Here is a 71533-nt window from a genome sequence, read left to right as displayed (position 1 = left end):
TGGATAAATATTTGAAGGAGAGGACGATTCAGGGCAGATCATTTTGGTCTGTTCTAGTCAAATCCTGTCTTCTTTCTGTGGGCTTTTCACCAAAGTCAAGCAAAGTATGTGGGAATTTCCGAACTAACATTGATATGAGTAATCATGATACACAAATAAACACGTATGATAAAGAATAAATAAATAATCCAGCCAGTGGTGCAGGCAAGCCAGCGTGAATCGGTGCCGGTCCCCAGCCTGGATAGATGGGGAAAGTTACCGGCAAGAAGGTCATCCTGCTGCAAAACCTCCCGCCAAATCCAAAAATGATGATTGGCATGATCATCCAACATTGTGACGACACCACGTAACATAAAAAGTGAAACATAAAAGGAAATATCAAGAGTAAATGAGTAATCAGATACTAATGCAAACAGGTCATTGTTTTCCATATAGTAAAATAAGCATGGAAACTTATTGGCAGTCTAGACACAAAACCCCAGAAGAGAAACAAAAACAAAAATAGCTGGAAAAACTCAGCAGGTCTGACAGCATCTGCGGAGAGGAATACAGTTAATGTTTCGAGTCCGTATGACTCTTCATCAGAATTAAGGAAAAATAGAAATGAGGTGAAATATAAGCTGGTTGAGGAGGGTGGGACAGGTGAAGCTGGACATAGGGCCAGTGATAGGTGGAGACAAAGAAGAGATTGCCAAAGATGTCATAGACAAAAGGACAAAGGGGTGTTGATGGTGATGATATTATCTCAGGAATGTGCTAATGGTGACATGAAGGGTAGAAAGCAGGACAAGCAACTGTCACTTTGGTATTGTGCAATGAGAAGGGGTTAATTAATAATCTTGTTGTTCTTTAGGGAAGGTTGAACATAACATGATAGAATTCTTCATTAGGATGGAAAGTGGAATAGTCCAATCCAAAACTAGAGTCCTAAATCTAAACAAAGGAAACTGCGAAGGTATGGGGGGTGAGTTGGTTACGAGAGATTGGGGAGCTTCATTAAAAGGTGATGGCTAATATTTAAGGAATTAATGTATGCATTGCAACAGTTATACATTCCTTTCTGGCGCAAAAACAAAACAGGAAAAGCCGCCCAACCATGGCTGACAAAATAAATTAAGGAAATTATTAGCTCCAAAGAGGAGTCGTATAAAGTTGCTGGAACATTTATCAAGCCTGAGGATTGGGAGCAGTTTAGAATTCAGCAAAGGAGGACCAAGCGATTGATTAAGAGGGGAAAAATAGACTATGAGAGTAAACTTGCAAGGAGCATAAAAGCGGACTGTAAAAGCTTCTATAAGTATGTAAGAAGGAAATGATTAGTGAAGACAAATGGAGGTCACTTACAGTCAAAATGGGAGAATTTATAATGGAGAACAAGGAAGTGGCAGAGCAATTAAACAATTACTTTAGTTCTGTCTTCATGGAAGAAGACACAAATAACTTCTCAGAAATACTAGGGAACCAAGGGTCTAGTGAGAAGGAGGAATGGAGTATTGTATGCAGTTTTGGTCTCCGTACCTAAGAAAGGATATACTTGCCTTAGGGGGAGTGCAGTGAAGGCTCACCAGACTGATTCCTGAGGTGGCAGGATTGTGGTATGAGGAGAGTTTGGGCTGACTAGGCCTGTATTCACTGGAGTTTAGAAGAATGAGATGGGATCTCATTGAAATCTATAAAATTCTGACAGGGCGAGACAGACAGGATGCCTATTTCCTCTGATAGGGGGCTCTAGAACAAGGGGTCACAGTCTCAAGTTACGAGGTAGGCCATTTAGGACTGAGGTGAGGAGAAACTTCTTCACTCAGAGGGTGGTGAACCTGTGGAATTCTCTACTACAGAGGGCTGTGGAGGTCAGGTCACTAAATATATTTAAGCAGGAAATAGATAGATTTCTGGACTCTGAAGGCATCAAGGGGTATGAGGAGAATGCGGGAATATGGCATTGATATAGAGGATCAGCCATGATCAAATTGAATGGCGGAGCAGGCTTGAAGGGCCGAATGACCTACTCCTGCTTCCATTTTCTATGTTTCTAAGTTACTATGAGTTAAGTTGCACATGACTGACTGCAGAGGCAATAATAACAATGGTGCAATTGCAACTTCTGAAGAAAGCATGTTGAAACTTGTTCAAGTTGCTCATATCTGTTTCCTTCTTGCAAGTAATTTTTGCAGAAGTTCTTCTTGGAACTCAATTACAGGTTTAGAATGAATTGTCAGTTTTCATGGCATAAACTCAGTTAATCTCCAACATATGCTGCAAATAACTGGTGTTGTTCTTTGATATGGAACAGAGACAAAAGAGCAGCATTGTACATGCTGGAATAGCAGGTTTAGCTCCAAAGCAACTCCTTTTGTTAATCATTAAAAAAAAACTGGTCTGGTTTCAAATTTCTTTTTACATTCACTTTTCAAAACTGAAGAATCACAGAATCGAAACTAAGTGCTGAGACAAGTCCGGGAAAAGCTGTTTATCTTCAGTACGCCAGCACACGTGTGACACTAGTGTCATGCAGTTTCAAGAGAATCAAGAGTTTATGCAACCTATCCTCATACTTCAAATATCTAAGCTTGGCTATCACTCTGATGAATCTGGGCTGGGCTGTAGCTGCTCAACAACATATCCTTCCTGAGGTGCCATTCCCAGAACAGTGTACAATACTCCAGATGGCGTCTGACCAAGGCTCTCCACATTGGAAACATGCTTCCTTTTCATATGTTGTTGAATCAATCTTTGTTTTGTTGGTTTAACCCCAGACAACACTCCATACAACATAAGACATTTATGTTCTGGAGCTATGCAACATAGAGACTAGGATGTTGGGCTCTTATGACATGAAAAGGAATCCAACAATGTATGTTTGAAACTTTATTCTTATTGCTATTTTAAAAAAATTGACTTTCAGCTGAGCCAAAAAAGATGGCTGTTACAAGTCACGTGACTACAGAGTCGGCCCTTTGTTCTGCCTGCAAAGCTGCTAACAGAATCATCTCACATCTGGGACTGTCCAGGTTCATTTCAGAAGGGGACCAAAGGACATTGTTTGCATCTTATAAGCTCACCCTTCTAGCAGAGTCAGAGGGTGTGTCTAGACAATGGCTTCCCAACACCAGACCTTTAATATGGAGAATGACACTGTCAACAGTTAATGGCTAGGACATTATCAGTCCTGAAAGCCAATTCTAGACACTGAATGAACTTCCCCTTTGAGGTCATTGTGGAGAAATAGGGTCACATGACTCAAATTACCATTTTAAAATCTCTATATACCTTTGAGAACTGAGAAATCCTCATTCCACAGTTTTAGCATCGAACTTGTGAACCCCCTGCAAGAAGCAGAACTCTGGGCAGAACAACCATCTGCTCCGGGAAGCCTGTCTCTGCTGGAAGATTTCCTACTCTTTCCTGCAGAACTGATCCAGTCTCCATGTACCTATTGCATCTTGCAGTTTCAGCACTGCCTGTAAAGTGAACTCTACAATTCCTGTCTTCAGTCAGCTGAACTCGAAACTCCTAAATAAGAGAACTCCTCGTTGGACTCTGACTGTGGAAATCATGTGAGCTAATATTAATTCCTGTGGTTCTTCTACTGTAAAACTCCTTTTTCTATCCCTCCCCCACTTTAATGTGTGTGTGTGTTTGTGTGTTTGTAGTGTAGTGGAGTAGCCCAGGCTTTGAACGTGAAATAAACCAACCTGCTAAGTTAATCATAACATGAGTTTGCTGCAGTTTATTAGTAAATCAGATCACACAAAACAAGAGTTTGGGGAAATATGCCACTGCCTACTGTAAAAATAATTCCAAACACCTTCTGCTTACAGACGGACGGTGAGAGGAAATCAGTGCATTTTGCCTATCTCTCTCCTGCCCGTAACAAGGATGTACGACCATGGACCTGAAAGGTTAACTTTGTTTCTTTCTCACAGATGCTGAGTATTTCCACCATTTCCTGTTTTTATGACAGAGATAATTCGCTCGACATGAATATGAATGGTATGGCAGAGCTATGGCTGCTTCCAAGTCAAAAAGACCATGATTCTCCTGTCAACAACATTGTTGGTCCCTACCTGTTGATATAAGTGCGTCAGAATATACATTAAGTGATAAACTTCATCAATAAATTTTCCAGCTCGTGCCCCGCCGGTGTGAAGCATTGCCTGGCTGGATCACGCACTGAGAAACGACGGGTGAATTTTCCATTTATGAGACTAAGCGAGGTGGCAGGTGGGCTTGGCTACATCCACCCCACTACTCAGAATGGTGAAAACTCTCACCTGATTCCGGGGCTGGAAGCTCATTAGTTATGCACAGGCAAGTATCGAGTCAGGTCACCTGGAGGCGCAGGAGCTCATTCGTCTGCCCCCGTCAGCTGACGGGGTCGAAGGTCCGGGTGCCATATTTAAACGCCCGTCAAACACATAATCTCTCTCTCTCCAGCCCACCTGTCTCCAGGAGACCATTACAGGTGTCTTCCATGCACAAGCAGAAGGCTGTAAGCTTCAAGAAGAAAGCCGCACCCCGCTTCACCCACCAGGCCTTGATCAGAGGGATGCGGGTACACTGGCATGTCCTGTACCCTCGGGATGGGTCCAGGAAGCACACCAGTCTCACCTCTCCAGCCTGAGAGGTTGTCGCAGAGCAGGTCAGTGCAGCTGAAATGCCATCCAGTGCAGGAAGAGGATGACTGATCTCATCCACTCCGCCAGGGTAAGTCATCCTTCAACTCCATCCAGTATCAAACTCTCATTGTGTAATCACGCACTCGAACTGCTCCTCTCTTCAGGGATTTCACACAACCACGATCGGGGAACACATATCAACAACCCATTCTCTCACAGGGACTTTCACATCACCACCACCGTCCCATCTATCGCGCTGCTCACACTCCATATTCTGGCCCTTCTGAGGAGGGCTCACCACACTCATGGGGGGCATGCACCTCACCCAAGCTCTGCTCCATCCCTTCTCATCATATGCCTTTCTTTCGTCTTCATCCAGGGCAAGCTGGCACACAACAGAGGGGAAAGAGCGCAGATTGGGGAAGGCACAGCAGACATAATTGCCCTCACTGAATTCGAGGAGGCTGCAACTGATCAGGCTGGGGAGGGTAGGGATCGCTCCTGTGGGGAGGGTAGATCTGATTGTCCCATCAACCTTGTACGGATCACAGCTCCATCACTCCATCACATCCAGCCAATCGCAGTGAGTCACATGCAGTTTTCTCCTGCTTGTGCTCATTAACTGAAACTCTATTCTCTATCTTCTGGGCAGCAGCACAAGGCTGCCCACCATAAGTCGCAGCCCCCAGAGCACATCTGAAGAGGGAGAGCTGGAAGAAGCATCATAGCTCTCACCCACACCCTCCACCAGCGCAGAGACACACACCTCGGTGGGGCATTGCTCTACATTAAGCTCGGCTTCCCTGCAGCAATCGGAGGCAGGGACAGCCCAGGTCTCCGTCATTCAGAGGACTGCTGGAGACCAGCCACCCGCTCAGTCCGAGTCTGATGATGAGCCCCTGCGAGCGGCTGCCGGCTCAGTGCTGGAGATACAACAACAGGCAGAGATTCGGCAGTCACTCAACAGACTAGAGCGAAGATGGAGGAGTCAGTCCGCGTTCTGCCTGATGTTGTGGCTCTGACATGCCAGTGCCTCGAGGTCACCATGGGAAAGCTGGTGATCACCATGGAGACCTTGGTCCAATAGATGTTGCCGGATTTGCGTTTGGCCCTGGACTCCATGGCCACACACCCTGGTGGGCGCCATCAAGGTGTAAGCGACATGGCGATGAGGCACCTTGAACTCCCTCCACGTGCTCCATCTCCTCAAGGATTCAGGGCAGGGCCCTCGGGCAGCCACAGGAAGGATGAGCGTCAGCCGCACATCCTGAGGGCCTCCTCTCACACCCCCCTCTGCCTGTGACCCCATCCAATCCAGCTGCTCAGACCACTGAGTGTGCCATAAGACCATAAGACCATAAGACTTAGAAGCAGAAATTAGGCCATTCGGCCCATTGAGTCTGCTCCGCCATTCAGTCATGGCTGATAAGTTTCTCAACCCCATTCTCCCGCCTTCTCCCCGTAACCTTTGATCCCCTTACCAATCAAGAACCTATGTATCTTGGTCTTAAATACACTCAATGACCTGGCCTCCACAGCCTTCTGTGGCAATGAATTCCATAGATTCACCACTCTCTGGCTAAAGAAGTTTCTCCTCATCTTTGTTCTAAAAGGTCTTCCATTTACTCTGAGGCTGTGCCCTCGGGTCCTAGTCTCTCCTACTAATGGAAACATCTTCCCCACGTCCACTCTATCCAGGTCTTTCAGTATTCTGTAAGTTTCAATCAGATCCCCCCTCATCCTTCTAAGCTCCATCGAGTATAGACCCAGAGTCCTCAAACATTCCTCATATGTTAAGCCTTTCATTCCTGGGATCGTTCTCGTGAACCTCCTCTGGACCCTCTCCAGGGCCAGCACATCCTTCCTGAGATATGGGGCCCAAAATTTCTCACAATATTCTAAATGTGGTCTGACCAGAGCCTTATCAAGGCTCAGCATCACATCCCTGTTTTTATATTCTAGTCCTCTCAAAATAAATGCCAACATTGCATTTGCCTTCCTAACTACCGACTCAACCTGCAAGTTAACCTTAAGAGAATCCTGGACTAGGATTCCCAAGTCCCTTTGCACTCCAGATTTCTGAATTCTCTCCCCATTTAGAAAATAGTCTATGCCTCTATTCTTCCTACCAAAGTGCATGACCTCACATTTGCCCACGTTGTATTCCATCTGCCACTTCTTTGCCCATTCTCCTAACCTGTCCAAATCCTTCTGCAGCCTCCCCGCCTCCTCAATACTACCTGTCCCTCCACCTATCTTTGTATCATCTGCAAACTTAGCCAGGATGCCCTCAGTTCCGTCATCTAGATCATTAATGTATAAAGTGAAAAGTTGTGGTCCCAACACTGACCCCTGCGGAACTCCACTAGTCACCAGCCGCCATCCTGACCCCCTTATCCCCACTCTCTGCCTCCTGCCAGACAGCCAATCTTCTATCCATGCTAGTACCTTGCCTCTAACACCATGGGCTCTTATCTTACTGAGCAGCCTCCCATGTGGCATCTTGTCAAAGGCCTTCTGGAAGTCCAAGTAGATAACATCCATTGGCTCTCCTTTGTCTAACCTACTCGTTACCTCCTCAAAGAATTCCAACAGATTTGTCAGACATGACTTCCCCTTGATGAAACCATGCTGACTTTGCCCGATTTTGCCATGCACTTCCAAGTATTCTGAAATCTCATCCTTAATAATGGACTCTAAAATCTTACCAATGACCGAGGTCAGGCTAATTGGCCTGTAATTTCCCGTCTTTTCTTAAACAGGGGGGTTACATTAGCGATTTTCCAGTCCTCTGGGACCCTCCCTGACTCCAGTGATTCCTGAAAGGTCGCCACTAACGCCTCCGGGTGCATCTGCCCCTGAGCAGGAGACCCATCAGGCCCGGGCCCTCCAGGCCTCGGGCCAACAGAGGTCATGCACCGGGTCACTGCAGACATCAGTACGTAGCAGTCAGGAGGCTGCCTCCACCTCTGCCGCAGATATCGGGGCTGCACCCAGGCCTAGCAGTAAGGTTAGGAAAATTAAGAAATTTTGATGTCGCTTTTCGGTCACAGGTATGCCACCACTGTAAAGAAGCTGCACTTTTGTGAATACATTTGATGGTTCTGTGAATGTCTTGATAAACTGAAGGCGTTGTGATTTTGTGCATTGGAATCCACTTATCTCAAGGTTTAGCCATGCTCCCCCTCAGTGATTGTGTCCCACCGTGAGCTTAACATTCCTGTGATGTCAACCCCAGTTGAACTACTCTCTGCACCCTTGTGTGAAGTCAGGGAGATGTGTTTAAATTTTTATTTGACGTGCATGATGTGTGCGCTTCTGGCCCTTCTTCCTCAAGGAATGCCAATGAGTGAGGGCAGCTCATCAGCATTGATATTCTAGCGGCATTTGTGTCCCCTTAGTGGTAGCGGCAGAAGAAAAGACGTGCAGAAGAGGAGGAGATCCCTAGGCGTGTCCACATCTCAGTGTTGGCATCATTAGGTGGCAGTGAATGCTTCAAGCCATCTCTTGCTTCGCTCCTGTTCCTCAGTGGACTCTCAGTTCCCAGGGTGAGCTCACTCACAGGGCACCGCGGACCATTGGAGATCACGGCCTGGCGATTCATGAGGCCAGAATGTGCAGGTGCGAATGCAGGATTTGTTCTCACTGTAAGTAGTTGGACATCCCCTGAGATGAAAGGGGAAATACAGTGAGAATTTATTGAAAGGGAATAAGTTACTTAAAATCTCCAGGCAGCCAGTGCTACCAAACACATTAACAGTGAAACAGATGAACCTTGCTCAGCCTTAGGGCCTGCAAATAACAGAAAGGCCTTGGGAGCCAGGCTAAAGACAAAGTTTGAAAGAAATATAGATTCAATGTGCTCTTCAACAGATGAGGAAAGGCCAGATGGTTCCAGCTTAGATTGGGAGGGAAGGCTCTGCCTGGGTGTAGGGGGATGTGTGCATCTATTACTTGACAAGATTGGAATCTGAGCAATGTTCTTTTATGTGACCAGTCATGTATAAATATGCTGAATACTTGTAATTTAGCTGAGTGCTATCTCAAGCTGCTTGAGATGGCTTTGTCCTTGCAATTGCTCAAATAAACGATCGTAACCTGTTCCTGAACCTCCTGTGGTCCATTTGTCAAAGCTACCACAACAGAATGGCTTTGAGGACTGGGAGAGATGTGGCCCTATAACCTCTATTAATTTCAATCTTCCTGGAAGCTGTCAGCAATTAAAATGTCAAGGGCACGTCTCCCACGTCTTCCTTTCTCCATGGCATCTTTGTGTTCATACTGATCCTCAGCAGCTTCTTGAGGTTCCTGGGCCTCCGGATCTTCATCCTCCAATGAGCTCTCACCCTCCTTCATTTCACCCTCTGGCAGGGGCTGTGGGTGGGGGTCACCTCTTTGCATTGCCAGATTGTGAGGGGCACCACACACTGCGACGATACAGGGAACCCTGTCAGGAGTGTATTGGAGTGAGCCACCTGAGCGGTCCAAGCATCTGAAACGCATCTTCAGAAGCTCTGTGGTCTGCTCTATAAGGGAGTGGGTGGAGCTGTAAGCAGCGTTTTACTGTCCTCAGAATGACTCTGAGTGCGACGCTTTGGTGTCATCAGCCAGAGCTGCAGACATACTGGCACCAGGATGTCAGAGTCATGGCAACTCCCAGGGTACTGTGCATAAATGTGCAGTATGTGCTTCCGGTGATCACACACCAATTGTACATTGATGGAATGAAAGCCCTTGTGGTTTATAATGTTGGCCAGGGGCTGCAGCTGAACTGCCAGACACAGGCAAAAGCTGGCCTGACTTTTGAAACCTGACTCCAGTCACTGGGTCCGAACTGGCTGGAACCAGTTCTGAAGTAGCTGACTGTCTTGAAGACAAAGGAAATGTGATGAGTCCTTATTTAGAAAAGGGGGAAACGAGGTGATCCTGCAAGTCTTGGAACAGAGCCAATGGAGAAGATGCCACAGATCAGGCAAGCAGGCCTAAACCAATGTGAAGAGAGAAAGCATAGCTTGAAGAGATATGATTCAGTATAGTACTGAGAGGATTTTGGGCATGGGGCAGCGAGATTCTGGAGACCAAACATCACAGAAGCAGAAGAACCTATGTCAGCAACATAGAGATGCAAGAGAGAGAGAGAACAGAACGCCTGGCCAACGTCAGCTCTCCTTTTCGGGTATTAGCTTTTATATTCTGTGACCACTCAGGGAGTGTTAGAGAAACCTAGTGGGTGTGCGTTTAGATCCTAGTTTTGGGTATAAAACTGTATAACCTGCTGTAAACTGCATGTCTATATTTAACCAGACATATAAGCTGTATGTAGATGATCTAACAACGTGAATAAAGCACGTTTAGAGTTAAAAGAGAATTGACTCTTCTCCTCTGTGTACTAAGCCAATAACCGTTACCGGTGACCTCCGGCAACAATAAACATTAGGGGCTGCTGCCATGGAACTCGTATAGCCACATGGGTGCAGTCTATTGCACCCTGCACTCTAGGGAAGCCTGAGATGGCAGCGAAGCTGGTGAACCTTGCAGCCTGGCTATCTTCATCCAGAGCAGACCTGGCATAATGATGGGCCTTCCTGTAAAGAGCATCTGTGACCTCCTTTATGCATTGATGTGTTGCAGACTCAGAGAAACAACACAGGTCCCCTGTTGATCCCTGGAAAGACCCACAGGCAAAGATATTGAGCACAGTAGTCACCTTCAAAGCCACTGGCAGGTGATAGCCTCCAACTTGCAAAGAATCTGGCAGATGTGATCTACCAGAGCTTGGGACAAGCACAGATGTGCCCGGCATTGTCTCTCACCCATTGGTAAATAGGAGACTCTTCTATGCTATACCCTAGGTCTGGTGAGTTGCCTCTGTTGTCTGGGCCTCTCCTCCTGACCCTCTTGTTCATGCTCTGGCTCCACTTGACCATATCCCTCAGGCGGGGCCTTCTGCTGGAGCTGCGCTTGACATCGCCTCCCCCTCCTTCACCTCCACTATTGCATCAGGACCCTGACAAATGTAGCATTGAGCCCTGGATCCGATTCTGCTTTTGCCTTCCCTCTGAAATGAATCATTGAAGACATTAATGATTAAAGGGTCAAGAGAGTGAAGCTCAGAATATGAAATGTATGCCAACTGTAAGGGTTTATAGTTTTCTCTGCCCCACTTGTGTGGTGGCTGATGCCGCCTTGTCCCTGAGACGCTAGCGCACAGATCAAGGTGACCAAGATGGCATCGCAGATGTGTAACATCTGGAGCCCTGCCTGGAAATGATAAGGTGTAAATGAGATGCGAGACCCAAACTAGCTCAGTGCTCCAATCTCTGATGCGGCATAGTAATGCCCAATCAGTTTACATGGTCAATGAATGGATGCCCGTTGCCCACTTATGAATTACAGTGCCCCCTCCCAAACCACACCCCCTGTTATAAGTCTCTGTGCAGCCCATCCCTCTTGTGCTGCACTGACAACACTCCCCACCCTTTCCTACTCCACAATCTGCGTGCATCCCCTCCCATTCAAACATGTGTTATCCCTTTATCCCTTGTTTGTCAGTGTTTCATGTAACCTAGTCGGGCTCCACTCCTCAGTCTACCCTCTGCCTTCCATTGTTCCCAGGCTCCTCCACCTCCTTGCCCCTCTGCCTTCCATTCTGCCCCCTTCCCCCCTCACACCCCTTGCACGGCCTTCCTTCAGCGTTGCCCCCTTGTGAGCATCACCCCACCCTCCCCCTACACAGAAATGTGTGTTTCTGAAAGTGGAGTTCTGGCTGAGAACCACTGCACAGTGTTGTCTGGTGGACAACGATGGCAGCCACGGTGGGGGGGGGAGCAGAAGACCCCTGCTCTCCAACCCTGCCCACAGTACTGGTCACCATCTGAAAACAGGTGACAGGCCTTCATTGATGGAATGCCATATATGATGCAGCTGAGCCTCCTTCGCTATTGCCTGCATTCCCAAGTTTTTAATTCTTATATGTTACTCTTGAGATATAGTGACTGTGATGTTAAGCCACTGATTTCTTTAATAGTGCTAATGAAGACATTGGCTTTAAGTGGCTTTCCTTGCAGGCAGGTCTTCCTCCTATCTCTCTAAGCAGACTCCTGTTCACTCTTAGAGGGCACCCCCCTGAATGGACCCCTTAGCCCAGTAGTGCGCTCCTCCCACACTGCCTCAGACCCCACCCAACCAGATTCGTTGGTACGTTCGATTTATAACTGCATCATAACTGCGGTACAGCAAGTTGGTGGTTCTCCACTGTTACTTCGAAATGCTCCCTCTCGCACTGTCCATGTGCCAGAGATATACCTGGAACCTCACGATGTGATGGCCGAGCTCCCTCCTGTTGCTCTTCAGCCTCCCCTGTAGTTGCTGTGGTCGACATTCCTACCCTCCCGCTCCCCCTCCCCCTCCCCGAGCCCATCACCTTTGATGTCCCCATGCCCCATGTGGACCTCTGCCCTCCGCGCCTAGAGGCTGTGTCCACAGTTACTTACCGAGGAGAACCCGCCCCAGGAGAGCTTCACATACCCACTTTATTATGTGTTTCCAATCTACAGGCAGCATTACCATCACCATTCATTCTGCAGCCCAGTACAGAGATGGACAAGCCCAAGGACAGTGACTGTGAGACAGCCCCACACCAAGCTGGGCATTATTCCTATTGAGCACACAGGCCTTGTCCCTCCCTGGAGCTGGAGTACACTGTGCTCCCAATGATTACTCCTGCAGCCTGCCCGGTGTGCCCCAAGGCTGTGTCCACTCTCTGACGTCTGACTGTGAGGTCCACATAGACCCTGGACAGCCTGTACTCTCTGACTCCTTTTCACAGAGCCCCAGGAGTGTCTCTACTCTCTGACTCCTTTCCACATCACCACAGGAGTGTCTCTACTCTCTGACTCCTTTCCACATCACCACAGGAGAGTCTCTACTCTCTGACTCCTTTCCACAGAGCCCCAGGGGTGTCTCTACTCTCTGACTCCTTTCTACATCACCACAGGAGTGTCCGTATTCTCTGATTCCATTGCACATCATCACAGGAGAGTCTCTACTCTCTGACTGCTGACTGCAAGCTCCAGACCAAGGATTTTGACTTTCACAGAGTTCCCCATTGCCCTGATAACTGAGGTTTACAGTGCCCCCTCCCAAACCACACCCCCCGTTATAAGTCTCTGTGCAGCCTATCCCTCTTGTGCTGCACTAACAACACTCCCCACCCTTTCCTACTCCACAGACTGCGTGCATCCCCGCCCATTCAAACATGTGTTATCCCTTTATCCCTTGTTTGTCAGTGTTTCATGTAACCTAGTCGGGCTCCACTCCTCAGTCTACCCTCTGCCTTCCATTGTTCCCAGGCTCCTCCACCTCCTTGCCCCTCTGCCTTCCATTCTGCCCCCTTCCCCCCTCACACCCCTTGCACAGCCTTCCTTCAGCGTTGCCCCCTTGTGAGCATCACCCCACCCTCCCCCTACACAGAAATGTGTGCTTCTGAAAGTGGAGTTCTGGCTGAGAACCACTGCACAGTGTTGTCTGGTGGACAACGATGGCAGCCACGGGAGGGGGGAGCAGAAGACCCCTGCTCTCCAACCCTGCCCACAGTACTGGTCACCGTCTGAAATTGGAGCCCTGCAAGGGTACAGTGCACGAGCACGCTGCGCAGTGGTGTCCTTCTGAACAACGGAGACAAAGAGCAGGAGCAGACCTTTTTTAATACCGGTCCTGTTCCGATGTGGATTGTAACTCTTTCGAGTTATCAACAGATCGCATGTAACTCTTTCGAGTACATTCACAGTTCTTGGTTTCCGGGAGTGGGACATGAACCCACAACCTTCTGATTGAAAGGCGAGGGTGCTATGAGCTGAGCCAGAGCAGGAGCAGACCAACCCTAAAGCCCCTGCAGTGTGGCGTTCATCGCAACAAGGCAGGCACAGCACAGTGGCGGGTAGGCTCTGTCGCGCTCGCCTCAAAGTCATGGGCAAACTGAGGTCTGACGTGTGCACGCCATTCCTTTACAAACAGGTTTCAGGCCGATGCAATTTCCTGCAAGGTTGGAAGGCGCCACGAGTTTCTGGTGAGCAGCTGTTTCAATGAGCATTCCCGAGATGTTGATGGATGCAAATGGCATTCATGCCACTCGGCAGCAGGATAACCGTCCTGCCGTTAACCCACCATCGGCAGAAACGCAAACTACTTTTACGCCTACTTTTTTACCTGCCGCTGGATTCTCTGCTCCCACCTGCCGCGAGACCCGTGGCGGGCAGGGTGGGGAAGTTCCGCCCCGTGTGTACAAAACACACACAGTCTTTCAACCATGAATCCTACCCTTGTGTCCAACCTCCTAATGATGTCGAGAAGATGGTTCCACTTATGGACAGAGTCACAAACAGGGGTCATACATATAAGGCAGTCACCAATAAAGCCAGTAAAGCATTCAGGATAAACTCAATTTCTCAGGGAGGTGGTGGAAACTTGGAGTAGTTGAATCCAATTGCATTGATATGGGGGAGAAATAAGGAATGGAAGAATATGTTGATAGAATGGGATGAATAGGCTGGAAGGAGGACCGTGTGGAGCATAACTATCGGCATGTTCCAGTGTGCTGCAAATTCTATTTAACATTAATCTGCTTATTTGTTTAAATATGTGTGGATGTGTGTGTGGGTGTGTTTTGTGTACTGGCAGTGGTTCCGCTCCCAACAGCGAAGGATAAGGAACCTATTCTTTTGTACTCATGTTGTAGAAACCCATTGTGAGATTAGGCATGGTAACAGAGGTGAAATATTCTATGGGAGTGTAGAATTACAAAGCTGCTGCACACCGCCTGTGATTTTGGCCAGGCGGGGAGGTCGGGGGGGATGGGAGTGGTGGGGAGCTGTAAAATTGCAGGGAACAACATTGGGCTGGCTCCCTGACACGGTCCCTTCGCCAGGGCATTTTCCCAACAGTGGGACTGGGCTCAGATAGTCCAAGGAGGTTGGCAGCCAATTAACATAATTAAAGGCCCAATTATGGGCCATTTTACAGGGATTGTCGGCATTTGCCGAGAGTGCGATGACCCCCCCTCCCACACCCCTCCCCCCACGTGGGAGGGGATGGCGGGGGGGAGGCCAATAGCTAAATGGAGACAGCCCCACTGCAGCAGCCTTGAGGGGGGGGAGGTTGGGGGGTGGTGGTTGTAGGCAGTATATTGGGACCTGAGGCTCAATGGCCCAAAGAGGTGGGGGGTTGCAGCGGGGCTGTCAATGGGGTCTAGTAATCTCCCTGGAGGGGTTTCCACTCGAACGCTCATTCCACCCCCCGACTGCCGCCCCGATTTTTTAAAAACAGTTTTTTAAAACTCTCTCGCCTGCCTCAGCAGCGCCTACCTCTCCCGGCCAGGCTGACGAGGCTTCAGATGCCGACTAGTCCGGCGGTCCCAGCAGCCTGCCTGCCAAGCTGGTCCCACTGCCGGCAAGTGTGGGCTCGGGACCTGCTCTTCACGCTGACCCGTGGTAACATTCAGGCCTTTTTGTCCCCAAAATAGTGAGCAGAAAATCCCATTCTGGGATAGGGGCTTGGGAGAACCACGGTTTTCCTGATATGAACTCCCACTATATGTGCGCAGCAATAAGTGAGCAAATCAAAGATCCTCTCATGTGGAGCTGATTGGCCTCCTTATGGGCCTCATCGCTTCCACCTCTTGTGAGTGCATCATGAGGACTCTCACATACCTCGTTCTTTGACTGTTTTTAACCATTAGCTTTAAAGAGAGGGATATCCCAGCCATTGGGGCCAGCCTTTTTATTTCTTCATTCTTTCTGGGACGCGGGCGTCGCTGGCAAGGCCAACATTTGTTGCCCATCCTGAATTGCGCTTCAGCTGAGTGGCTTTCTAGGACGTTGGATAGGGCAGTTAAGAGTCAACCACATTCCTGTGGGTCTGTAGTCACACATAGGCCAGACTGGGTAAGGGTGGCAGATTTCCTTCCCTAAAGGACATAACCAGATGGGTTTTTATGAGAATCAATGATCATTTCATAGTAACCCTCACTGAGAATAGATTTCAATTCCTGATTTATTAATTGAATTTAAGTTCCACCAGCTGCCTTGGTGGGATTTGAACCCATGTCCCCAGAGCATTAGCTTGGACCGCTGGTCCACTGATATTACCGCTACACAATCATCTTCCCATAAAACTGCTGGTATTGAACAAGTCATTGGCTGTTGCACTTATGAAGTGGACTTGCCTTTCTTTGAGGAGGTGGGGTGAGGTGGGGGGGGTGGGGGGTGCGTTGTGGGGTGGGCGGGGGAGGGGGAGGTGGGGCTTGCCAGGTGGAGGCTAAGGACTACATTCCCTGGCAGGTCGCGAGTTTCAGTGTATGCACTGTGCACGCCAGTGATCCTGACTGTGCATGCTCTGTTCTGGGTTTCTCCTCCTGCAGTTAAGGAGCTCAGGCGCTGTGACAGCAACGCGCCTGTGTGGGTAAAGCGCCGCGAGAGTTTGATCACAGGAGCCAGTATGGTGCCATGAAAGGGGCGGGTCCCGAGACAGGGAAGAGAACCACTGGAGAAAAGATCTACCGGGGAGGAACCAGTGGGGAAGTACCCATAGAGAAGAGAAAAACCCCTTGGGAGGAACCACAGGGGAAGGACACCACTGGGAGAGGAGCAGAGGAAGAGGCTCCAGGCAGCAAAAGTGATGCTGTAGAGGCTCCAGGCAGCAAAAGTGATGCTGTGTGTTGGCTCCATGTAGTTAGGGCTCAGACAAGCCCCTGGGGAGCTGAGTAAGGTGATAGTCGGTCATTGACCGCATGCTGCTGGCCTTTGGGACAAGGGTAACCCTGTGGGGCAGTGGCGTTCTGCTCGGCCTGGCTGAAGAGCTGGAACTGTGCCTGCGACTAGGTGCTGGAGTGCCACCTCAGGAAGCCAATGGATGCAGTGTCGGGAGGAGGGATTGATCCCGGGAAGTGAGCTGTCCGAGCTGGAGCAGCTTTTTAGGGAATTCAGAAGCTGGATCTTTTATAGGGAAGAATTGAAATGCCTCTGGAGGAAGACAGTGTTAATAAGGCTTTTATAACTCACAGTGATTGATGATGTCAAGGTGGGTTGCTGACATTCCGTGGGATCTGTCTTGGTCGCATTTGCCATGTAATGGGCAGGGTATTATGTTTGACCACAGTTTAGTTGTTACTGCATGTCTTATTTAGACTATAAGGTAGATATTGTAGATTATTTAACTTTTTTGACTTTGTATATGTTATGACCGATGCAGTTGGTAAAGCGGAGTTATTTAAAAATCCCAGAGGGAAACTCGAAACAACTGTCATAACCTATAAGTTTAAGTGTTATGTTTGAGATATGACTCTAAACTCAGGAATCAGACCACTAGTTCTCGAGATTTTACATTAAACTAAATGAAACATTTTATTAATTTACACAGGTTAAAATATATGTACACATGGCTACAAATTACTACGATCATCATTATAACAAATTCCCAAACTAATCTCCATTAAGGCAACAGCACCCCATGGAGTTAACCAAAAAACCAGGCGAAGCCTTTTCACCTTACGAATTCAAAAATAACTTTCCTTTCACTGTGAAGCCAGTTGGAGGCTTGCAGCTGCCTTTTGATCTTACATTGCCTCTGCCTGCACACCCGAAAACTACTGAAGTTATACCTACCAACCCCATTGGTTGTTTGAAGCTGTGGAATCTTGTTGTTTTATTCTCTTAGCAAACAACTGGGATTCTCAACCTTTGTCTACTTTGAAATAAAAATGTTACTGCCCCTGACTGGATTGTAACCAAACTTGTGGGTCTGGTTGGGGATTATAACAACATTGCCATTGGGCCAACTGTTTGCAGTAATCATGTAAAATGCATAAAATGATTAAATCATACGCATGAATACACTGGACTGCACAAATGTATTTAATGAATGCGCAAGTCTTGTTAAACAGTGCTCCACTGGACTTTATTTTAATGTATTTGATATTGAAGTTAAAATCTTGCTGAACCTGAGCCAAAACAATGCAGGCTAGGGTTTCTCAACACTTTACAGCTGGAGGGGACACAGGGGAACTTCTACCACATTGCTCTTCAATTTTTTTTAAGTAGGTTTATGCCTATAGACACTGCAAACCTGATTCTGGATTTTCAGGTTGCCGTATTAACACTAATATCCCTCATAAAATCCAGTCTGAAGCATTGGGTGCTCCATTTGATTAACAGACTAAATTGAACTTTGTTAGATATTTGTTCAACATTGGTCTGACTGCCTGTTGTACTGAATGCTTATTAGATAAGTTGTCTGCTCAAAGCAGTCCTGTGCCAAGAGTCAGCCAAATGGGGGGCGGGGTGGGGGGGGGTGGTGGATGTGGAATACATCTGGTCAGTCGTTCAAATGGGGCAGGATGTGCACACTTAAAGGTCCTCCGCAGCCTTCTTCCATCTCCGTAGGTTGTTGACGTAAATCCGTTGGGGGTGGGAAGCCTTCCTTTGATTCACTTTTTTTGTTGGCTGAAGGGACAAATCCATGAGAGATAGGTCCTACCACAAGTGGCTGTGAAGTGGTTATCAGGTGTCACTGCGGGTTCTTGTTTTTTTTCAATGTTGCCAAGCCACTATAACCACTGCAAAAACAGAATTACCTGGAAAAACTCTGCAGGTCTGGCAGCATTGGTGGAGAAGAAAAGAGTTGATGTTTCGAGTCCAACATGACCCTTCAACAGAACTCAAGTATAGTTAGGAGAGAGGTGAAATATAAGCTGGTTTAAGGTGGGGGGGCGGGGGGAGAGAAGTTGAGGGTGGGGTGGTTGTAGGGACAAGCAAGCAGTGATAGGAGCAGATAATCAAAAGATGTCACAGACAAAAGGATCAAAGAGGTGTTGAAGGTGGTGATATTATCTAAGAAAAGTGCTAATTAAGAATGGATGGCAGGATACTCAAGGTACAGCTCTAGTGGGGGTGGGGTGGAAAGACTAACAAGGTATTAGTTGTAGATTTAAAAATAATGGAAATAGGTAGGAAAAGAAGAATCTATATAAATTATTGAAAAAAAACAAAAGGGAGGGGGAAGAAACGGGGTGGGGATGGTGGGGAGGGGGAGTTTAAGATCTAAAGTTGTTGAATTCAATATTCAGCCCAGAAGGCTGTAAAGTGCCTAGTCGGAAGATGAGGTGCTGTTCCTCCAGTTTGCGTTGGGCTTCACTGGAACAATGCAGCAAGCCAAGGACAGACATCGTCTCACAGCTTGGTGACTTCCTCTGTGGTCAGCTAGTGTCTCCCAGGAGCAAGGATCGATATTTCAGGCTTTCATTCCACACTTGCAAGCATCCTTGAAGTGGAGCTTTTGGTGCACGGTCACCAACCTCCCCAGATTTTACAGGATCATCCGGTAATTGAAGCGATTGTCCCGTGTCCCAGGTTTATGTTGCTGGGATGCTGTCTTTCCAGTAATTCAGGTCTTTAAATTTTGCACATGCGCAGTGTGCATCTACATGGTTGCGCTCTCGGCTGCCCGATCTGAGGTTCACCAGCAGCTGCCCTCCACCCCCACAAGTTCGTCAGCGCTCCCTGCCTGCTTGTACCATACCCCATGCCAAAGTGTCCCTTCATTTTTTTTTCCATCTGGAAAAAGTGCCCAGGCCAGCCAAGTGACCTCTGCTTGATGCGTGCCTGGCAGATTTGCCTTTGAGAGAGCTGTTGCACCTAATGTTGTGGAATGTGCTAAACCAGGAACCTTACAAGGAAGAGCTGTGGGCCCTTTTACTTAAAAACTAGTTTCTTTACAGTACTGACAGTATGTGCCTGTGTTACAGGGAAGGCATATGTCCCCTCAGAGTTACCTGTCCACTGCCTACAGCACCCAGTACATGACTGCCTAATGTCAGTGCTACATCAGCATGTACCTCGTAGATTGGCATATCCATTCTGTTAACCCTTTATACTATGCCCCCCACCCCCCCCAAGTATGCTTCCTAACATCAATATAAAACTATATATTTGACTATTTACATGATGTTTGTTTTTGAACTATTTACATCACTAACCCCCTACCCCCACCCAAACGCCCACATAGACAGAGTCTCGGGGGAGCCTTCACTTTTCTTCCCAAGTGTGTCCTGGTGACTGCACCACGGAGTCAGAGGTCTGGGAGTGGGGTCTGGTGAATCTTGAGGGTCTGTGGTCCACGCCTAGTCGTAGTCAAAACCCTGCGGCCTGGTGGGTGTGAGCCTGACGGGAGCTCATCAGTTTCTTCGGATAGCACCAAACAGCGGCCGGACCAAATATGTACACGGGTGCTGCGTGCCAGTGAGAAAGAGGCATTCGGCTTTTTGGTCCTGGATCCACACTCGCTGGCCTGGCATCAAAATTCTCACTCTGCGACTGGCATGGGCTCGCAGGTGAAAGGGGGAGCCTGCTTTCGTTTAAAATGGCAGCCTACGAGGAGTTCAGCTGGAGACGATCCATTGGCGAGAGGTGTGGCCCAATATTACAGCACCAAGACCAGTGGAGGAAGTATCCTGCTCAACCTCTGCACACTCAACGGTTGAAATATTTTGGAAACAGCAGAAGTTGAAAGTGCACAGCAGGAGTAAATAAAGTTGTCAGTGAATGGAGGCTGAGCTTGATATAAAATGAGGTGGAAACAGCACAGAGGGGGCAACAGTATGGCTCCTTCCCAAGATTGGTGTTCCTAGATTTGGGATGGTTCCTCCCCGGCAAGAGTGCTCCTTGATTTGGGATGCTTGCATCCTGGCATTAGTGGTCCTAGATCTTGGAATGCTTCCTTTCTGACTGTTTCTGCCCGGGGATGGCATTCCTGGATTTGGGATGCTTCCTTGCTGCTGATAGTGTTGCTAGGTTTGACATGATTCCTCCCCACTAACAGGATTTCTACAGAAGAAAGATAATGCACAGTTAGAAATCCATGCCTGGAAATGCCACACAAGTTGCCTGCCCCCACCTCCCCAGCCCCGTGAATTCAGTGAGAGACCAGTGGAATCCCCTAGGGAAATTCGATGCTGCCCACTTGACCCCCCCTCACAACCATCCAATTGAATTGGGAGGCTCAGCTTAAATTCTTAAATACACAACGATATAGAGTAACTGATCAGTAAAAATGAGTACCTCGGGTTTGCCCCGTCTCCTTCAGATGCTGCTTGCAGTGGCATTGCCTCCTTCAAATATCAATAAAAAACTTAATCAGTCAAATCTTCAAACAACTATCTTCATCTCTCGGACTAATTCAATGATGGGAAGGGCTGGGGTTCACAAAGCGCCTCCTTCCTATCAGAACTTTCCAAAAGAGATAAAAGGAAGTGGGGTGAGAAAGAGAGGGTGTGGGAGAGACCCAGGGGTACTGAGCCCCACCCAGAATCCCAATTCCCATCCCCACCCTACATTGCTTCCTGGTTAAGCAACATCTTCATTTCAAACTTCTCAATTTTGTTTTAAAATCCCTCCATGCCCTTGGCCCTCCCAATCTCTAATCTCCGTCATTGGCAACCGTGCCTTCAGTTGCCTAGGCCCCAAGCTCTGTAATTCCCTCCCTACACCTCTCTGCCTCTCTTTCTAGCTTTCATTCTTTAAAATACTTCTTCAAACCTGCCTCTCTGACCAAGGTTTTGGCCACCTGACCTAATACCCCATTTTGTGGCTTGGTGTCATATCTTCTTTGATTTTTTTTTATTCTTTCATGGGATGTGGGCATCACTGGCAAGGCCAGCATTTGTTGTCCAATCCCAAATGCCTTTGAACTTGGTAGGCCATTTCAGAGGTCTGTCAAGAGTCAAGCTGTGGGTCTGGGGTCACATGTAGGCCTTGACTAGGTAAGGACGACAGATTTCCTTCCCTCAAGGACATTAGTGAACCAGATGGGTTTATGACAATCGACGATAGTTTCATGGTCATCATTGCTGACACTAATTTCAGGTACAGGCTTTTTTCTTTATTAATTAATTGGATTTAATTTGCAACACAAGTGCCAGGCAATGACCATGTCTAACAAGAGAGAATCTAACCATCACCCCTTGATATTCAATGGCATTACCATTGCTGAATCCCCCACTATCAACATCCCTGGGGGTTACCATTAACCAGAAACTGAACTGGACCAGTCATATAAAAACTGTGGCTAAAAGAGCAGGGCAGAGGTGTGAAGGGTGGGGTTGTAACCATAGTGGAAAGGTATGGTCGTTAATGTTCCGCTGCAGCTACACTTAATGGTACTGTTAGTTAACACTCTACAATGAACACTCAACAGCAAGAACTTATATTTATGCTGCACCTTTACTATAATGAAACATCCCAAGGCACTTCAGAAGAGCATTATAAATCAAAATTAGATACGGAGGCACATGTGGTGATATTAGGGCAGAAGGCCGAAAGCCTGGTCAAAAAGATAGGTTTTAAGAAGCGGCTTGAGGGAGGAGAGAGAAGTAGTGTGACAGAGAGGTAAAGGGAGGGAATTCCAGAGTCTTGGACCTAGGTAGCTGAAGGTACGACCACCAATTGCGGTCCAATTAAAATCAGGGATGCACAAGGAGCCAGAATTAGGGGTGCACAGGTATCTTAGAGGGTTGTGGGGGTGGAGGAGATTACAGAGGTAGGGCAGGGCAAGACCATGGAGGGATTCGACCACAAGCATGAGAACTTTAAAATTGGCATGTTGCTTGACTGGGAGCCAATCTGTGTTAGTGAGCAAAGGGGAGGTGGGTGAACGGGACTTGGTGAGAGTCAGGATACAGGGAGCAGACTTTGGGATGCCCTCAAGTCTTTTTTATCCCAATACTTACAGATGTCTCAGAGTGGCCTTGAGCTTCTTCACATGGATTCGCAGGTGTGGCTTCTTGATTTTGCCTCTGTTTTCTGTCTGTTGATGTGAGCACAAAATAAGTTTCTTCAATCTACACACGAGCTGAACAACATTTTGACCATTGAATGATTCGAGTGACCTCTTCATAAGTAGGTGGATAGATTTTTCAGTTCCTGCTCCTGTTGAGTTGCTTGGGATTACAGGAATTTCGACCAGGAGGAATGGGAGCCCACCCCACCCAATTTTCCTTCTGTCCAAAAGATCATCGAGCTGAAACATTGGCTGTATTTTGCCAGTAATGGTGAAGTCCTGCCACTGGGGCTGAAAGTGGGAGACGGCCTCTTCAGCTGGCAGCCAGATCCAAGTCGGCATGGTGCCAGCAGCGGTCCATTAAGTGGCTGCCTGGGCCGCCATCCACTTAAGGGTATCAGCCCGCCCCAAGAGCTGCTAGACCAATCAGAAGGCTGGCAGCTCAGCTGCCTCAGCAGTGCCACCGCTGGCAGTGGCTCAGCGTGCCGGCCTGGCAGGCGTCCAAGTCGGCAGCTTACGTGGCATGGTGAGGGGAAGACTTGGGGACTCCCCCCACCACCCCCTCCACTGAAACCTCCCCCTGCCATTTTGCCAGCCCTCCCGCCTCCCAGCCCATCCCCAAAGCATCCAGAAAATTCAGCCCATTGACTCTGTTTCTCTCTCCACAGATGCTGCCAGACCTGCTGAGTATTTCCAGCAGTTTCCGTTTTTATCTCAGGTTTCCAGCATCTGCTGTATTTTGCTTTCGATTTCCCTTGTGTTTGCTGCGCCCTGAAGATCCAATAGCCCTAGGGACAGGAACTGGAAAATCTGCTCCAACTGCTGTTTTCTAAGGCACTTTGACCTTAAAATCGCACCGTGCAAGGTTTACGTACCTAAGAGTTACTAGCCTGGTCCATTATTTTAACCGGCCTATTTAGCAGCGGCAGGATTTCCTAGTTACACTCAGTATAATTTCACAACTTTTGAGAGATTATTACAAGATAAATAAAAGATAACACCTTGAGATTAATGTAACCCACGTTAATGTAGTCCAGTATTCCAAGGCTCTTCAGACCAGTGTTACCAGGCAAAATTATGGCCAAGCCAAATTAGGGCGATTGGCCCAAAGCTCAGTCAAGGAGGTAAGTTTTAAAGAATATCTTAAGGGAGGAACAAAAGGCAGAGAGGTGGAGAGCTTCAGGGAGGGTATTTCAGGGATCAGGGCCGAGTATCGAAAGGCACAGCCAGTAATTTCTTTCCATCTCATGGCTGACCAGGAACCTCTCCTGCTCTTACCGCCTGCCAGTGGCATATATTGGAAGGGTTTGCAGGTTGATACCCAACCTGCTTGGCACCTTCCTTGGCCAGCAAGGTGGGAATTGAACCAGGAGCTTCTGGCTTAGAGGCAGGGGTACTACCCATCGCACCACAAGTCCTGAGGCCTAACAATGGTGAAGCGATTAAAATCACGGATGCTCAAGGGGCCGGAATTAGAGGAGCGCAGGTATCTTGGAGGGTTGTGGGGCTTGAGGGGATTAGAGAGATAGAGAGGGACGAGGCCATGGAAGGTATTTCAAAATAAAGGTTAAGAATTTTAAAATCATGGTGCTACTTAACTGGGCACCAGTGTAGGTCAGCAAGCACAGGGGTAATGGGTGAATGGGACTTGGTATAAATAAGGAGATGCGCAACAGATTTTTGAATGACCTCAAGCTTATAGAGGGTAGAGTGTGGGAGACCAGCCAGGAGGGCATTGGAATAGACAGGTCAAGAAGCAGATAATGCCACAGAGAGGGAAAAAGGTGGTCTTAGTGACAGATATGAGACTGAAAGTTCATCTTTAAGTGAGCTGTGACACCAACCATAGAATCATAACTTCCGATCTCCGGGGCAGTGTAACTGGGGAGGTACCACAAAGATGTGCTAGTGCACCCCCCTCCCCCCCCCCCACCACCGAGGGTCCCAGGTAGGGATTGACGGCAATTACCCAAGAATTCCCCCCACCCCGATGCATGATTGCCCTGCACAGGGAACCATCCGATAATGTGATTTAAATCACAAACTTCGGATGGTTCCGACTGTGTTAAATCAATAGTTACCCAGAAAAGGTTAGAAGAATTAAAACCACTTCTAGCTTTTGGTTAAATATAGCACTGACCCACACCCAATCCCCACAGAACTCCCCCACCAACACCCCTCCCATTTCCCACAGGCCACAGGACTCCCCCCATAAACCCCGCCCCTCCCCCATAGGCCACAGAACTCCACCCACAATCCCCAATGTTCCCACACCCCCTGACCCCCCCCTCAACACTACGACTCCCCAACTCTCTCTCCTTCTTCCCCCCAGGTATGCCCTTACACCCTGAGCACCCACAGGACGCCGCGACCCCCACAGGACACCCCGACTACACCCCCCACCCCTCCGACTACTTCTCCAACCACCCATGTAAACCCCCGACCGCCCTGACTACACCCCCACTGCCCCCTCCCGACTGTCTTCCTCAAACCTCGACCACCACCACTGACTGTGCAACGACACCCCCACCCCAACTATCTACCCCCCAACCCTGACCACTCAACCCCGCCCCCACCGCTGACCACCCGATCTTCCTGACCCATCCTACGCCACCCCTCCAATCCTGCCCATTTACCTTATAAACTTACCTTCTCCCTGGCTGCTCAGTGGCTTTCTCCAAGAGTCATTTACCCAGTGTCACTCTCCTGCCTTTTCCCTTAGCCTTGCAAATATTTGCTCTTCAGATAATGGTCTAATTCTCTACTGAAAGCCACAATGGAACCTGCTTTCACCACATTCTCAGGCAGTGCACTCCAGGTCCTAATCATTCGCTGCATTAGAAAAAAAGTTTTTTTCCTCATGTCACCATTGCTTCTTTCGCAAATCACCTTATTCTCGGTGTCCTCTGGTTCTTAATCATCCCACCAATGGGAACAGTATTGCCATATCCACTCTGCCCAGACCCTTCGTGATTTTGAACACCTCTATCAAATCTCCTCTCAACCTTTCCCCTCCAGGGAGAACAGCCCCAACTTCTCCAACCTATCCACCCCATAACTGACACACGTCATCACTGAAACCAGTTTTGTGAATCGTTTCTGCACTCTCTCCAACGCCTTCACATCACACCTAAAGTGCGATGCCCAGAACTGGATGCAATCCTCCAGTTGAGACTGAACCAGTGTTTTATACAGGCTTATCATAACTTCTTTGCTTTTGTACTCTATGCTCCTATTTATAAAGCCTAGGATGCTGTATGCTTGATTACTTGCTCTCTCAACCTGCCCTGCAACCTTCAATGGTTTATGCACACATACCCCTAAGTCCCCCTCCTCCTGCACCCCTTCTAGAATTGTACCCTTTATTCTATATTGTCTCTCCCCATTATCCCTACCAAGAATTGCCTTCTTGTGTTGAAACCATTCTACGATGCTATAAAATGAATCACTTCACATGTCTTTGCATTAAATTACATCTGTCACTTGTAACCCCATTCCATCAACCTGCCTATGTCCTTTTGAAGGTTGACACTGTCCTCCTCACAGGTCACAATACTCCCAACATTTATGTCGTCTGCAAATTTTGAAATTGGGCCCTCTACACCTAAGTCCAGGGTCAGGATTTTCCAGTCCCACCCCTGGCGGGACTCGTCATGCTGGAATGGAAAATTTGGAGAGCCAACCAAAAGTCCATGGTGGCACCGGAAAATCCCAGCCGTGTGCGGGGCCAAAAAAATCCTGGCTTAGGTCATTAGCATATCTTCAGATGGTTCTGACACTGGCCCCTGGGGAACCCCACAATTAACCATCCTCTATTCCGAAAAACATCCATTTGCCGCTACTTTCCAGCCGGGGCTTCCCGGCCCCGTTGTGGCGGGTTACCCTGCTATGGCTGCAGTGTGCCATTCGAATCTCCGTCGACTCCACCGGGACTAGAAGATCCTGCTGGTGGGAAGGGCTGGAAAATCCTACCCTCCATTTCCTGCCACTCAAGTCAATTCCATATCCACGTTGCTACCGTCCCCTTTATTCCATGAGCTCTAACTTTGCTCGGAAATCCATTATGCAGCACTTATCAAATCCTTTTGAATGCCTGTGTACACCGCGTCAACAACATTACCCTCATCAACCCTCTCCGTTACCTCATCAAAAAAACTCGAGCAAGTTGGTGAAACACAACTTGCCCTGAACAAATCTGCGCTGGCTTTCCTTAATTAGCCACATTTAATTTTGTCACGAGTTACAGTCCGGAATTTTCCAACCCCTCCTGCTGGCAAGACCTTGCGGGCCTGCCGCAGCCGATGAATGTTTGAATAGCTCGCCACGACTGGGTAAGGAAAATTCAGGCTGTAGTTTCTGAAAGCTTCCCAGGGTTTCACCACCGGGGTTAGACTGACTTGCCGGTAGTTGCTGGGCTCATCCTTACACCCTGTTTTAAACAAAACACCTGCCATCCTCCAGGACCACACCTGTGGAGGATTGAGAAATTATGGCCAGTGCCCCTGCGATTTCCTCAGAGACATTCCCCGGTCCTGGTGACTTGAAAACTCTCAGTACAGCTGCCCTATCTTTTCTTCCCCCCCACCATGGGGTGTGAGCTTCGTAGGCCAGTGTTTATTGCCCATCCCTAATTGCCCTTGTTCAAGGAGCATTTTAAGAGTCAACCGCATTTCTGTGGGTCTGGAGTCACATCTAGGCCAGACCAGGTAAAGATGGCAGATTTCCTTCCCTAAAGGACATTAGTGAACCAGATGGATTTTTACAACAATGGCTTCATGGTCATCGTCAGGCTTTTAATTCCAGATTTTTTTATTGAATTTAAATTTCACCCTCTGCCGTGGTGGGATTCGAACCCAGGTCCCCAGAGCGTTGCTCTGGGTCCCTGGAACACCAGTCCAGTGACAATGCCACTAAGCCATCACCTCCTGTGATACCTCCTTTTATCAGTTTTTAACCCCATCAAATGTCTCGACTACCTCCTTTTTCACTATGACTTTGACAGCGTCTTCTTCCTTGGTAAAGAAAGGTGCAAAATATTCATTTAGTTACCCTGTCTCCATGGGCAGAATATTACGCTCGGTGTGCAGGGGCATGCCCAGCACGTCCGAGCATAAAAATGATGCAAGGTGACGTCGGATGTGCGTCCCGCCGCCATCGCAGTCTCATAATATTTCGTTTGGCGGGAGCGTGCCACAGTTGGCTGCGCGTCCACCGATAATTAAAAGGCCTATTAAGGCCATTAACAATCTAATTAAATTCAAATGTACACTGCCCGACCGGCCTAATGGTTGGCGGGCGGGAGAAAAGGCCAAGCGGCCTTTAACATTTTTTAGGAAACTTCATCCACGAGCGGGATCTAAAACAAATAAACATTAAATAAAACGTTATTTTTGAATTAAAAACATGTCCCAGCTCACGTGACAGAGTATTAGAGATTATAATTTTTTTTTTAACACAGCACTTCAATCTCCCTGAGGCACGGAGCTGCCTCAGGGAGATTGAAGCGCTCTTTCTCGCACATGCGTGAACTGCACGCTAGGCCCAGCTCTCCCTCCTCCCCTCCCCCACCCCGCCCGCATAGGCACCGCTCAGCGCCGCCGCTCGCGATCCACGCAAGGCGGGCCTTGATTGACCTGCCCGCGTGAAATCGCGGTGCGGGGCCAATCATGGGCAGCTGTGGGCTTCCCGATCGCCCCCGCTGAACACCCCTGCCCAGGGCAAAATCCTGCCCCTTGTGTAAATCCGAGCTTTTGGGTCCCTAATCAGCTTCATTCCTCCTTTTATCATCCTGCTCCTGTGTCTTTTGTTTTTGCCTATGGAAGACTTCAGATTCCATTTTTAATGTGAAGGGATTACGAAGAGTTTGGTTCAGCCTTAGATCGTTGCCAGGGAGAGCGCTGAAGTCGATAGCTAGGGAATGGTGTTTGTAGCGGTGACAAAAGACACAGATTTAAGGTTTGAGCAAGGGGTGCAAGGGTCTTGTGAGGAAGAACAACTTTTTTAAAACTAAAGTGCAGTGACTGGAAATGACATTTGGAACTCGCTGTCTTCAAGGGGTGCCAGAGAATTCAGATAAGGCAACTGCAGACAGAACAGAAAGTAACTAAAGAGGATTTGGGTGATGAAAGAAGATTCAAAAAACTTGCCAGCTGGAAGTTTTACAGGGAACTGGCTTCAGTAGAAATTCAGCCACGGCAGAATATTGCAACAATGCACGGGGTCAATGTTGTGCTGAATCGTTGAAAGTTTTAGGTGAAAGTCAGCGTAAAACACGGCTCCCTGTGACAATTCGAAACATCGGCCAACCACGGTCTCTCTGCATCAGTTTTGTGGTCAGAAAGTGGTGGTCTGACACAGGAATTTTCCCAGATACCCCCTCCTGTGCTAGATGCTGCGTCAGAAAATCCCAACTGATATGTGTTGGTGAAATATTACCACATATTGCTTCACCCCGTCCGTCCCCCCCACCCCCACCCCCACCCCCACTTCATGACTTAAGTCAGGTTATTGTGTGTTAGTTTCCCTTTAAACGCGCTGCACTATGCAAGTAAACAAGGGAAAATTACAGATGAGCGAGGCCATTCGGCCCATCTCGCTTGATCCATCCAGAATGACCTGAAAACCCACCAGCCAGTCCGTTAATGGTTCCACTAAGCCATGGCTTAATTGCGGGTGCTCAATGAAAAGAGGTTCAGAGAAATGCGCCTCAGCACATCAGTAAAAGAAGCTCTGAGTCTCATACTGGCTGCCACAGGCTGTGGTAGAACCACAAATAAGAGAACATTATAGCACGAGAGCTACTTTGCAGAGGCCAGCGCAGATGTGTAAATCAAATGCCAGCCTGTCAGCGACTGCAGGGCTTAGTCCTGGTCTAAAAGATTTCCTAGAGAAATGGCAAAAAGCAGTGAGGAGAATTCTCACTCTTAGGATTAAGCATTGAACCATAGGGAGTGATATAAACATAGCCCACTCACTGTGAAAATGACTAGGTGTTGGCGGGTCACCAATTACACCCCTGCCTTATTTTACTTCACGCTGACTCTCATGGTTGGCACCGATCAGGTTCCCATCAGGTGGGTTACTGTCAAATAACCCTCACCGCCCTCCTCCCCACTCCACCCGCAACTTCCCCATGTTGGGGGACAACTGCATCTCTTCCTATATTGCGACAGACCTCATTACACCCCCCTGCCCCTACTCCACCCCACCGATCATTGTCACACAACTAACAGCAAACTTATCAATAATGGAAATGCGAACAACAACTTTAATTTCGTGTAACAAAGCATCCTCAGGTGCTGCACAGGAGCATTATCAAACAAAATTTGACACTCGTGTCGTGTAAGACGATATTAGGTCAGGTGACCAAAAGCTCGGTCAAAGAGGTAGGCTTTAAGAAGAGGCTAAGAGGAAAGTGAGTTAGAGAAGTGGAGAGGTGTAGAGGGAATTCCAGAGCTTGGGGCCTAAGCAGCTCAAGGCACAAACCACCAATGGAAGAACAATTAAGTCAAGGATGCACAAGAGGCCAGGACTGGAGGAGCCAAGGTACTTTGGAGGGTTGTGGGGTTGAAGGAGATTACAGAGATAGGGAGGGGAGAGGCCATGGAGGGATTTGGAAACAAGAACGAGAATTTTAAAATCAAAGCACTGTCAGACTGAGAGCCAATGTAGTTCAGCCAGCACAGGATTGATTGGGGAATGGGACATGGAGCAAAGCTTTGGATGAGCTTAAGTTTTTGGAGGGTGTTGGATAAGGGAAGCCAGTCTGGAGTATCAAGCCTAGGGGTTCAAAAAAGGCATGTATGAGGGTTTCAGCAGCAGAACAGCTGAGGCAAGGGTGAAGTTGGTCTTCTTGATGGAGTGGATATGAGGTCGGAAGCTCATCTCGGGGCCAGGCCTGACATCGAGATTGTGACCGCGTCTGGTTCAGCCTCAGTAAATTCTCAGGGGGAGGGGCTGACTCGATAGCTAAGGGACGGAGTTTGTAGTGGGGACCGAAGACAAAGGCCGGAATTTTCTGTGCCCGCAGGTGGTGGGTGTGTTTGGCAGCGTGAGCGGGCAATATAACGAGAAGGCCAAAAATCGGTTTCACGACGTTGCAAAACCAGTTTGCGATCGTCCGCTGTGCCCGTCAATGGCGGGCCACATTTCCTGCCAGCAGAGGTCGGGAACCTCATTGTAACACATCTGCATATTATTATAAGCCCAGCCTGCCGGAATCAAACTCCCTCCATGCGCCCCCCCGCCCACCCCTCCCACCTCCCGCTGGATCATCCAAACTCACCGACGTGTCTCACAACAGCGTATATAAGGCGAGCGGCACTTCGAGGGGAATTCAGAGCTGAGTGCACAGTGATGTTGTGCAGTGCTCACGAGGGCCACCTGCACTTTCAGGCGAGGGCACAGGCCGGTCGCTTTTTCCCCGGCCAGCTGACAGTACGGTGCCGGGGCAAGGACTGCCCTGTGGTTGAGGTGACTTGGTGGCGGTGGGGAAGGGCTGCACTGTGGTCGACGGTAGTGCGCAAGCACATGTGGGCTGGGGTGGGGAGGGAAGTGGCCACGGTCTAGGGGAGACCTGTATAAAGTGACCATTCCTCTGCAGCTGAGACAGTTCAGATGCAGCCACATTGACATGATTGGAATCGGGCCTCTGCAGGTCACCAAACACCAGTGTCGCCAAAGACTGCGCACAGGAAACTGGTCAGTCACATCTGCTAGCTGCTGCAGGATTTGGCCCCTCCGGGGACGTAGAGGGCATGCATTGCCCATGGCCGTGAAAGTGACCACGGCGCTCAATTTTTATGCCAATGGCTTCTTTCACGGCTCCACAGGAGACCTCTGTGGGATATTGCAAGCCTCCACCCACAAATGCATCCATGAGGTCACGGACACTCTCTTCATGAAGGCACACAGCTTTGTGCATTGGGCCTGGGGCCAGGTAAGCCAGGATGCAAGAGCGATGGAACTTGCTTAGATCTCAGGTCTCCCACAGGTGCAGGGTGCCATCGACTGCACTCACATGGCGCTACCGCACTTAGTGCAAATCTGGGATTGTTCTGCCCAGTGGCTTTATCTTCTCGATATTCGGTTTGAAGAAATTTCTGCCCAACTAATGCTGGATGTCAAATAAAGAGTCCATCAATTTATTAACGGTGGAGGAGATGTGAAAGAAATGGTAGTGAGTTAGAGCTGGGTGTCATCAGTGTTCGTGTGTTTTTGGCTGATGTCGGCGAGGGGCAGCATATAGATGAGAAATAGGAGGGGGCCAAAGATAGATCATCGGGGGGACACAAGAAGTAACAGTGCAGGAACAGGAAGAGAAAGAATTACAGGTGACTGTCTGGCTATAGTTAGTTAGAGGAGTGGAGCCAGGTGGGAACAGTACCACCCAGCTGGACGATGGTGGAGAAGCGTTGGAAACATAGAAACATAGAAACCAGGAGCAGGAGTAGGCCATTCGGCCCTTCGGCCCACCATTCATTATGATCATGGCTGATCATCCAACTCAACAGCCTGCTCCCGCTTTCTCCCCATATCCTTTGATCCCTTTCGCCGCAAGAGCTATAGTGTGAAGAGGATGGTGTGGTCAAAGGCTCCAGACCGGACGACAGGGGGATAATTTATCTCTGTCACAGCGACACTGGATGCCAGTTGTGACTCAAAGTCAAAAGCAAAATACAGCAGAGGATGGGAATTGGAAATTAAAAAAACAGTAAACGCTCAGCAGGTCAGGCAGCATCCGTGGAGAGAGAAACAGAGTTAATGTTTCAGGTTGATGACCCTTCATCGGAACTGGAAAAAGTTAGAGATGACAGTTTATAGCAAGTATACAGGCATGAAAAAGGTGGGGGGTGGGGGGGGTGGTGGGGGAGAATCGTGTTGGGGTGGAAGATAGAATTTCAAAATGGATAAATGTGCATGGCAAAAGGGTGTGATAAAACAAACAAGTAATAAAAGAAAAGATGGGTCTACAGGAGGTGTAAATTTGGACAAGCTGAGTGAGTGGGCAAATGCATGGCAGATGCAGTATAATGTGGATAAATGTGAGGTTATCCATTTTAGTAGCAAAAACAGGAAGGCAGATTATTATCTGAATGGCTATAAATTGAGAGAGGGGAATGTGCCAACGAGACCTGGGTGTCCTTGTACACCAGTCGCTGAAGGTAAGCATGCAGGTGCAGCAGGCGGTAAAGAAGGCAAATGGTATGTTGGCCTTCATAGCCAGAGGATTCGAGTATAGGAACAGGGATGTCTTGCTGCAATTATACAGGGCCTTGCTGAGACCACACCTGGAATATTGTGTGCAGTTTTGGTCTCCTTATCTGAGGAAGGATGTACTTGCTATAGAGGGAGTGCAGTGAAGGTTTACCCGACTGATTCCTGGGATGGCGGGACTGACATGAGGAGAGATTGAGTCGATCAGGATTATATTCGCTGGCGTTCAGAAGAATGAGGGGGGATCTCATAGAAACCTATAAAATTCTAATAGGACTAGACAGGGTAGATGCAGGATGTTCCCGATGGTGGGGGAGTCCAGAACCAGGGATCACAGTCTGAGGATATGGGGTAGACCATTTAGGACTGAGATGAGGAGAAATTTCTTCACCCAGAGGGTGGTGAGCCTGTGGAAGTCGTTACCACAGAAAGTAGTTGAGACCAAAACATTGTATGTTTTCAAGAAGGAGTTAGATATAGTTCCTGGGCTGAAAGGGATCAAAGGATATGGGGAGAAAGCGGGAGCAGGCTATTGAGTTGGATGATCAGCCATGATCATAATGAATGGTGGAGCAGGCTTGAATGGCCAAATGGTCTACTCCTGCTCCTAGTTTCTATGTAAATGGGAACAGCAGAATCATCACCAACATTTGCCATCCAAAAGAAACAAAAAATACAAAATAAAGTGGGGCAGAGGTTATGATCCAAAACTGCTGAAATCAGTTTTGAGTCCAGGAGGCTGTAACATGCTTAGCTGAAAGATGAGGTGCTGTTCCTTGAGCTCCATTCGAACTGTGCAGGAGGCCAAGGACAGAGAGGGCAGAGTGGAAGTGCAGGGAAATATCGAAATGGAAATCAGCAGAAATTGCACCTGCTTTGTGTCCAATACACTTACCTCCAATTTAAAATTCTCACCTCTCTGTTCAAATCCCTCCACAGCCTCACCCCTCTCCATCTCTAGCCTCCTGCAGCCCTACAGCTCTCTGAAATATTGGGATTCTTCCAGCTCTGGCCCGTTGTGCATCAGTCACTTCCTTCGTCACTGCAGCACTGCCTTCAGCTGTCGTGGCCACAAGCTCTGGGATTCCTTCCTTGAAGCTCTGTGCCATTCCACCACTCTCTGCCCCTTCAAGATGTTCCTTAAAGCCTAGGACGTTGGCCAAGCTTTTGGGCACCTGCCCTAACACCTCGTTCTCTGCATCAATGTCCATTGTTGTCAGCCTGCACTCCCTGTGAAGTGCCTTGGGATATTTGCCGCACAAAAGTGTTACACAAATGCAAGATATTGTTATAGTTTTCAGACAATCTGTAGGATCATTACTTACATTTTTGGACATAAATGACAAAGACTGATAAAGAAACAACGATTGGTATTCCCACAGCAAAAGAGATGCTTAAATGTAGACCAGGTGATGCTTCACATCCTTTACCTGCCAATAGATAACAGCATGTAAATTGCAGCTCTTAATCAGCATATTAGTTGCAAGTTCAAAGTAATTGAAAAAGATCCAAAACAATTCTACATTATTTTATGAAAAATTCTGAGTACATGCATACTTTTTAAAAATTCATTCAAAGGATGCGGGTTTCTCTGGCTAGGCCAGCAATCATTGCCCATTCCTAATTGTCCTTGAGAAGGTGGTGGCAAGCTGCCTTCTTGAACCGCTGCAGTCCAGGTGGTGCAGATACACCCACAGTGCTGTTAGGAAGGGAGTTCCAGGATTTTGACCCAGTGACAGTGAAGGAATGGCAATATATTTCCAAGTCAGGATGGTGAGTGGCTTGGAGGGAAACTTCCAGGTGGTGGTGTTCCCGCCTATCTGTTACCCTTGTCCTTCTAGATGGCAGTGGTCATGGGTTTGGAAGGTGCTGTCTAAGGTGCCTTGGTGTGTTTCTGCAGTGCGCCTTGTAGGTGGTACACATTGCTGCTAATGTTCGTAGGTGGTGGAGGGAGTGAATGTTTGTGGATTGGGTGCCAGTTAAGTGGGCTGCTTTGTCCTGTTTAAGCTTCTTCAGTATTGTGGGAGCTGCATTCATCCAGACAAGTGGAGAGCATTTCATCATACTCCTGACTTGTGCCTTGTATTTGGTTGACAGACTTTGGGGAGTCAGGAGGTGATTTACCCATTGCAGGATTCCTAGCCTCTGACCTGCTCTTGTAGCCACTGTATTTATATGGCTAGTCCAGTTCAGTTTCTGGTCAACGCTAACCCCCAGGATGTTGATAGTGGACGATTCAGCGATGGTAATGCCATTGAATGACAAGGGCAATGGTTAGGTTCTCTCTTGTCATTGCGTGACACATGTGTGGCATGAATGTTACTTGCCACTTGTCAGCCCAAGGCTGGATGTTGTCATGGACATGGACCGCTTCAGTATCTGAGGAGTTGCGAATGGTGCTGAATATTGTGCAATCATTAGTGAACATCCCCACTTCTAACCTTATGATGGAAGGAAGATCATTGATGAAATAGCTGAAGATGGTTGGGCCGAGAACACGACCCTGAGGAACTTCTGAAAATATGTCCTGGAACTGAGATGACTGAACTCCAACAATCAACACCATCTTCCTTTCTGCTAGATATGACCCCAATCAGCAGAGAGTTTACCCCCTGATTCCCATTGACTCCTTGGTGCCACATTCGGCCAAATGCTGCTTTGATGTCAAGGGCAGTCACTCTCACCTCACCTCTGGGGTTTGGCTCTTTTGTCCATGTTTGAACCAAGGCTGCAATGAGGTCAGGAGCTGAGTGGCCCTAGTGGAACTTAAACTGAGCGTCAGTGAGCAGGTTATTGTGACGCAAGTGCCGCATGATAGTACTACTGATGACCCCTTCCACCATCTTACTATTATTGCGATGAAGCGGTAATTGGCCGGGTTGGATTTCTCCTGTTTTTTGTGTACAGGACATACCTGGACAATTTTCCACACAGCCGGGTAGATGCCAGTGTTGTAGCTGTTGTGGAACAACTTGGCTAGGGGCGCGGCAAATTCTGGAGCACGAGTCTTCAGTACTATTGCCGGAATATTGTCAGGGCCCATAGCCTTTGTAGCATTGAGTGAATTGACTGAAGATTGACATCTGTGATGCTGGGGACCTCTGGAGGAGGCTGAGATGGATCATCCACTTGGCACTTCTGGCTGAAGATTGTAGCAAATGCTTCAGCCTTATCTTTTGCACTGATGTTCTGAGCTCCCATATCATTGAGGATGAGAATATTTGTGGAGCCTCCTCGTCCAGTGAGTTGTTTAATTGTCCATCACCATTCATGGTTGGGTGTAGCAGGACTGCAGAGCTTAGATCTGATCTGTTGGTTGTGGCATCGCTTAGCTCTGTCTATCAATTGCTTCTTATGCTGTTTGGCACACAATTAGTCCTGTGTTGTAGCTTCACCAGGTTGACACCTCATTTTTAGGTACACCTGGTACTGCTCCTGGCATGCCCTCCAACACTCTTCATTGAATGAGGATTGATCCCCTGGCTTGGTAATGGGGGAGTGGGAGATATGCCAGGCCGTGAGGTTACATATTGTGGTTGAGTACAATTCTGCTGCTGCTGACGGTCCACAGTGCCTCATGGTTGCCCAGTCTTGAGTTGCTAGATCTGTTTGAAACCCATCCCATTTAGCACGGTGGTAGTGCCACACAAGATGGAGAGTATTCTCAATGTGAAACGGGACTTCATCTCCACAAGGACTGCGCGGTGGTCACTCCTACCGATGCTGTCATGGGCAGATGCATCTGCAGCAGGGCTGGTGAGGATGAGGCCAAGTATGTTTTTCCCTCTTGTTGGTTCCCTTACCACCTGCTGCAGACTCAGTCTAGCGGCTATGTCCTTTAGGACTCGGCCAGCTCAGTCAGTAGTGCCGCTACCGAGCCAATCTTGGTGGACATTGAAGACCCCCACCCAGAGTACATTCTGTGCCTTTGCCACCCTCACTGATTCATCAGCTGTGGGTGGGCAGTATGTGGTAATTAGCAGGAGGTTTCCTTGCTCATGTTTGACCTGATGCCATGAGACTCCATGGGGTCCGGAGTCAATGTTGAGGACTCCCAGGGCAACTCCCTCCCAACTGTATACCACTGTGCCTCCACCTCTGCTGCATCTGTCCTTCTGTTGAGACAGGACATACCCAGGGATGGTGATACTGGTGTCTGGGACATTATCTGTAAGGTATGATTCTGTGAATATGACTATGTCAGGCTGTTGCTTAACTAGTCTGTGAGACAGCTCTCCCGATTTTGGCACAAGCCCCCAGGTGTTAGTAAGGATGACTTTTCAGGGTTGACAGGGCTGAGATTTCCGCTGTTGTTTCTGGTGCCTAGGTTGATGTAAGGTAGTCTGTCTGGTTTCTTGTCCAACTTCCTGTTGTCTCAATTTTGAACATGACTTTGTCAACATTTAACACTAAGATTGATCATGTAAACATTTAGAAAATTAATTTGTAACAAAATGGTGGCAGGCTGTAGTCAGTACGTGGCACTGTGGGGTGAAATTTCTTAGATGTCTCTCCTCACACCACCATTGGTATGAACATGATGGGCTGAATGGCCTCCTCTATTCTGTAATGATTCTATCATATATCCACAAAAAACACAGCTGACTGCAGGCTGCACCAAAGACAATTTGTAAATATAATAAATATATGAAGTGTTCAAATCATACAAACAAAAGAAGGTCATTCAGCCCAACGTGCCTATGCTGTCTCTTTGAAAGAGCTATCCAATTAGCCCCACTCCCTTGCTTTCTCCCCCTAGTTCTGCAAAGCTTTCCTTTTCACGTATGTATCCAAAATCCATTTGGAAGTTACTATTGAAACTGCTTCCAACCCCATACTGCATTGCAGATCATAACTTGCTGCACTGGAGAAATTCCCCTCAGTTCCATCTTCTGCCCCCTGCCCCCTCTCCCCTTAGGTTCTCCTCCAACTCAAGGACCCACCTGAACTCTCAGCTCCTCTCGCTCTCCCTTTGCTGTACCACTGGCAGCCTTGCCTGCAGCTCCATGGTCCCATGTTCTGGAATTCATTCCTTGAACTGATTGCATCTCCCCAACATCTTTAAGACCCTCCATGGCATAGACCGAAGTTTGTGTCTGCCTTTCTAATGTCTCCTTCTTTAGTTCAAAGTCCACTCTCCATACTCCCCATGAAGTACCGTAAAACAAGGTTCTACATTAAAATGTGCATTGTGTGCAGTTCTTCTTTCACTCTGAGATACCTTAACCGCACAATGGATTCCTATTACTTGCTGGCAGCGACCCTGCCTTCTGTACCTATTTCCATGTATGGATAATGGCTGTTGACAGCAGCAAGATGCTGGAGATGGAAAATGATAGCTTTTTGCACAAAAAGACCTGAATGGAAAAAAACCTTTGCTCTTTTCATGACCTCACCATGCCCCAAAGTGCTTTATAGCCAAGGAAGTTACTTTTGAAATATAGCCACTGTTGTTGTAATGTAGGGAGAATAGCAGCCAATTAGCGTACCACCAGCTCTCACTAACAGCAGTGTGATAATGACCAGGTTATCAGTTTTAATGACATTGGTAGGGGATTAAATGTTGGCCAGGACATCACCTCTGTCCTTCTTTGTTATAGTACCATGCGATCTTTGATGTCCACCTGAGAAGGCTGAGAGGTCTTTTAATTAATGTCCTTCACAAGACGGTTGCTATGACAGTGCAGCACTCCCTCAGTACTAAAATGAGTTGTTAGCCTAGATTTTGTGCTCAAGCCTCTGGAGCAGGACTTGAACCCACAACCTTCCGACACAGAGTGAGTGTGCTGTCATCTGCCACTGTGATATGAGGACAGACTAACAAGATGGTGACTACTTCCATTGGAACAGAGAAGGGTAAGAGGACATTTAATAGAGAGTTTTGAAACTATGTAGGGTTTGACAGACTGAGCAGGGAAGAGCTATTCCTGCTGACTGACGATTTAATCACACAAGATAGTCAATTTAATATGATCATCAAGAGTGTAATTTAAACATTGAGTGATGGTATAAAGGTTTGCCACCCTGTACACATGCTATTCAATTTTCCTTTTAGTTGGAGTCAGGAGTTAAAGTTACACCCCCCCCCCCCCCAGTGAGTGAGAATATAAGTTTGAAAACATTTCTTTACTCAAGAAATGCTTTGCCCCAGGTAGTGATTCAGACGGGGACCCATTGCAACTCTTGAAGAAAAACTGGATAAATATTTGAAGCAGAGCAAGATATAGGGCTAAGGGGAAAGAATGGGCAATGGTATGAGAGTTAGTTTGGTCCTACAAAGAGTTAGCACAGACACAATGAGTCAAATGGCCTCCTTCTACACCGAAAAAATCAGGTGACATGAAAATTTTTGCAAAAACAACTCAGCAATTAGCCCGACCTCATGGGATTTCAGAATCTGCTTGACCATATTTTCAATCATTGAACACTCACCAGCATGTCTCATGGTTTCCACGAGCAGAACAATTGATGCTAACATCACAATGATTCCACTCATTGGTGTTACTACATCTAGCATGACACGACAAACTGGTAAAAAATAAAACAGAAAGAATCACAGAGAGCACAGATCACATACACACACACATACATATACATGCACACATATACATACACATGCACACATACAAATCCTGAGCTGTCTGCCCCAGATTGTGTCACTGGAGAATGCGACTGGTGAGAAAAGAATATACAAGGTATATTTATGTGGGCCTGCAGTTCCAATTATTGGGTCACCTGAGTGCGACAAATATAGTTGCCAATTGTGGAAGTCTCTTGGCGCAGTGGCAGTATCCCCTGAACCTCTGAACGAGGAACTCTAGGCTTGAGCCCCACTCCGGGACTGGTGAACCATAGAAGGTGCATTCATAACATGGCCAAAGAGGTTGATTATCAACCTGCAAATCCCCTTCCAATGTGTCTGTGGCAGGCAGTAAGAGCAGGAGAGTCTCCTGGTCAGCCAGAACTGTGTGGTAGCTGCAGTGCAGCAGCCTCTCCGTGTTAGACGACTCCACACACAGGGCCTTGCCACAGGCTGCACTCCATGGCAAGTATTCTCCTTGCTTTGAGGGACTGCTGGAGAGAGTTGTCAGTTGTGAGACAAATGTGGGTCCATTACAACCAGAGCCAGGAGAATTTATAACGGGGAACAGGGAAATGCCAGAGAGACTAAACAAAAACTTTGGGCTGGGTTTTTGCTGAGTATGGGTGACTTGGGAGCCTTTCAAAAGTGGTGGGTGGGTCCCGATTCTGGGATTCCTGGCAACATTCCTGAACTGACTGGTTTTTGGGGGTGCCTTTAAAGGGTGTGGGATGGTCTAGGTCAAAATCCCACACCTGGCACTTCCGACCTGGCTGGCTCCATTGCGGAAATAGGCATGTCCTAATCCTCTGCAATTTTCATGGAGCCAGGCCGGGTTTTTATAGAGTTGTGGTTCATGGCTCCTCAGAGGAGTTGTGAACCAAAGTCTATATGAGGGGACCTTTTAAAATGTGAGTTCAAAAAGTCCTCTTCATGCCCCCTATGCCAAGCTATACCTCCCCTCCCACCTTCCATGACCCCTCATGACTCCTACGTCAAGCTATGGTACTTCCATGCCCAATGACCCACTATACACTGTATAGAACCAATGAACCCTATAGTGACAATAGGATGTGTAAAAATAAACTTAAAACAAACAGTCATTCATTCATTCGGGCAGGGGCTGGATAATTTATAACGGGGAGTGAGAAAAAGGCAGAAAAACTAAAATACTTTGTCTCTGTCTTCATGGAAGAAGATGCAAAACACCTCCCAGAAATACTGGAGAACCAAGGGACTAGTGAGAATGAGGAACTGAAAGAAATTAGTATTAGTGAAAATGTAATACTGGAGAAATTAATGGGACTAAAAGTTGATAAACCCCCTGCACCTGATGATCTACATCCCAGAGTGGTGAAAGAGATGGCTGTCGAGATGTTGGATGTGTTGTGGTAATCTTCCAAAATTCTATTAATTCTGGACTGGTTCCTGCAGATTGGAATGTAACAAATGTGACCAGACATTTTCAAAAAGAAGGGAGAGAGAAAACGGGGAACTACAGACCTGTTTGCCTGACGTCAGTAGGTGGGAAAATGCTAGAATCTATTATAAAGGATGTGATAACTGGACACTTAGAAAATAATGGTAGAATTGGGCAAAGTCAACATGGATTTATGAAGGGAATTCATCTTTGACAAACCTGTTAGAGCTTTTTGTGGATGTAACAAGCAGAATAGATAAAGGGGAACCAGTGGATGTGATATATTTGGATTTTCAAAAGGCTTTCAATAAGGTCCCACACAAGAGGTAAAGTAAGTCAGTAAAGTTAGAGTGCAGAAAAGGACAGAAAGACTTCTGTCCTCCTGTACTCAAATCCTCTTGCAATAAAGACCAACACCCATTTGCCTTCCTAACTGCTTGCTGCACCTCCATGTTAGCTTTCAGTGACTCATGAACAAGGACACCCAGGTCCCTTTGGACATCAACAATTTCCAATCTCTTGCCATTTAGGAAATATTCTGCATTTCTGTTTTTCCTACCAAAGTAGATAACTTCACCTTTTCCCATTTTATATTCCATTATATCATAGTGCACATGGGATTGGGGGCAATACACTGACATGGATTGAGAATTGGTTAATGGATAGGAGACAGAGAGTAGGAATAAATGGGTCATTCTCGCGTTGGCAGGCTGTGACTAGTGGGGAACCGCAAGGATGGATGCTTGGCCCCCCAGCTGTTCACAAATCTATATCAATGATCTGGAATTGGGGATTAAATGCAACATTTCCAAATTTGCTGATGACACATATCCAGGTGGAATGTGAGACATCAAGAGGATGTAAAGGAGATTTCAAGGGGATTTAAACAGGCTAAGTGAGTGGGAAAGAACGTGGCAGATGGAATATAATATGGAAAAAGGTGAAGTTATCTACTTTGGTAAGGAAAGCATGAATGCAGAGTATTTCTTAAATGGCAAGAGATTGGCAAGTGTTGATGTCCAGAGGGGCCTGGGTGTCCTTGTTCATGAATCACTGAAGCTAACATGGAGGTGGAGCAAGCAGTTATGAAGGCAAGTGGGTGTTAGTCTTTATTGCAAGAGGATTTGAGGACAGGAGGACAGAAGTCTTTCTGCAATTGTATAGAGCCCTGGTGAGCCAGCACATGGAGTATTGTGTACAGTTTTGGATTCTTTGCCTAAGGAAGGATATACTTGGCATAGAGGGTATGCAACAAAGGCTTACCAGACTGATTCCTGGGCTGGCTTACTCCTGCTCCTATTTCCTATGTTCCATAGCTCCAGGCTACAACATGCATGAAAAAGCGTGTGTTGCCACAGCAACTTGAGCTCCTTGAACATAAGTAAATAAGAAATAGGAACAGGAGTAGGCCATTCGGCCACTGGAGCCTGCTCTGCCATTCAATAAGATCATGGCTGATGATCTTGTGTTTCGATTTCCACATTCCCATCTACACCTGATAACCCTTGATTCCCTTGCTGAACAAGAATCTATCTACCTCTGCCTTAAAAATACTCAATGACCCCGCCCCCACCGCCTTCTGAGGCAGAGTTCCAAAATCGCACAACCCTCTGAGAGAGAAAATTTCTCCTAATCTCTGTCCTAAAAGGGTGATCCCTAATTTTAAAACAGTGCCCCCTAGTTCTGGACTCAACCACATCCTTTCGACGTCCACCTTGTCAAGGCCATTCAGGATCTTATATACTTCGATCAAATCACCCCTCACCCTTCTAAACTCCAGTGGAAATAACCCAGTCTGTCCAACCTTTCCTCATAAGACAACCCACTCATTTCAGGTGTCAATCTAGTAAGCCTCTGAACCCACCTCCAACGCATTTACATCCTTCCTTAAATAAAGAGACCAAAACTGCACACAGTATTCGAGGTGCGGTCTCACCAATGCCCTGTATAACTGAAGCATGGCATCCTTACTTTTATGTTCAATCCCTCTCATAATAAAGGATAGCATTCCCTCAGCCTTCTTAATTACTTGCTGTACCTGCATACTAACTTTTTGTAACTCATGTATTAGAACACCTCGATCTCTCTGCACCTCAGAATTATGCAGCCATTCTCTATTTAAGTAATACTCTGCTTTGTTGTTCTTCCTGCCAAAGTGAACAACTTCACATTTTCGCACATTAAACTCCATTTGCCAGACCTTTGCCCACTCACTCAACCTATCTATATCCATCTGCAACCTCCTCATGTCCTCTTCACAACATAGCTTCCTACCTAGCTTTGTGTCATCTGCAAATTTAGCTACCATGTCTTCACTCCCCTCACCTAAGTCATTGATGTAAATCGTAAAAAGTTGAGGCCCCAGTACAGACCCTTGTGAGACTCCACTCGTCACATCCTGCCAATCAGAAAAAGACCCGCTACACACACTCTCTGCTTTCTGCCAGCCAGCCAATCTTATATCCATGCTAATATGTTACCCCCTACACCATTAACCTTTTGCCATTCTCTGTAGTTCTTTACATTCTGTCCAATCATCCGTCCTGTACTCATCTTTGCGGAGTTGTATGTTTTTTCCTTAAGTTTGATGCTTTCCTTAACTTTTCAGTTAACCACGGATGGTGGGTCCTCCCCTTAGAATTTTCCTTTATAGTAGGAATGTACTTATTCGGAATACTCTGAAATTTCCCCTTAAATGTCTGCCACTGCTTCTTTATTAATCTATCCTCTAGTCTAGTTTCCCATTTCACTTCAGCTAGCTCAGCTTTCATCCCCACATAGTTGCCTTTATTTCAATTTAAGATACTAGTCTTAGACCCATTCTTCTCCCTTTCAAACTGGACGTAAAATTCAATCATACTGTGGTTACTGCTACCTGGCGGTGCCTTTACTCTGAAGTCACTAATTCATCCTGTCACGTTACACAATATCAAGTTTAATATAACTTGCTCTCTGGTTGCTTCCAGAACATGCTGCTCTAAGAAACCATCTCGAAAGCATTCTAAGAACTCCTGATCCAGGCTATTACTGCCAGTCTGATTTTTCCAGTTTATGTGTATATTAAAATCACCCCCCAATGCCGTCCCTTTATCACAAGCACACAATATTTTCTCTTGAATACTTTGTCCTGCACTGTGACTACTGTTAGGGGGCCTGTAGACTATCCCCACTAATAACTTTTTCCCCTACTATTCCTCATTTCCACCCAAACTGATTCTGCACCCTGATCTCCTGAACCAAGGTTGTCTCTAACTATTGCACCAATGCCCTCTTTGATTAACAGTGCTATTCCTCCACCTTTACCTAGCTTCCTATTCTTCTTGAATGTCATGTACCCCTCAATATTAAGGGCCCAATCCTTGTCATCTTGCAGCCACATCTCTGTTATTGCTGTCAAATCATATTTATTTACTTCAATGTGGGCCATCAATTCATTTACATTGTTATGAATGCTATGTGCACTCAGAAAGAAAGTTTTGACTTTTTGTTACTTTGTAATATCTAGTCTTGACTGTTGATGTATTCTTAGGTTTTTTTCTCTCTGTCCCTTCCTGCCATTCTATGATCCTCATTTCTCATATTACTATTTTGCTCCCCTGTCTTGATTCTACACCTTGATTTTGCTACCTTTACCCAAACTTGATCCCCCACCCCTCTTGTTTAGTTCAAAGCCCTCTCTCATTCCCTAGTTATGCGATTTGTGAGGACACTCGTCTTAGCATGGATCGGGGGGCTGGTTGGCTCAGATGACTGGATGGTCATTGTGGCCTCTTGTCAATGTTACACAACCAGCAGTATGAATGTGTGAAAAGGTGGGTGGAAGACTAGGTAGGGGAAGAGGATCAAATACGAGAGCAAAATAAGGACAATTTATTAAAGTAATGGGATCAAGGAAACAATTTGTTCAATGATGAATCCATAAACACATTCACTAAAACCCATGCATGTTTTGGGAGTCAGTGGCCAAGAACATAGTAATGGCAGGACTTAAAGAAAGGGCACCATTGGCACAGAGAAAGTACGGTGTAGGTTAACGGGAGGCAGTTCATGGGACTCTTTGAATGGAGTAGAGACTGCGAAGAGGAATTCTAATGGAGAGCATTGAAAGCTTGATATAAGTAATAATAAAATTCAGCTTTGAACTTACATGTAGAATTCAAGATATCTTTGAATGTTTTCATGACCCAGTCATTCATACTCCACATCGATAATATGTTGAATATTAGCAGTAAACACAAAATCACCAATGTAATCACTGTAATTACAGAAATTCCTATTGGAAAGAACAGAAGGAAATTACACATATTCATAGGTTAGATAAAGATACAACTAAAAACTGGATCCAACTTGAGGGAATTCTTTACTTATAGACCATAGTTGTTTACAGCACAGCAAAAGGCTCATTAGATCTGTGCAGTATGCTGATGGAGCAATCCATAATTAATCACACTGCCCAGTTCACTCCCTTAGGCGTTGCAACCATCCCTTCAAAGATACAATGAACTTTGCCTCACCACTCGGGGTAATATGATTCATCCTAACTTCTCTCCTTACTCTCTCAATTACAAATTTAAATTAATACAGCGGCATTTCCTTCATTACAGCAATGGCAACACTCCAAAAGTATTTCATTGGTTGGAAGGTGTTTTGGGACATTCTGAGGTTGTGATAGGGTAGTGTAAATGCAAGTCTTTCTTTCACTTGCAATAGGTTCTCCTCCTGCTCTTGTGCTGCTACCTCTGATGTCCTCAAAGGATCTATGCTTGGTCCCCTCATATTTCTCAACCACATGCTGCCCATTGGCAACACCTTCTGAAAACACAGCATTAGCTTTCACATGTAGGCTGGCAACACCCAGCTCTGCTTCACTGCCACTCTTCTTGACTCACCCAGTGTTGCTAATTATCAGCCTACTTATCCGACATTCAATACTGGATGAGCAGAAATTTACTCCAGTCAAAGACTGGGAAAACAAGCTATTATTTTTGATCCCCATTCCTAACCTCATTCCCTTTCTACTAATTCCATACCTCTTCCTGACAACAGTCTGATATTAAGCAAATCTGTTTACAACCCTAGTCTCAAATTTGACCCTGAGATGAGCTCCTGACCTCATATTCACATTATGACTTAGACTGCCTATGTCCACCTCAGTAACATTGCTCTACTTTGATCCATCTCAGCTCATCTGCTGCTGATGCCTCATTCATGCCTTTGTTACCTTCAGACAACTATTGCATTCCACCCTTCTTAAAATTCAGGTCATCCAACACTCTGCTGCCCTTGTCTCAGCTCACACCATGTTCCTTCGCCCTATCACCCCCGTGCTCACTGGCCTCCATTGGTTCCTCGTCAAGCACCGTCTTGATTTAAAAATTCTGATCCTTGATTTCAAATCCCTTCTTGGCATTTCCCCTCCCCACCTCTGTAATCTCCTCCAGCACCAAGCCTTCCAAGATATTTGTGCTCCTCTAATTCTGACCCCTTGTACATTCATAACTTTAACCATTCCTCCACTGGTGGCTGTGCCTTCCTTTGCCTAGGCCCCAAGCTCTGTAATTTCTTACACCTCTCTGCCTTTCTCTCTTTTCTTCTTTAAGATACTCCTTAAAATCTACCTCTTTGACCAAGTATTTGGTCATCTAATCTAATAGCTTCTTTTCAGGCTCAGTGTCATACTTTATTCTATAATGCTCCTGTCAAGCGTTTGGGATGATGTATTATGTTAAAGTTGCTATATAAATATAAGCAGTTGTTGTTGTTCTCAGTCAAGCACCATAACCACTAATCTATCACACCAAGGGATGGTAAAAAATACAGTTACTAACTGAGAGAGAAAACACATGTGAGCACTCACAGTACCTTCAGACTGTAGCCAATACATAACGGCAGCAAAAAGAATGACAAGCGAAAACATTGCAGCAAGCTGTAAGGATAGTAGTGCGTTTCCATGAAAATCAATACCTGGAATAATAAACGAATGGACATCAACATTACTCATAGAATTATGGAACATTACAACATAGAGAAGGCCCATTTGGCCCATTGTGCCTGTGCCATCTCTTTGAAAGGGTTAGCCAATTAGTCCCACCTCCCCGTTTTTTTCCCCATTATCTGGTACTTCTTTTCCCCATTAAGTATTTATCCAATTCCCCTTTGAAAGTTACTATTGAATCTGCTCCCACCACCCATTCAAGCAGAGTATTCACACATTTGAATAAATCACTTGATACGTCAGAAGTGGAATTTAAGTTGACTCAGTGTCACATTTAAATGCCTCACAGTGTCCCAGTAATTAAATTATATCAGTTTTAAACTTCTGACAGAGAAACTGAAAATAGCATGTTTTTCTTACTTATATTTTTCCTGTCTTTGTGTAAACATAAAAGTATTATGCCAAAGATGATCGCAGTCGCAAGAATCAGTGCAACAATGGACAATACCATTGTGTGATGAATCAGAGGTGGAAGACCTACAACAGAAAATAGTATATTAAACTTATATTATTTTCATATTAGATTTTAAATTGCAACAGGGATGATTCCACTCCCACCCCTCCCCCAACCCTTAAAGATGTGTTTATCACTAGATTACCTTCAAGAGGGAACAGGGGAGATTTACTGGAATGGTACCAGGGATGAATCAGGTATGTAGAGAGACTGGAGAAGCTGGGATTATTCCCCTTAGAGTAGAGAAGGGTTGAGGGGAGATTTAACAGAATTGTTCAAAATCATGAGGGATTTTGATTAATGCATTTATATAACATCTGTCATGACCACAGGGCATCCCAAATCCAATTATGTATTTTTTGTAATGTGTTCACCATGGTACTATGAGAGAAGTGACCGCCAATTTGTGCACAAGCTCCCGCAAGCAGTAATGTGATAATGACTAGGTTGCCCTACTAATTAAGGATGATTTCACTGTAAAAGTCAGAAATGATCTTAGCTGAGAATCAGTTTGGATGGAGATAAGAAATAGCAAGAGAAAGAATCACTGATGGGAGTGGTTTATAAGCCCCCTGATGATATATACTTGTCGGTGTATGTACTAAGAAATAATGGTGGCTTGCAAGAAAGGTACAGAAATAATCATAGGTGATTTAATCTTCATATAGACTGGACAAATCAAGTTGGCAAAAGTAGCCTTGAGAACAAGATCACAGAGTGAATTCAGGACATTTTCTTAGAACAATAGATTCTGGAACCAAGCAGGGAACAGGCTTTTTTCAGACCTATTAATGTGTAATGAGACAGGGTTAATTAGTGATTACAGATACTCTAAGAAAAAGTGATCATAACATGATAGAATTTCACATTTACTTTGGAGGTGAGAAACTTGTGTTTGAAACTAGTGTCTTAAACTTAAATAAAGGCAATTACAAGGGATATGAAGACATAGTTAGCTAGAGTGTACTGCAAAAGTAGGTAAAAGGTAAGACAGTAGATAAGCAGTGGCAGACACTTAAGGAGGTATTTCATAACTTCTAATAAAAATATATTCCATTGAGCAAAAAGGATTCTATGAAAAGGATACATCATCTGTGGCCAACAAAGGAAGTTAGGATGGTATCAGAGAAAAGGCACACAACGCTGCAAAGTTTAGTGGTAAGCTGGAAGATTGGGAACATTTTAGAAACCAGCAAAGGATGATTAAAAAAACGAGGGAGAAATTAGAAAATGAGAGTAAACTAACAAAAAACATTAAAAACAGATAGTGAAAGCTTCTACAATTGCATAAAAACGAAGTGAGGGGCTAAGATAAATGTTGGCCCTGTGGAGGATGAGACGGAGAAATAAATAATGGCAGACAGGAAACAGCAGAGGCTATGAATGAGTATTTTGTATTGGTATTCATAGTAGACGACACTAAAAGTATCCCAAGAATAATAGAAAATTAGGGAGCAAAAAGTAGGGAGGAACTTAAAACAATGACTGACTATCACAAGAGAAAATGTACTAGGAAACTAATGGGACTAAAGGCTGAAAAATCTCCTGGACCTGGTGGAACTGTATCCTAGGGTCTTAAAAGAAGTGGTTGCATATAGTAAATCTATTGGTTGTAATCTTCCAAAATTCCCTAGATTGTGGAAACGTTCCCATGGATTGGAAAACTACAAATGTAATACTCCCGTTCAGAGACAGAAAGCAGGAAACTATATGTCAGTTAACCCAACATCTGTTATTCGGAAATGATGGAATCCATTATTAAGAAAATAGTAGCAGAACATTTAGAGACTCATAATACAATCAAGCAGAGCCAATGTGGTTTTATGAAAATTTATTAGCGTTCTTTGAGGATGTAACAAGCAAGGTGGATAAAGGGAAACCAGTAGATGTAATGCATGTGGATTTCCAGAAGGCATAAAAGGCCACCGCACAAGAGATCATGGTGTTAGGGGTGATCTATTAGAATGGATAAAGGATTGGCTAACCAACAAGAAACAGAAGGTCTGGATAAAAGAGTCATTTTCAGTTGGGCAAAATGTAATGAGTAGAATGCCTCAGTGCGTTGGCCTCAACTATCTACGTTAATGAGACAGAACGAATTCTAGGCAAATTTACTGACAACACAAAGATAGCTTAGAAAGCTAGTTGTGAGGAGGATACAAACAGCCTGCAAAGAGATATGGATAGGTTAATGCATTGGTAAAAAATTGGCAGATGGGGTACAATGGTGGTAAAGTGGATCACTGTTCACTTTGTCAAGAAAAATAGAAAAGCAAAATATTATTTAAGTGGAGAGAGATTACAGAGTACTGTGTATAATTTTTATCCTTATTAAAGGAGGGTTATACTTGCATTGGAGGCAGTTTAGAGAAGGCTCACTAGGTTGAATCCTGGAATGAAGGAGTTATCGTATGAAGAATTTTGAGCAGGTTGGACCTATTGGTATTTAGAAGAATGAGAGGTGATTTTATTGAAATATATGAAAACATATAAGATTCTGAGAGGCCTTGACAGACTCAATGCTGCGGATACTACCCCTCATGGGGAAACTAGATGCAGGGGACACAGTTTCAGGATAACTGGTCTCCCATTTAAGATGGAGATGAGGAGGAATTTATTTTCTCAGACAGCCATTAATCTTTGGAATTGTCTACCCCAGAGAGCAGTGGAGGCTGGGTCATTGAATATATTCATGGCTGAGTTAGGCAGATTTTTGATCTTTTGAATATCTGGATTGAACCTGCCCCACCACACTCTCAGGAAGTGCATCCAAGATCTTAAACCACTCATTACGTAAAAGGGTTTTTCCTCGTGTCGTCATTGCTTCTTTTGCCAATTACATTAAATCTCTGCCCTCTGCTTCTCAAACCTTCCACCAATGGGAACAGCCTCTCCCTATCTACTCTGTCCAGCCCCCTCATGATTTGGAACACCTCCATCAAATCAATTGCACTCAATCCCATCAATTCCCAACAGGAATGCTAGGTTGCAACTATAGCCATAGTTACAATGTTAAGTGAAAAGATAATTTTCCACTTTGACACTCCTGGCAAATGTGGGAGTGTATATCAGCAAACTGAACTACCAGTCTGTGACTGCCCATCCTACTCCTTTTTCTGCCATGGGAATTTATTTGCCATTGGAGTAACAGTCATATAACAGTGAGAATGATGATAAACAATGTGATTCACCATAAATAGCGAGCGAATGTGAAACGTTCTTCTTGCTAACAGCATTCTCCGCAGTGCAAGTGTATACCCCACAATCTGACTTTATGGCTTTATAAATAACCATTGTCCTGTTGTCTTCTGCCAACTGATAACGTTGGCCATTGGTTATCACATTGTCATCTTTCCACCACAGAATGGAACTCGCTTTCCCCGCAGATACTTGACAGACAAATGCAATGCTGGTATCGACAAAGGTGGAATTACTGAAGATCAAAGGTTCTGACAGTGGTTCTGTGGGAGTGAAGGAGTGAACAGAGAAAAAGATTTGAGCATGAAAACATCGCTGCTTCACATTACGTTAGTGCGGTTAGCCACAAAAGCTTCATTCTATTTCCATCCGTTAATGAAACTGGTTCTTAGATATAAAGTAAAACTATTCATTTCCATTGCACATGTGAAGTCATATCATACATAGTTTGCACAGGTTTTCTTGTCTGATAGCAATAGTGTCTTATCACTTCGCCATAACAGATGTAAGAAATTAATAGATCACAGACTGCAACCGATATCTGGGCTTGTTGTGTTGTGGCTTGCGAGACCAACAAGGAATCACCATGGTGACGAGAAAGAGCAAATTGTATTATGTAGCACCTTCTCGCATCTCACAGAAATAGTCCCAAAGTGCTTCATGTACAATGAACTATTACAAAGTACAGGCATATTATGGCCTGGAACAAACTCAGCAAGTGTTTTGCACAAGATCCCGCAAAAAGCAATTAGATGAAAAGGTTAATCTGTTTTCTGGTGGTGTCAGCCAAGGAAAGAATTTTTAAAAACTCCCTCATAATTTTGAACACTTCCATTATGTCTCCTCTTAACCCTCTCCGCTCTAAGGAGAAAAATCCCAGCTTCTCCGCTCTCTCACAGAACTGAACTCCCTCTGCTTTGGTATAATTTTAGTGATATAAATTTAATCTCTGCTCTCCAAGGCCTTGTCATCCTTTCTAAAATGTGGTGCCTAAAGGTCTCTCTCTCTCTCTCTGTTCATGCAGTCCCCACCTCGTTGCTTAATCATGGGGAATGCCATAATATCACTATGGGGCAAGGTGAAGAGAGGCCCTGAGAGCTACCTCAGCCAGTATAAGGATTGAACCTGCAGTATCGGCATTATTCTGTACCACACTCTAGCCATCCAGCCAACCGATCCAGGCACAGAGGTATAAAAGGTATTAAATTCCACTTTTCTCAGGGTGTGCTTGGAGTACATATTTTCTGTCTAATTTTCTATCCATTAATGTCAGCAAGTCATGTAATAAAACCTGAATTTGATGTATCCAGTCACTGATAATATATCATTTATTGCACTGTTAAACAGCCTCCCGCTATAAAATTATATGTTCTTTTAGTTGCTATTAGAAATACCTAAAGAGATATACTCATCTTGTATTAAAATAGTGCATCTACATGTACAGAGATGACACTTTGCTACAGATGCAAAACAACCCTAAAAAGTGGTAAGCTTCTGAGGGTATTCAAAACATGTACCAGGCTACAGCTCCCAGAGTGTTTTGGTGTCAATCTGTGCACAACGTCTAGAATGCAGTTTAGTGCAGTTTACTGCCTTCACTTCTGACTCTAATAAAGCATCACAACATTTTGGAACCAAATTATGCAAAGCACACCAGGGCTTCTTTTACATGATTGACAGTGAGAGTGGCCGTTCTTACAATGTGGCAGGTCTTGCTGTTTTGTTGGGCTCAGACCCTATTCCACTCAATGTGGTGAAAGGCCTAAGGATCATCAGTATTAAAAGTCAAGAATCCATTACTTTGTTGTATGTAACTGTGGAACAACTTGGAAAACTAAGGGTTAATAATCAACCTGTCTTTTATATTGGAGAAATAGGTTTTCTAGCATAAACAGGAAAACCACAGATGACTCTGCAAGGAAGTAAGTGACTGGGAAGGCTAGTGTACTAAAGATAGTCAGAGGGTTTGAAAGGCAATTTGTAGACTAAACCACTCAAAGGATTCAGAAACATCGTAGAATTATGGACTGGTTACAGCACAGAAGAAAACCATTCAGCCCATTGTTTACTGGCTGTTTGCAAAAGCAATTCACCTGGCGCAACTCCCCTGCCTTTTCCCTGTAGACCTGCAAATTCTTCCTCTTCAGATAATGATCCCATTCTATTTTGAAAGCCACTAATTCACTATGCACTCAGGCAGTGCATTCCAGATCTTAACCATTCGCTGCTTCCTCATGTCACTGTTGCTTCCTTTCCAATCATCTTCACTTGGTACCCTCTGATTTTTTTATCCTTCCACCAATGGGTGGAAGATAAATCAGGAAGTTCAGGAATGTGAGGTCTTACTTGTAACACATACCTTGGATGTGAGCGAGGTAAGGTTTATAAAGGAGCATGGTTTTCAACCAAGAAGCTACTCTCTCAATGTACAGTCATTGATTGATGACCCATGCTCTACATCAATAAAGTTTGTTTTCTGCATGCTTCACCATCAAATACATCATGCGTACTCAAAGTGCACCATTGTGCAGGAAGGAGCTTGATTAGCAGTTGGTCCAATTATAACAACAAAAAGCAAAGTAGCATGTGAACTTAACTTCTGAAATGACTATGATGACAGAACAATCTAACTATACTGAGGTAGGGTTGCTTGCTTCTACAGCTACAATGCATTACATCAACAAATTTGTTTACATATTTAAGAACATAAGAAATAGGAACAGGAGCAGACCATTCGGCCCTTCGAGCCTGCTCTGCCATTTAATAAGATCATGGCTGATCTTCTTGTGTTTCGATTTCCACATTCCCATCTAACCCCGATAACCTTTGATTCCCTTGCCTAACAAGAATCTATCTACCTCTGCCTTAAAAATATTCAATGACCCCGCCTCCACCACTTTCTGAGGCAAAGAGTTCCAAGGTTGCACAACCTTCCGAGAGAAAATTTTTTAACCTGCAGTGGGCAAGGAAAACACTATTTATATACTCAAATTATTGACTAATTTTCTCTGGACAATGTGGACCATCCACATATTTAGATTGGTGGCTAAGAAAAGTTGTTGGGTATTTCTTCCAAATTCTTTCAGCAAACATTTGTACTTCCCCTCTTTCTCATCTCAGCACCTGACCTTTCAGCATTAGTGTCAAATGTGACTCGGGATGTAGCACTCTTGCCTCTGAGTGGGAGGTTCTGGGTTCAAGTGCCACTTCAGACATTTGAGGACACAATCTAGGCTGCCACTCCTGCGCAGTACTGAGAGAGTGCTGCACTGTCAGATTTGTAGCTTGATGAGATGTTAAAGTGAAACCTTGCCTGTCCTTTCAGGTGGATGTAAAAGATCCCTCAGTACTGTCCCAAAGAAGATCAGAGGAGTTCTCTCTGGTGCCCTGGTCAATATTCATCCTTCAAGTAACATTGTAAAAAAAACAGACGATATGGTCATTCACTTCACAGTCTGTGGAAACTTTGTGTGTGCAGACCTGCAATTGTGCTCCCTATATCCCACTTTCAAAAGTACTTCATTGGCTGTAAAGTGAAAGGTGCGATTTAAATCTAAGTCTTTATGCCCTTTTGAATTGAGAAATGGCATGGGAGATTCACTATCTCCTGTTACAAGAGTTTTACATTGATATTACAAAATAGTAAACACACAAAGCACTTACCGAAGATGTTTAATTTGGTCAATTTGCTCCTGCTGGCATTTAAATTAACTTGCACCATGTATAGTCCATTGTCCTTCAGTGTTATATTTTTCAACAGCAGTGATCCATTGACAGAGTAGAAGGTACATCGATTCCTATACAAGTCAGTGAAGGTGGGTATTTGTGTCACAGTGTAGTAATTGAGAATTTGCACTCCTGACATTGCCCACCTGATATGATCAACATTTTTAAAATCTTCATCACTGAATCCAGGCAACAAAACGGAAGACCCAACGGCCCCAACAACCAACTCGCTGGGATTCTGGGTTTCTGATTGAGCTGATGGACAAAAGAAAACAATGTAATTACCCAAAGGGTATAAACTAGCTTTCCATTCTAGATTTATTAATTGAATTTAAATTCCACAAGCTGTCACGGTGGGATTTGAATCCAGGTTCCCAGAGGATTTGCCTGGGCATCTGCAATACTAGTCCAGCTACATTATCATTGCTGAAGGGTCATGAGGACTCGAAACGTCAACTTTATTCTTCTCCGCCGATGCTGTCAGACCTGCTGAGTTTTTCCAGGTAATTTTGTTTTTGTTTTACATTATCATTCCCCCATCCCTACACGCAAGGTTTTCAGGAAAGATAGGGAGTGGGAAAAAGAAAGGAGGGTGACGATATTGATGACGGATAAAATTACAGTGCTGGAGAGAGAGGATTTATCAGAGGGGTCAAGGACAGAAGCTATTTGGTTAGAGTTAAGACATCATTACACTACTTGGTATATTCTATAGGTCACAAACTTTGCAGGAAAATGAGACAGCACAGCATGAACTCTATGGGAGTGGCAAAGGGGGACTTTAATCACCCAAGTATAGTCTGTGATGGTAACAGTGTAAAATGCAGAGAGTTTCTGAAGTGTGTTCAGGAGAATTTTCTTGATCAGTATGTTTCTGACTTATTGAGGTAGGAGGCATTTCTAGATTTTGTTCTGGGAAGCGAGGTGGATCCAGTGAATCAAGAGTCAGTCTGGGAACTTTTAGGGAACAATGATCACAGTATCATAAGATTTAGGTTGGCCAAGGAAAAGGACAGGATGTGCTTTTCTTTCACAGGATGTGGGTGGCGCTGGCTAGACTAGCATTTATTGCCCATCCCTAATTGCCCTTGAGAAGGGGGTGGTGAGCTGCCTTCTTGAACCACTGCAGTCCCTGTGGTGTAGGTAAACCCACAGTGCTGTTAGGGAAGGAGTTCCAGGAGTTTGACCCATTGGCGGTGAAGTAAGGGTGATATATTTCCAAGTCAGGATGGTATGTAGTTTGGGGTGAATTTGCAGGTGGTGGTGTTCCCATGCATCTGCTGCCCTCGTCCTTCTTGGTGGTAATGGTCAACACCATCCCTGAGGAGGTGACCTTAACCCTGGCACTGGGCAGGCAACATAGTCTTCAGGACTGAAATGGGTGGACACATGGCAGATGAAATTTAATGCCAGGAGGTACGAAGTGGTATGTATTGATAGCAAGTATGATGAAAGGCAAAATAAAACAAATAGTTATAAAAATGCATTTATAAAGGGAGTGCAGGAACAGTGGGACCTGGTGGTATATGTATACAGATCATAGAAGGTAGCAGGCCAGCACAGAAAGTGGTTAAACAGGCATATGGGATCCTGGGCTTTATAAACAGAGGCATCGAGTATAAAAGGGTGGAAGTTATAATGAAACTGTATAAGAACTCTGGCTTGGCTTTAACTGGAGAATTGTGTCCATTTCTGGTCACACCCTTTAGGAAGGGTTTGAAGATGTTAGTGAGGATGCAGAAAAGATTTATCAGAATGGTTCCAGGAAGGAGGGACTTAAGTTGCTTGGATAGACTGGAGAAGCTGGGACTGGGCTCCTTGGGAAGGGGAGGTTGCGAGGAGATTTGATGAGGTACTCAAAACCATGAGGGGCCTAAACAAAGCTTTTTTTTAAAATTTGTCCTTTCACGGTATATGTGTCCCAATGCCTAGGCCAGCATTTGTAGGAGTCCTGAGGTACCTCAGAGTGCCACATGCTACATTGAAAGAAACTGAAATGTATTACACTTTATGTAATGATAAGCTTGAACTGTAAATGTACTTTTAGACATCTTAAAAATAAAAAGTGTACTTTTTGAAATATGCGAGAAATAGTAATAGTAGCAATGGAAGAAACAGTACTCATGGTACAGTTAACAGTCATAATAAAATTACTTGTTTTTTATTATTCACTTATGGGATGTAGACATCTCTTACTAGGCCAGCATTTATTGCCCCTCCCAATTGTTCTTGAGAAGATGGTGCTGAGCTGCCTTCTTGAACCACTGCAGCCGAAGTGGTGTAGGTACACCCAGAGTGCTGTTAGGGGGGGCAGGGTGCTGTGGAGAGTTCCAGGATTTGGACTCAGCGACAGTGAAGGAATGGTGATATATTTTCAAGTCAGGATGCTGAGTGACTTGGAGGGAAACTTCCCAATGGTGGTGTTCCCATCTGTCTGCTGCTGTTGTCCTTCTAGATGGTAGTGGTTGTGGGTTTGGATGTTGCTGTCTAGAGAACCTTGGTGAGTTCCTGCAGTGCACCTTGTAGATGGTACAAACTGCTACCACTGTGTGTCAGTGGTGGAGGGAACAAATGTTTGTGGATGTAGTGCCAATCAAGCAATTGCTTTGTCCTGGATGGTGTCAAGCTTCTTTAGTGTTGTGGGAGCTGCACTCATCCAGGAAAGTGGAGGTGTATTCCATCACACTCCTGACTTGTCCCTTGTAGATGGTGGACAGGCTTTGGGGAGGCAGCAGGTCAGTTACTTGCCACAGGATACCTAGCCGCTGATCTGCTCTTATTGCCACAGTATTTATATGGCTAGTCCAGTTCAGTTTCTGGTCAATGGTAACCCCAGGACATTGATAGTGGGAGATTCAGCAATGATAATGCCATTGAATGTCAAGCAACGGTGGTTATATTCACCCTTGTTGGAGATGGTCATTGCCTGACACTTGTGTGGCACGAATGTTACTTGCCACTTGTCAGACCAAGTCATGATATTGTCCAGGTCTTGCTGCATTTGGACATGGACTGCTTCTGTGTTTGAGGAGTGAACACATCAGCGAACAGCCCCACTTCTGACCTTATGATGGAAGGAAGGTCATTGATGAAGAAGCTGAAGATGGTTGGGCTGAGGACCTAACCCTGAGGAACTCTTGCAGTGATGTCATGGAGCTGAGATGATTGACTCCAACAACCACAACTATCTTCCTTTCTGTTAGGTATGACTCCAACTAGCAGACAGTTTTCCCCCTGATTCCCATTGACTTCAGTTTTGTTAGGGCTCTTGATGCCACCCAGTCAAATGTTGCCTTGATGTCAAGGGCTGTCACTTTCACCTTACCTCTGAAGTTCTTGTCCATGTTTGAACCAAGGCTGTAATGAGGTCAGGAGCTGAGTAGCCCTGGTAGAACCTAAACACAGCATCACTGAGCAGGTAATTGCAAAGCAAATGCTGCTTGATAGCACTGTTGATGACCACTTCCATCACTTCACTGATTATGGAGAGTAGACTGATGGGGTGGTAATTTTCTGGGTTGGTTTTGTCCTTTTTTTTTGTGTACAGGACATACCTGGGCAATTTTCCACATAGCCGGATAGATGCCAGTGTGGTAGCTGTACTGAAACAGCTTGGCTAGGGGTGCAGCAAGTTCTGGAGCACAAGTCTTCAGTACTATTTCTGGAAATTTGACAGGGCTGAAAGTCTTTGCAGTATCTATTGCCTTCAGCCGTTTCTTGATATCATGTGGAGTGAATTGAATTGGCTCAAGGCTGGCATCTGTGGGGACCTCCGGAGGAGGCCGAGATTGATCATCCACTTGGCACTTCTGGCTGAACATTGTAGCAAATGCTTCAGCCTTATCTTCTGCACTGATGTGCTGGGCTCCTCCATCATTGAGGATGGGGATTTTTGTGGAGCCTCTTCCTCCAGTGAGTTGTTTAATTGTCCACCACCATTCACGGCTGGACGTTGCAGGACTGCAGAGCTTAGATCTGACCTGTTGGCTGTGGAATCACTTAGCTCTGTCTATTGCTTGCTGCTTATGCTGTTTGGCACACAAGTAGTCCTGTGTTGTAGCTTCGCCAAATTGACACCTCAATTTTAGGGATGCCTGGTGTTGCTCCTGGCATGCCTTCCTGCATTCTTCATTGAACCAGGGATGATCCTCTGGCTTGGTGGTAGAGTGTGGGATATGCCAGGCCATGAGGTCACAGATTGTGGTTTAGTACAATTCTGCTGTTGCTGATGGCCCACAGCACCTCATGATTGCCCAGTCTTGAGTTGCTAGATCTGTTCAAAAGCTATCCCATTTAGCACGGTGATAATGCCATACAACACGATGGAGGGTATCCTCAATGTGAAGGTGGGACTTCATCTCCACCAGGACTGTGCGGTGGTCACTCCTACCATGGACAGATGCATCTGCGGCAGGCAGGTTGGTGAGGATGAGCTCAAGTATGTTTTTCCCTCTTGTTGGTTCCTTCACCACTTGTCGCAGACCCAGTCTAGCAGCTATGTCCTTCAGGACTCGGCCAGCTTGGTCAGCAGTGGTGCTTCCGAGCCACTCTTGGTGATGGACATTGATGTCCCCCACCCAGAGAACATTCTGCACCCTTGCCATCCTCAGTGCTTCCTCCAAGTGATGGAGGAGCATTGATTCATCAGCTGAAGTTGGATGGTACGTGGTAATCAGCAGGAAGTTTTCTGGCCCATGTTTGACCTGATGCCATGAGACTTCTTGGGGTCCGGAGTCGATGTTGAGGACTCACTCCATTGTATACCACTGTGCCACCACCTCTGCTGGGCCTGTCCTGTTAGGGGGACAGGACATACCCAGGGATGGTGATGGTGGTGTCTGGAACATTATCTGTAAACTATGATTCCGTGACTATGACTGATCAGGCTGTTGGCTGACTAGTCTGAGAGACAGCTCCCCCAATTTTGACACAAGTTGTTAGTAAGGAGGACTTTGCGGGATCAACAGGACTAACTTTGGTGCTGTCGTTTCCGGTGCCTAGGTCGATGCTGGGTGGTCCATCCAGTTTTATTCCTTTTTTTAGATTTCTTAGCATTTTGATGCAACTGAGTAGCTTGCTAGGCCATTTCAGAGGGCATTTAAGAGTTAACCACATTGATGTGGGTCTGGAGTCACATCCAGGCCAGACCAGGTAAGGACAGAAGATTCCCTTCCCTAAAGTTTCCTTCCCTAGAAATAGTAGCAGTAGCAAAAAAAAAATACAATAAAGTGGTAGGAATGAAAGTATCAAGGCATGTAGGATAGTGGATGTCGGAGTATAACAGGTATCAGCAATGACTCAGTGCTAATAATCTCACCTCGGAGTCAGAAAGCTGTAGGTTCATATCTGCTTCAGAGGGTGCAGTTTGAATTTTGGCCAATTCGTGAAACTTTGATCAGCTGCTGGTTATATGACTTGCCTCGACTGAAGTCGAAATTACAGAAAGTCGGGAGGGGCTGTTACTGTCCATGTAACATTATCACTATCTCAAGCACTTTAGTTCGGGTGGGGGGGGGAGGGGAGAACACTCTATTGGGGTAAATGACCATGCGGCCCACCTACTGGTCTTACCCCATCAACTTGCCACTACAAAATATCTCATCAGAACTAATGGGAAAGTTGGATCTGCTTTTGAGGAGAGAATAATGAGGTGGCATTTGGCTCCAAGCCCAGAGAGCTGCACCTTCCGCCTGTTCCTCCTCTATTTTTGTTAACAATCCCAAAGTTTTGAAAGTCCAATCTCACAGTTTGTATGTTGCAACTGCTGCATAAATGTTGCTTATGACAATTCCTGCCACACACACACACATATGAGTCATCTGGTTGTATTTTCTTCCCTTTATTCTTTTGGGGTACATGCATTGCTGGCAAGGCCAGGATTTGTTGCCCATCTCTAATTCCCCTTGAACTGAGTTGAACTAGGCGATTTCAGAGGGCAGTTAAGAGTCAACCACATTGCTGCAAGTCTGGAGTCACATGTAGGCCAAACCAGGTAAGGATGGCAGATTTCCTTCCCTTCACATTAGTGAACCAGTTGGGTTTAGCAGCAATCAATGATATTTGTCATGGTCACTATTACTTGAGACTAGCTTATATTCCAGATTTATTCATTGAATTTAAATTCCACCAGCTGCCCTGGTGGGATTTGAACCCATGCCCCCAAAGCAATAGCCTAAATCTCTGGGTTATCATCCAATGACATTGCCATTACCTCAACATCAAGCAAGCAGTGGGAATGAGGGCCCTGACCCATTCTCTTGTTCAGCATCGGCTATGGCTTTGTGCAACAGCAACCTGCGTACGGGGAGGTGGTAGCGTAGTGGTATTATCACTGGACTAGTGACCCAGGGTAATCCTCTGGGGACCTGGGTTTGAATCCCACCATGGCAGGTGGTGGAATTTTAATTCAATAATTACCTGGAATTGAAAGTCTAATGATGACCATGAAACCATTGCTGATTGTTGTAAAAACCCATCTGGTTCACTAACGTCCTTTAGGGAAGGAAATCTGCCATCCTCACCCGATCTGGCCTACATGTGACTCCAGGCCCACAGCAATGTGGTTGACTCTTAAAAATTCCCATCTGAACAAGGGCAATTAGGGATGGGCAATACTAATGCTGGCCTAGCCAGCGACACCCACATCCCATGAATGAGTAAAAAAAAAATTTGGACCAACCCACGGGCAGTGCCAGTGCAATGGTATTTGTTTCCCTAGGTGAACCCTTCAGACTGGTATCCCCGACACCAACACCCCCCTTCCCCATATTCCTGCCCCCTGTACACATTGTGGGAAGGAACAATAAAACCCTAATTACATCTGCATTTCCTAGTTTATAGTAAACTGACCTGCAGGGTTCTCTTTGACAATTGGTTTGAAGGCGGTGGTGCAGTGGTATTGTCATTGGAATAATGATCTAGAGACCAAGGGTAATGCTCTGGGAATCCAGGTTCAAATCCCACCATGGCAGATGGTGAAATTTAAATCCAGTTAAAAAAAAATTTGGAATTAAAAGTCTAATGATGGCCATTGTTGATTAAAATTAAAATTAAAAACACATCTGGTTCATTGATGTCCTTTAGGGAAGGAAATCTGCTGTCATTATCTGGTCTGGCCTACATGTGACTCCAGACCCACAGCAATGTGGTTGACTCTTAAATGCCCTCTGAAATGGCCAAGCAAGCCACTCAGCTCTCAAGGGCAATTAGGGATGGGCAATAAATGCGATGCCCCATCCCATGAATGATTTTCTTTTAAAAATCTGTCATATTAGGCTCAGGCTCAGTTCTCAAGTCTGATCAAAGCATACACAAACAGAGAAGAGCCTGTCAGAGGATGTAAATATGATGGGGAGAATGACTTTGGGGGAGGGGTAGATGTAGAGTAAAGGGTTAACATCAGAAGCATACATGATGCTGATGTAATAATGATGTCAGATCACCTGACTGAGGGGTCGGTAAGAGAAATCTGGAAGGAGGAAGAGCACCAACCTCGTGTAGAGGTGTAAATGTGCTGTAAATAAACAGTTATGGTTAACGAGAGTGTGGACTTAAGCTGTGTACTTTTGAGAGACTAGACAATCCCCAAGAGGGAGTGTAATGGAGGTTTGCCAGACTAATCCATGGGATGGCAGGATTCTCTTATGAGGAGAGAGTGAGCACACTGGGCCTGCATTCTCTAGACTTTCCAAGAATTAGAGGTGGTGATCTCATTGAAACTTAGAAAATTCTTACAGGGCATGACAGGGTAAGACGTAGATAGAATGAGTCTAGAACCGGGGAACACAGCCTCAATATATGGGGTGGGCCAGTTAAGGCTGAGGTGATGAGGAATTTCTCCATTCGGAGGGCGGTGAATCTTTGGAATTCTCTACCGCAGGGAGCCGTGGAAGCTGAGTCATTGAGCATGTTCAAAACAAAAAATCGATAGGTTTCTGGAGACGAATGACATCAGGGGATAGGGGATAGTGAGGGAAAGTGATGTTGAGGTGGATGATGGGCTATGATCTAACCAAATGGGGAAGCAGGCTCCAACAGGCTGAATGGCTTACTCCTGCTCCTATTTCCTAAATCGGTAGTTCTGCACCCCCTACTGCAAGACAAAACAGCCTGAACCACCAACGGCCCCATATCTTGCGGCCAGGTGAACACGAGAGAAATGTAGTCGACAGAGCGGCAAGGGTAAGCTCTTGTCCCGGTCCCGTGTGCCGAAATGCTGCGATGTTATTGGGCTGACGTGAATCCTTGGGAAGAGGGTGGGAACAGGCGAGGAACCGGGGTGTCGCCAATGGGCGAAGCGGGGTTTAACGTTTCGAGTCCGTGAGACCCTTCCTCAGGGCTCTGAGACCCCCAGCTCTGAAGAAGGCTCGTGGGGACCCCAAAAGGGTAACTCTGTTTCTCCCTTTCCACAGGCCTGCTGAGCTTTTCCAGCGTTTCCAGTTTTTATTTCAGATTTCCAGCAGCCACAGTATTTTGCCTTGGTCGCCAATGAGCATTTGGCGAGTCGCGGAGTGTCCGGAAGCCGGAGTCAAACCTCATGTTAACAGAAAGGGACAACCTGTGACCGCCTTGTTAATCTCAAACACAACCTGGTCAATGTTGCCGGTGCCGTCAAAGTTGTGCAGCAAAGTCCAGAAGGTCTTAATTCACATTTTAAAAAAAACAGCGAAGCTTTCTACTCCAACGTCCCATTATTCCCCCCCTCCCCCTCCAAATAAAAGTGCTGCAGACACTTCCAAGGTTTATTTTGTGTGTGTATGCGCATGGGTAATGGCTTATTAAATTAGCTGCTTAACTTAACAGGAATAAAGTCGAGGCTGCAGCCTTGACTTGAGGGTAATTGTCGCCATTTTTATCATAAACACAATGTGTAACTTTCAGCACAAACCGAGAGAGCATTGAAGTAAATTGAAGGAAATCTAAGACTCCCCCACTGGTGGTGCTGGAGTTCTTGGGAATAAGGGAGGAGGGAAACAGTGAGAACTCAATATTCAGCCCGGAAGGCTGTAAAGTGCATTACCCAGACCTCCCTGTCGCTTGCCATTTCAACACTCCACCCTGTTCTCATGCCCACACGTCTGTCCTTGGCTTGCTGCATTGCTCCAGTGAAGCTTAACACAAACTGGAGGAACAGCACCTCATCTTCCGACTAGGCACTTTACAGCCTTCCAGACTGAATATTGAGTTCAACAATTTTAGATCATGAACTCTCTCCTCCATCCCCACCCCCTTTCTGTTTCTTCCCCCTCCTTTTTGTTTTTCCCAATAATTTATATAGATTTTTCTTTTCCCACCTATTTCCATTATTTTTAAATGTATTTCCACCCATTGTTTATCTCTACCTTTTAGCCTTTTTAGTATTCTTTCACCCCACCCCCACTAGAGCTATCTGTACCTTGTTTGTCCTGCTTCCTACTCTTAATTAGCACATTCCTTTAGATAATATCACCACCTTCAACACCTCTTTGTCCTTTTGTCTGTGACATCTTTTGGTTATCTCCACCTACTAACGCCCCCCACCCCCTTAAACCAGCTTATATTTCACCCCTTTCCTATTTTTACTTAGTTCTGTTGAAGGGTCATGAGGACTCGAAACGTCAACTGTGCTCTTCTCCTCCGATCCTGCCAGAACTGCTGAGTTTTTCCAGGTATTTCTGTTTTTGTTTTGGATTTCCAGCATCCGCAGTTTTTTTTGCTTTTATCTCCCTGTTGGCCATTGGGACTAGTCAACTGAGCTACAACTGCCATCTCTGCCATCATAGGCATCTCTGCACCGCAGCCACTAACTTCCCACTAACTGCCGGGCAGGTCGGGCTCACCTCACGTGTCACTTCTCGCAAGGGCAAGAATTATTTTGTATAAAAGTCTCCCACTCCCCTTACCTGCGACGGCATCAAGTCCCAAAAGCAGAGCGACTTGGATAAACGTGCAGAAGTTGGAGGCGGACATGATCCAAGTGGCTCCTTGATCTTCTGACCACGCCTCCAATGCAAAGCGTGAAGCCAGAGAGAGGAAGCTGCCGATTGTACCTCACTGCCTCTTGCGATCAATTCTTTAGAAATATTGAGAAAATCCCCACCCATGACGATTACGCTGCTCAGTATAAAAGCAAAAAACTGCGGATGCTGGAAATCCAAAACAAAAATATTAATAAAAATAGCTGGAAAAACTCAGCAGGTCTGGCAACATCTGCGGAGAGGAACACAGTTAACGTTTCGAGCTCAGGGGTTAGATCAATGCAGCTCCTGACAACTGGGACGACGTTGCTTCTTTACGTCATTCATTAGCTGGTTTTCATACCAGGAAATGTTTGTAATTTCTCTCTGCTGTCCTCTACCCTATCACACACCGCTCAATTTATTCTTCCCCTCCACTTGCTCTCGGTCTGTTCGATTTTAACCCTTTCTCAGTTCTGGTGAAAGGTCATTGACCTGCTGACTGCTTTTTCTCAGCACACACGCTGCCTGACCTGAATAGTTCCACTATTTAAACTGAGACTCCCGCAGCTCCAAAGGACCACTGCGCAACCCCATAGGACATACACTGTCTAACGGTGCATGTACTGTTTATCCCGTTCCCCTCCCGCTCGCCAACCCTCTCCTTACCCCTCGCCTCCTCTGTCTCCGTCCCTTTCCTTACCCCTCACCTCCTCAGTCTCTGTCCCTCTCCCAACCTATCAGTCTCCAAACCTCTCCCAACCCCTCACCACCTCACTCTCTGTCCCTCGCCCAACCCCTCACTTCCTCACTCTCTGCCCTCTCCTGACCCCTCACCACCTCACTCTCTGTCTCTCTCCCAAACCCTCACCACCTCACTCTCTGCCCCTCTCCAAACCCCTCACCCCCTCACTCTCTGTCCCTCTCCTGACCCCTCACCACCTCACTCTCCGCCCCTCTCCAAACCCCTCACCACCTCAATCCCTGTCCCTCTCCTGACCCCTCACCACCTCACTTTCTGCCCCTCTCCAAACCCCTCACCCCCTCGCTCTCTGTCCCTCTCCTGACACCTCACCATCTCACTCTCTGCCCCTCTCCAAACCCCTCACTCCCTCACTCTCTGTCCCTCTCCTGACACCTCACCATCTCACTCTCTGCCCCTCTCCAAACCCCTCATCCCCTCACTCTCTGTCCCTCTCCTGACCCCTCACCATCTCACTCTCTGCCCCTCTCCAAACCCCTCACCCCCTCGCTCTCTGTCCCTCTCCTGACCCCTCACCACCTCACTCTCTGCCCCTCTCCAAACCCCTCACCACCTCAATCCCTGTCCCTCTCCTGACCCCTCTCTGCCTCACTCTCTGTCCCTCTCCCAAATCCTCACCTCCTCACTGTCTGCCCTCTCCTGACTCCTCACCACCTCACTCTCTGCCGTCTCCTGACCCCTCACCATCTCACGCTCTGTCCCTCTCCAAACCCCTCACTCACTCACTCTTTGTCCCTCTCCTGACCCCTCACCACCTCACTCTCTGTCCCTCTCCAAACCCCTCACCCCCTCACTCTTTGTCCCTCTCCTGACCCCTCACCACCTCACTCTCTGTCCCTCTCCCAACCCCTCACCTCCTCATTCTCTGCCCTCCTCTGACCCCTCACCACCTCACTCTCTGCCCCTCTCCAAACCCCTCACCACCTCAATCCCTGTCCCTCTCCTGACCTCTCACCTCCTCACTCTCTTCCCTCTCCTGACCTCTCATCTCCTCACACTCCGTCCTTCTCCCAACCCCTCACCTCCTCATTCTCTGCCCTCCTCTGACCCCTCACCACCTCACTCTCTGCCCCTCTCCAAAGCCCTCACCACCTCAATCCCTGTCCCTCTCCTGACCTCTCACCTCCTCACTCTCTGTCCCTCTCCTGACCTCTCATCTCCTCACACTCTGTCCTTCTCCTGACCCCTCACCACCTCAATCCCTGTCCCTCCCCTGACCCCTCTCCACATCACTCTCTGCCCTTCCCCCGACCCTCACCACCTCACTCTCCGTCCCTTTCCTGACCCCTCACCACTTCAATCCCCATCCCTCTTCTGGCCCCTCATCTCCTCACTCTCTGTCCCTCTCCTGACTCCTCACCACCTCACTCTCTGTCCCTCTCCTGACCCCTCACCACCTCACTCAACGGCATTCCCCAACCCCTCACCACCTGACTTGCTGCCCTTCTCAGGAAACAGAATATACCTGTTGTCATAAAGGCCCAGTCCTTTACCACCAAGGCGTGGGTGACCTGCTCAGGAGGAGAAGGAGAAAGAGGGAGAATAGGGGAGGCCACCAGGCTATCTGCATCTGGACAGCATCTCATCATTCTCACGTTCCCCTTAGTGAATCTTTTGATCCCCATTCTCACGCTCCTGTCCTTTTGGGGAACCAGTAACCTTTAAAGAGAAATCTGAACACCCAGAGATTAACCGTTAGAAATAAGCCCCAAAAAGTTCCACCTTTAAACAAAAATAACCTTTAATGTATATAAACGAATTAAACAAAAGAGGCATTAACTTAACACTATAGTTTATAACTATGTATGTTACGCACTTGGTTTTACTTGTACTTGCCCCGAGAATTCAATTATATTTTACGATATCTTAAAATTATTTACTTTGTAGGGAGCCACCCAAATGCATGCCACAGTCCTCTCGAATTCACTTTATTGCTCCTCAGTGTCCCAGCTATTCTCCAAGATAAGGTTTTCATGTAATACTCCTTGACTGTAGAAGCTGTGGTCACCTGTTCTGGTTGTCTTCTCAATGCTGCCAAGCTAACTCTGCGGACTGCTTTTTTTGCCACAAGAAGCCCAAACTGAGGTTAAGTTCCACCCCCCTTCCATGTAGTGAACAATGATGTTAGTATTTTCTCTGTCTAACTGCAGGCCTGACTAGCAATCATTTCTTTTGGCTTTCTCTTCTCAGTGAGCTGCAAAAGGCAAGAGCTGCAACTGTTTGCTTTCAGAGCAGACACCCAGATAAACTAAACAAAAGAGCTCCCCACAGTCTATCTCTATGACAATGTGACATGCTTCGGGATGTCCTCAAAACAGAAATATCTACAAATTATTTTACCTTCAATGTTACCCTTTGATTCTGTAACCTATGTGAAGAATTTATATTGCTAATGGATGTGATTGCCCTTTCTTCAGGCTCTCTGAGCCCACAAAGAAACCCCCATGGTTGTAAATCTGATGTCAGCTTTTTCTCACCTGGAAACTACATACGTAATTTAAATCTCTTATTGAAGTAAGTGGAGACCTTTTGCTCTACCTAAGGCTTAAAGATGGGTCATCCATTGTTCACTTGTTGCACTGCTCTCCCTGACCTTGTAAGATAAACACAGGTTGGCTTTTCAGTGTAATTAACTTTAAGCTTGTTTGAATTCCATTTACTTCAGGGTTGCTTATCAGTTCCTTAGCCAGATGCTTCTATCCTATGCAGTTTCAACTTTAATTCCTAAAACTAAAAGTTATAACCTGAGACATGAATTCGGCATTTGTGACACTCAACACCTCCTCACCTTACCGCCACAGTGTCCTCTTGGCCGCAATCCTGGAATAAAACACAGCACAAAGCAACCATTTCATACCAGCTTTATCCAACAACTCTTTCAATGTTCTAGAAGGTACTCAATGACTCACCCTTCTGAATTCTCTTAGTGTTTGTTCTGTATGAGTTTTTGTCTGGCCTAGTGCTCCTACACAGTGCGATCCCAGTGGCTGCAGCATGGTTGGTGAAAGGCGACTAACTTTCACTGGGGGAAGTGCAACTCTGGGACAACAGGAGAGGCATGAGCAGAGTGGCAGTGGTGGGGACAGGAATGCTGAGGGTGAAAACAGCAGGTTTGTGCTACTGCCACTTCCCTGGGGTGACACCTCAGCAACGCCTCACCTCACCGGAGCGCAGATTTCTGGACCGCTGTGTGCGACCCTGCACACCCCTGTGCGCACTGGTGTCTGCAGCCACAATCCGCGGCCTGGGCCTGCATGGAAGCAAGCACAGATCTCGTGACCTTCCACTGCAGCAACTCAGACACTGAGGTGACTCCTGCCCGCGCTGCAATGGAAGCTGAGACGTCGGCCAACAGTCGCTGCACCATGGCTGGGTCTGCAAGTGTTTCCATGGATTGGCCACCGCTTCCACACTGGGAAGGGTGGCCTCCACGCCCAGCGTGAATCCCTGTGCCAAGTTGGAGCTGGACTCCTCCATGCTCCTTGACAGTGACAACAAGCTCCCTAGAAACCCTGCCAATGCACCAGATTTTGATGAATTTTGGTCTGCGTGTTTATCACCCTTTTTCTGTACTCCGCCACACTGAAGTCCCCATCTAAGCCCCTCTGCAGCAGATCTTGTGTGCAACCTCGCTCCTCAGGGAGTTGCTGAACATGCTACCCTTTCCCTCTGGCCTGGTTGTAGATCCCTAGTGCCCGGTCACTCACCACATGCACCTTGCATCAGAGCAGAGGTCATCAACCTGAAACATTAGCTCTGTTTCTCTCTCTCTCTCTCTCTCTCTCCACAGATGCTGCCTGACCTGCTGAGGAGTTCCGGCATTTTCTGTCTTCATTTCAAATTTCCAGCATTGGCAGTAATGTGAGGGCCAATTTTCACACAGCACGGCTGACAGTATGAAAATGATCAGATAATCTGCTTTCAGGGTGAGGATTGTGGGGTAATTATTGGCCAGGACACTGGGCAATAAGTTCCCTGCTCTACTTCAAAATAGTGCCATGGGATCTTTTAATTCCTCCTGAGAGAGCAAACAGGGTTTTGGTTCAATGTCTCGTCCACGGCACAATTTTTTCCAGAAGTGTGGCACCGAACCCCATTTTTCGGGACAAAGAGGGTTTCTGCTGTTCCTCCAGTGAAATTGCGATGCAGCCAATCACCAGCAATGCTTTTGAGTTCGCAGCAAGTGGTTGCTGGCATAGTGGAGTGAACCACCAAGGTGTATCCACCAGCATCATTTGACTTGCTTTGCCAACTGTCAAGTTTTATTTTTCATTATAATCATTTCTTCCGTGTACTTTTGATTTTTATGAACCCTTCTGGACTGACTTTAGCCACAGTGTTTGATGGGGGTCGATTCTTCAAACAGCGCCATCAATAAAGATCAGTGTTGTTATGCGGCTCTGTGTCAGTGGATGCAATCATCACATCATCACAAGGCTCTAAGGCTTGGATTACAAGGAGGGGTTACGTCATCTTCCACTGAAGGTTAAGGGGTGATTTTATTGAGGTTACGGGACTTTGGAAATAGTTGATAAGATGGATAGAGTCATAGTTATTACAGTGTAGGAGGTGCTTTGGTCACACAGAGAGACCTTCCCTGCCCGTGGGAGAGCCGAGGCCAATCTAACCTTCTAACCAGAGCTAGGTCACTCAGGGACAGAGTTCGGATGCCCTTCTTCACTCGAAGTCCACACAAACTTCCCCCCACAAAAAAACAGTCAATACTTTCTCATTTAATCATTTTAAACCTGAGATTGATAAGATTCTTTTGCCAGCCAAGGGTTTGGAGCCAAGGCAGGCTGATGGGGCTAATTAACAGAGCAGCTATGATCTCATTGAATGGCAGAGCAGGCCCGAGGGGCTGAATGGCCTCCTCCCCTTCCTATCTTACCTCTTTGACCAGATGATCAGCCACTTATCCTCATCTCTCCTTCTTGGCCTGGTGTCAGACTATGTCCACTAACTTTCCAAGCAGTGTCTTTTATTCTAACAATTGCGGAAAAAAAATCTGCAACTTATTATGCGTCTTAATGCTGCGTAGCAGCCCTGAGCACTAGGAACATTGCACTCAGTCAGTGAGGTATTTGATCATCTCCCTCACTACTCCAGCTGCCCTGGGGGCAGCGAGTGTTATTCTGCTGTCACTGAGGCCTGAGGTCTGAATCAATGAAGTTCCCACTCCAACCCCATTCCTCCACCCCTCTACTCAATGCAGGAAGAAGATAAGACAATTCTAAGTGATGAGTTGTTATAATCCGGAACAGGCTACCTGAAAGGGTGGTAGTTTTCGGAAGGGAATTGGATGAATGCCTTGAAGAGGAAAATTTGCAGGGTGATGGGGAAAGAGCAGAGTGAGGGGGGGGGGTGGGGTGGGGGGGGGGCTAATTGGATAGCTCTTTCAAGACACCAGCAGGAGGCAGAGTGGGTTGAGCATGCCTCTTCCTTCCCTACTGCACAACGCTAATCTGTATGTTCCGCAACCACGGAAGGGTTAGATAGTAAAGTGGCTGCTTTCACCTCATGCCTGAAAAACTCTGATCCTTTTAAGAAGAAGGAGCGCAAGTGGGAAATGGACAATCCCTGTACAGGATTCCAGCCACTGTGGCCCCATCCGGATATGGCCTTGGCGATTTAACAATGGGCGTGGAAAAAAACTGGACGAGTCCCAATGACGGGAGGGGGGATCTGAATGGCAGAAAGAAAGACTTGTGTTTATACAACGTCTTTCATGACCACAGGATGTCTCAAAGTACTTTACAGCCAATGAAGTATTTTTGAAGCAAGTAGCCACACTTGCAATGTAGACAAATGGGTGATCCGTGGAGAGAGAGGAATGGGGCACTTAGTGGACGGCCAATGGTAATCCAAGAGTCGAGGGGGTAAATTTGGGTGAGAGGAGGCTGTCGCAGGAAGGAAGGCGATGGGGTGGTTGGCTGAGCTCCAAGGCAGCAGGACCAGGCCGCAGGCTCCGACAGAGTTAGATTTGGGGAACTGCTCCGGTATATTTTGACCATGCGGTTCAAGGCAATAATAATTGAAGGGCTGAGTGGAGGACTCAGCCGCAGTAAGAGGTGGGGGGAGCAGAAAAGGCCAAGAGAGCCCCTTGTCACTTTGTACAATAAACAGGGTCAACCACATGCTGGGGTCAGGGGTCAGGTGGCAGGGGCAAAAGCGCTCCTATATCATTATCTAAAACTGAAAAACCTTCCATCTTTTGCCTCAAATGAGGTTTAACACTGATTTGAAATTGAAAGGATAATTCAGTTTGATAAGATGAGTAAAGATAACATTGGAACTGGCGGAAATAGTTCAGTGATTTGTGTCACAGGACCATCCAGTGTGCACATTATGCAATTACAACTCAGGGCATGACCAAATCCCATCCAAAATATGAATGTTGGAATCATAATGGTACAAAGATGGTAAGAGTAGGTGGTAATAAAGTGAGGCAAATGGAGCAACAAGAATCAACATATATGCGGATATAAAATCTTTGATAATTCTCAATATTTGAGAGTAACTGGAAACAACATTCTCATAAAATACACTTGCAAAAAATCTTTAAAGGAGAAGGCCCCATTCCCAATACTTGCCACCCTCTTACTTGCATAAGTCCCTTGTCATGCCATTTAAGCATGAAGTCATTGCACATTTTTAAAGGCTTAGATGCCTGTTTTGACAAAGGGCACTGCTGACCCTGACTTTTGGGAACTGCGAGTTGGCCAATAACCTGGAAACGTATAAAAGTGGATTGTAAAGAACATGGCCAGACCACATCCTTGCGGAATGTCACACCTGCCAT

The 71533-nt window shown here is 46.3% G+C and overlaps 1 protein-coding gene across 3 annotated transcripts; it reads right to left on the bottom strand.

The window, feature by feature from the left end:
- Window positions 1-17511: 17511 nt before the first annotated feature.
- On the bottom strand, window positions 17512-64080 carry LOC144695701 (SLAM family member 9-like). 3 transcript variants are annotated; one of them, XM_078566656.1, is made up of 12 exons: window positions 63915-64080; window positions 53971-54288; window positions 50301-50570; window positions 47016-47132; window positions 46523-46624; window positions 44808-44933; window positions 39093-39188; window positions 33986-34090; window positions 22396-22472; window positions 20729-20778; window positions 18836-20494; window positions 17512-18228 (listed from the first exon to the last, which is right to left on the bottom strand). In XM_078566656.1, exons 1-11 carry the CDS (start codon window positions 63979-63981, stop codon window positions 20458-20460), a joined length of 1365 nt encoding a protein of 454 aa, XP_078422782.1. In that variant the 5' UTR covers window positions 63982-64080; the 3' UTR covers window positions 17512-18228; window positions 18836-20457. The 3 variants fall into 3 exon arrangements, with proteins under 3 accessions (XP_078422782.1, XP_078422784.1, XP_078422783.1); XM_078566658.1 differs by lacking the exon at window positions 63915-64080 and adding an exon at window positions 59351-59447; XM_078566657.1 differs by lacking the exon at window positions 47016-47132.
- Window positions 64081-71533: the final 7453 nt, after the last annotated feature.

The sequence above is a fragment of the Cetorhinus maximus genome, chromosome 21 (genome assembly GCF_964194155.1).
Source record: "Cetorhinus maximus chromosome 21, sCetMax3.hap1.1, whole genome shotgun sequence".
In the NCBI taxonomy this organism is placed as follows: domain Eukaryota; kingdom Metazoa; phylum Chordata; class Chondrichthyes; order Lamniformes; family Cetorhinidae; genus Cetorhinus; species Cetorhinus maximus.
Note: the sequence above shows the minus strand (reverse complement) of the source record. Positions and strands in the feature narration are given on the sequence as shown.

Bases quoted from the DNA above. Each gene is read 5' to 3' on its own strand.
- LOC144695701 (XM_078566656.1), bottom strand. From the start codon at position 63,981: ATGTCCGCCTCCAACTTCTGCACGTTTATCCAAGTCGCTCTGCTTTTG. The intron at 34,091-39,092 runs GTGAGTGTTCAA...ATCTATTGGCAG, and splicing joins GGAAACCATGAGACATGCTG to GTAAAGGATGTGAAGCATCA. The intron at 20,495-20,728 runs GTACTCATTTTT...TTTCTTCTGTAG, and splicing joins GGAGACGGGGCAAACCCGAG to AAATCCTGTTAGTGGGGAGG.